The sequence below is a fragment of the Centropristis striata genome, chromosome 23 (assembly GCF_030273125.1).
Source record: "Centropristis striata isolate RG_2023a ecotype Rhode Island chromosome 23, C.striata_1.0, whole genome shotgun sequence".
Lineage (NCBI taxonomy): Eukaryota > Metazoa > Chordata > Actinopteri > Perciformes > Serranidae > Centropristis > Centropristis striata.
This window is the reverse complement of record NC_081539.1, coordinates 8,017,804-8,089,892: the sequence shown is the minus strand read 5'-3', so window position 1 is coordinate 8,089,892 and position 72,089 is coordinate 8,017,804. Positions and strand designations below refer to the sequence as shown.

The following is a 72,089-nucleotide window of genomic DNA, read 5'->3' as shown; positions in this document are numbered from 1 at the left end:
AATCTATGAGTAATAACCGTGAATTTACAAAACTGAAGCTGGCCCTTAACAGGGAATTTAAATATATTTGGAGAAAATATATTTTAGCATAATCTTAAACAACCACGTTTCATGCGAGTACACTTGAATATCTGATATCCGTCAATCGCATGCACATAGCACTCTGCTTACTGCAGGGCTGCTGAGGCCACGCCCCCTTATGGAGGCCACGCCCCCTCAATCACATGTTCAATTCAATATTTACATATTGAATGGGACTTTTGGGGAGGGAGGGAGGGTCATTTTTCAGGGGGCATGAGTAATATTTAACTCAACATTTATATTTTTTCGTTGTTTAATGAATTAAATAATTGTTCAATAAAATAATTGAAACTTGATAAAGTTATACTTACAAATAAATCACAAATAATTTTTTTTTTTTATTTTTTTTTATTTTGAATATTCCTAAAATTCCTAAGCTTAACTTTCCATGGAAAGTTTCTGGAAATTTACGGGACATTTTCCACCCCTCTGAAACCCTATTGATTATTGATAATTTGATTAAAACAATAACATTTTCAACATTTAAAAAACAAAAAAACAAAATACCAACTTACTGTACAATGCTCCTTTAAACATTTACAATTACATATCTTTCCCTGAAAATACTGTGAAATATTACAGATGTAACATGATACTCCAGTGTCTCTCTGACCTAATTAATATTATCTAAATTTGTGATTTGTGTTTGGTGTGGCGGACATGGTAACAGGTTCATTTAAAAACAAATTGTATTGCACAAAATTTCAGTCTGTTTTCTATGTAGCTGTGTATTGGCTTTGTCACTAAATGGCGAGACAACAGACGGACGGTATTTCTGCCCGTTGCTTTTAGTTTTAAATGAACTAGTGTTTTTCCTGGAACTGGAAACTGGACCCAAAGTTGGCGCCAATATAAACCCAATGAGAAACAAAATAATTGCCAGAGTAATTGATAATAATGAACACTCACAGTACAGTTAGTTTGACCTAGTTGGATGTTGGATGGGTACCAGAACTCACCTTGGAGGCTGCAGCCATCACTCTACTGACTCGTCACCTTTGATCACTATTTGAAGTTTTTCCCCAACACTTTCTCCATCCCTCCACTGTATCCTTTGAGATACAGTAGGTAGATACTGAACACCCCAAAGGAACTTTTGTTCAGAAGCTTACTAGCTAAGCCCAACAAAAGAAATGTCAGTGCATCAGCTCTGGGGTTTGTGACTAAACAAAATCAAAGCTTTGAGTCGTGTCTCTCTTTTTGCTAACCCTGGGATAAAGTCATACTTTCACACCTGGATGGAGTCATCTCAAGATCACAGCAATGCTGGGCTTTCTTCTCACTGACTGCAGCACATATGTGTTGCTGTGAAAAGATGCTTAATGAGAGGAGAAGAAACTGTTGTATTTTATCATTGTTTTTTATTAAAAAAAAGAAAAAATATTTTTTTTGTTCAACGTAACTTGTTTTTTAACATAACTTAAGTTTTTTTTTTGTTTTTTTTTTACTTATGTTTCTCATGTAACTTCGGTGTCTCATGGTTTTTTAACATAACTAAGGTTTTTCTTTTAACATACCTACGTTTTTTTGGTCTTTTTTTAACGCAACTTACATTTTTTTAACGTCACTTACGTTTTGTTTAACGTAACTTTTTTTTTTTTACATAACTTAAGTTTTTTGTTGTTTTTTAATGTAAAACTTATTTTTTTTTTAAATGTAACTTACATTTTTTTAACGTTACTTAAGTTTTGTTGAACATAACTTGTTTTTTTAACATAACTTAAGTTTTTATATATTTAATTTTTTTAACTCATATTTCTTATGTAACTTCGGTGTCTCATGGTGTGTGAAATCACTTTTTTTTAACATAACTAAGGTTTTTCTTTTAACATACCTAAGTTTTTTTGGTCTTTTTTTAACGTAACTTACATTTTTTTAACGTCACTTACGTTTTGTTTAACGTAACTTTTTTTTTTTTAACATAACTTAATTTTTTTTTTAGGTTTTTTTTTTATATTTTATATGTAACTTCAGTGTCTCATGGTTTTTGAATCACTATTTTTTTAAGTCATACTTTCACACCTGGATGGAGTCATCTCAAGATTACAACAATGCTGGGCTTTCTTCTCACTGACTGCGGCACATATGTGTTGCTGTGAAAAGATGCTTAATGAGAGGAGAAGAAACTGTTGTATTGTATCATTTTTTTAACGTAACTTCCTTTTTTAAACGTCACTTAAGTTTGTTTTTTTTAACGTAACTTGTTTTTTTTTAACATAACTTAAGTTTTTATTATTTTATTTTTTTATCTTATGTTTCTTATGTAAATTCGGTGTCTCATGGTTTGTGAAATCCCTTTTTTTTAACATAACTAAGGTTTTTCTTTTAACATGCCTAAGTTTTTTTTGGTCTTTTTTTAACGTAACTTACATTTTTTTAACGTCACCTAAGTTATGTTGAAAAAAAAGTTACGTTAAACAAAACATACATTTTTTTTTGTTTTTTTTTTACATATTTTATGTAACTTCAGTGTCTCATGGTTTTCGAATCACTTTTTTTTTTAAGTCATACTTTCACACCTGGATGGAGTCATCTCAAGATCACAGCAATGCTGGGCTTTCTTCTCAGGGACTGCGGCACATATGTGTTGCTGTGAAAAGATGCTAGTTAATGAGAGGAGAAGAAACTGTTGTATTGTATTGTATGGGATGTCTGTGTTGAGCCACAGGCGACCCGCGGAGCTTTTTATCTGGCTGTGCAACCTGGCCGGATGGCATTCTCTTGGCACGCCATCCTTGTGACTGGCCACTTGGCTCGTGGCCCAGGGATATTTGGCTCGCTGTGCATAGCAGAATCACCCCATCCCCCTAATTCCCTACTTTACTTCTCTCTCCCTCTCTCTCCTTCTTTCTCCCCTTCTCTCTCTCTCACTGGCCACTTGCCTAAGGACAACTGCAGTGCTTTGTGTGGCCTAGCGGGTCTCTTTATACCGGCTTCATGGCCACGGCTCGATGGAAGACAGTGCCATGATAGCTACAGACAACCGCACAATTATACAACACACTCAGTCAGTCACTGCAAGGTGGCTTTTTGCAATGCATGAGGCCCTATCAGCTGTGACTTACCAAGGCGCCGGTGTAATTCAATTGTAGGGATGGCCTTGGGTGGTGCAGAATCAGGGGACATACAACAGCTTATTATCCACCTCTCTGACTGTCTATCAAATTGATAGCTCACTCATAGTGGCATCTCATTGACATTGTGTTGAATGTCCTGTGTCTGCCCTGCTTAATTGAACACAGAATTACCCTATTTGGACACGCTTAGCAGAATGGAGCTTAACGAACGTAGAAAATAGAAGATGAGATCAGAGCTGACCTCTGGAACACACTCCATACACAAAAGCTAAGGGGCTGCAGTCACACAGATTATCTAAAGGGGGTGGTATGAACATTCTGTAATCTGTCAAGTGCTGGCACTGCAAAATACTCAAGAAAAAAAAACAATGGCGACGTATAATGTGCATTGTTCTCCGCAGAATCGCTGTATTTGTTCTGGGATTGTCACATTGTTGAGTGGAAGCTGTAAGAGTGTCCCAGATTCAAATGGGTTGTTAAGGGGTTAAATATGGAGCAGTCAGGGTTGGTTTCCATAGAGATTCAGATAGGTTAGATTGGATTAGAGGACCCTTAAAGGTTTCATGCACATGTGTTTTCATGGCTCATTGGCTTTAGATTTCATTGTGAGGTAAATGGTCTCCCTTCAAAGACGACAATATCAGGCATATACGGATCATATTTATGTTGTAGATTGCTGTCTTCCGCGACTTGCTGATGTAGCAGTAATGATTGACGGCGGTTGAACAAATAGTGGACTTTCACCCAGGAGAACGGGGGAACGTGTCCCATGTGAAAACGAAAAGTAAACTACTTTTTACGTCACTTGTGAGGTTTTTTTTATGTAGCTTCAGTGTCTCACGGTTTGTGAATCCAATTTTTTTTTTACGTAACGTAAACGTTTTTTACGTAAGGTTTTTTGTCAACATAACTTAAGTCTGGGGCGTCCCGGTGGCTCACACTGGTAGAGCGCTTACTGAGTCCTGCTGCGGCGGAGCCGGGTTCGAATCCGGCCTGAGCTCCCTTTGCCGCATGTCTTCCCCTCTATCACCCCCTTTCTATCTATCACTCTCAATAAAGCAAAAAATGCCCAAAAAAATAATCTTTAAAAAAAACCCCCCAAAAAAAACACATAACTTAAGTTTTTAATGTAACTTTTTTTAGCGTAACTTACATTATTTTTAACGTAACTTGTATTTTTAACATAACTTAAGGTTTTTTTTTATGTAACTTTTTTTTAACTTAAAACTTAAATTTTTTAACGTTACTTAAGTTTTGTTTAACATAACTTGTTTTTTTAAACGTAACTAAGGTTTTTCTTTTCACATAACCCACGTTTTTTTGGGGTCTTTTTTTAACGTAACTTACATTTTTTTAACGTCACTTACGTTTTGTTCAACGTAACTTTTTATTTTCAACATAACTTAAAAAAAAGTTGGCTCCGTGGCTCACATCACCCCTATAACTACTTCACTTCCAACATTTATGTTCATTTATCCACTTTTTCAACTGTCTTTTATAACGCCTAACCTACCCCAATTTTTTGAAACTGCATCCTTTTTTACAACTGTGAACCGAACGTGTACGTATAATGACGTGTGTGCTATTTTTTGACAAACGCTCATATGTGTTGTTAAGGGTGGTATTAACAAACGGTCTATTCTTTCATTTGGGCTGCAGATCTTGTTGTGTGAGCAGGGTGAAAGCAAGGACAAGTCAAAATCAGGAAATGTAATCATGTGTAGTGACGGATGCATGGCTGTGGCAGCATCTCATCTGTGTAACATGGAAATAGAATGATCATGAACACTGAATGAAGCAACTCATAGCACACCTAATGAAAAGGCAGCCAGTAATTCCTAAACCTTATGTTAGAAGGGGAATGTCTTCATTCATTGTTTGGTGACTGAAGCGTTCCCTTAATGGAGCGTGAATTCATAGAGGTATATGGTAGATCACTGCAAGTTATGGCCTTTTAATACCTTGATTCTAAATTGCACTAAATAACATTTTTGGCTATGTACCTGTGTATACATCATTAACCTTAAGCTTACAAACAGCTGTTTTGGTATATATCCAGCCAAATTAGATAAGATCATCAAGGTAAAATTAGTGTATGTAGCTGTAACCAAGAAACAATTAGCTTAGCATACAGACTGGAATCACAGAGAAACAGCTGGTCTGGCTCTGTCCAAATTAAAAAATAATAATAATAAAAGAAGAAAGAAGAGAAATGTGTCTCCTCCAATGCTCACTAATTAACATGTTATATCTCATCTGCTTAATCTCTATAATAACCCACGATAAGTAGAAAAGCAACAGAAATCCAGGCCAAGCAATAGATGTGGGTTGCAAACCAAAAAAAAAAAAAAAAAAAAGATGGTAAAACACTCTGCAGAGCTGAGGGGAGCTGCAGCGTTGGATGAGGTTTTTTATGTGTGTTCATCACTACCAGTGACCCCTTTAACATGAACCTACTGCAAATGTATCCAGTTATTGATAAGTAATCTACTACTTCATCTTTTAATCATTCTGCTGCATAGGAAAGAAAGAGATTAGTCATTTCTTGGGCTAAAATCTATATAATTGAATGCTTAAACCAATCGAAAATACAGTAAAAAAAGCAACTTTTAGTCTTTGATGTGGGTTTAGAATAATCATTTTGTATCAATCATGTATATGCCAGCAATATTGTAAGGTGAATGCATGTTGTATGCAATAATGTTCATGTAATGTAATTACCCCTGACGAACCTTAAAGTCTCATCCTGTTTGCTATTTTAAATTAGAGCCAGATGAGCCAGGAGGAGTTTTGCATGTCGATATAATAAAAACCTAATTTGCATCTTTACCAACTGATTGCATACATAAACTACTCATTAATCACTTTCATTGGTACATTCATATCTGTGCTGTTAATTTTTAGGTTTGCAAAATGTGTTAAAAATGCAAATGATTAAAAAACAAATTCAGATGTCTGGAGGTGCTACAGTATAGAGCACCAGAGCCTGAATGTTGCAGCAGATCTGTTCACAGATCTCTGCTGCCCTCTGTTGGAGGACATCAAACCAAACAACCCATACACTGCTCCTATAATAAAATCTATATGTGTGCATGAAATATTTTGCTCCTCTGTAATTGACATACTTACTAAGAAGCTCACTGTCCAATTACATAAATACTACATCTATTCTAATGCTATGTAGGGCATTATTTCCTGCAAATAAAGGTCCTGTATGTTCCTTTTTTGCAAGCAATCTAGCAATTTCTATATTATATACAACTTGTATTTATTTCATGATCCAGAGACCTTCATGCAATTGTCTTTTGAAAAAAAAAAATCTGTGAGATTTATGGCAAATAATAGAAATGTTGCATCATCTACTATCATGTTGTGGTTTTAATCTTCCAGGAGATGGAGCCAAATACTAATTAAAGAAATCTCCTATGAAAATGATAAAGTACTGCACTCTAAAAACCCACTATGGCACATAGTGAAAGTAGACAAAGCCACAAAGTCCTAAAATATCTTTAAATATGTTGAACAAACGTTTTCGATGGATTCCCTGCTGTGACTTTTAATATGGAAATGGCATCTTGTCTGCTGTACGATACCACACGCAGTAAAATCAACTCTCGAACTAAGCATTAATTGACTATTACAGGCGTAATTGACAGCCAGGCAGAAGGCAGCCCTTGCATTATAGGAAACCTGACAGAATAACAATTGACTGGCAGCAAAGGAAGTGGCATTATGCATCGTCTCAGGTGCTGTTTGTGTGTGCACACACTCACCACAACAAAGATAGCATTCACGATTTCTGAACAGCAATTACATTTCCCCTAAGAAAATTATCCAGATGGGTTTGAAATATGCAACAATTTGTTTGGTCATTAAGATGCCTATTCAGAACTGCTTTTGCTTGTAATTATAACAAACTAGGCAGTATGCCATGCCACTGATGCATTCCCTTTGTGCTCAGAAGTAATTTTCTTTTCCTAAGGGAAAAAAAGCTGCCTTGTGTTTTTTAATGTTCAGCCCACGTCCATAACTACTAGCCAGTAGAGCACTGAAATCACTTTAAACCTGGAAGAGTGGTTTTCAAATTGCAACTGCGACAAAAAAACGGTCAAAGCTGGATTTTTGTTATGAAATTCCCCGTGGAGTTCTGATTGCTATCACAAATGAAGTGTAATCATTTTGTGAAAAGTGAAATGTCTTTTAGGTAAAGGAACGGTTGAAATTGCTACCGCCACAAAGAAATGATGAGAATGCTCATTCTGAGGGAGATATTGCTTTTAAATTGTCCTCTTAAGTATCAAAATCCAGTTAGTGTGTTATGCTTTCAATTATATCTTGTCCTTCAAGCATATTCTTTATTCACTCGCTCACATATACAGTATTATGCATTTCTTATCAGTCTATGTGCTGCAAAATGTTGCTCCAGTAATGCTCTTTTTTAGTCAACTACATTTTTTTACATCTACCCTACGACCTACCCTATAGTCATGACTTTATGTGAACTTATACAAAAATAACTTGGAAACAATATGGTGCATCTCGAGAGGTTCATGCTTGACTTTTGCAATCAATCCACTCCTTCTGAGCTCTGGGTGTGAAGTCAGATTTGGATGTGAACCCAAACTGCCATGCATATCACTGTTATGCTATAGTTGTGTTTTTTATTTTAGAATCAGAATCAGAAGCCTTTATTGTCATTGCAACGAAATTTGCCATCAACCCGTCCAAAACGTATAAAACACACAAACAATATGACAGAGGTGAACAGGACAGGGAGACAGAGATGAAGAAAAGGAAATACAGCACAACGTGAGGAGAGGAAAGGAGGGAAAAACAATGAAAAAAACCTCAGCAACATAAGCACATGGATAGACTTATGACATGCCATGTGGGTTGGGGGCGGGGAAGTATGCATATCTGTATATGTGGAAGTTCGAGTGTGTAAGCCTGAGACCCGCCTTTGTCCAGTACCTAATCAGTCCCGTCTCAGCTCGCTGGTATGACATCAGCTCAGTTGTCATTAGAGTGGCCATCGTCATTATTTAACAGCCGCACTCATTTGTTCTCCTTTTAAGAAAATAACAAAAAAGGTCCGTCTTTTGACACGTTACCTTGCTAGTTCAATACTTATTGGCTAAAAATGTGTGTCAAAAAAGCTGTGTCAAAATAAGTAATTTCATTGGTTACATTTTCCTGTCATGACCTATCAACACATGGCTCATTTGAATATACTAATGAGACACGTGTTGATTCGCCACAGCATGAGCTCACGCCAGTTGCTACCACCAGGCTGTCAATCAAGCTCTCAGCAACTGAAAGTTTGAAAATGCCAAAGTGAAAGACCTCCTTTAACCCGGAAAGGGTAAGAGAACATGGGTTGTTACAAAAAGTAAGATGGTAAATGGAACTGCACTTATAAGTCGCTTTTCTAGTCGCTTTGCGACCACTCAAAGTGCTTTACACTGTAGACTGCACTCATTCACCCTTTTACACACACATTCATACTGGTGGCAGAGGCTTCGACATGTAGGCTGCCATGGTCAGGGATCGAACCACCAACCCTCCGATCGGTGGGCAACCCAATCTACCAACTGAGCTATTTTTTTATTTTGATTTGAGAATTTTATTTCGAACATGTAAAAGTCAACAAAAACACTAAAAATAAGATCAAATTAAAGTGAAATGAAAAGAAATATACAATGAGAGAGAAAAAAGAAAAGAAAACGAGAACAGGTCAAACCTGTACATGCAACAGCTCAGTTGTTCATTTCTCTCAACACATTGAATTAAATCATACATGTTCAAAAGGGAGTTTTTGCTGGGGGTTTTTGCCGTAAAAACAACAGTTTTTATTTTATTTTTTAGAGTGTATACTCTTGGATTTGGTATCAAAGTCAAGGTATCGGTACCCTGAATGAAACCCAGCTTGAGTAATTTATAAAACAGCCCATTGTGACCTTCTTGGTCTGAAGTGAAAACAGAGTTTAGCTCAGGGTTCGTACGGGTGCTTGAAAAACTTGAAAATGCTTGAATTTTAATGTTGAATTTCAAGGTTTGAAAAGTGCTTAGATTTTGTATTAAGTGCTTGTAAATGCTTGAAATTCCTACTGTATTTCTCTTGCAATCTGACTATAGATAACCGCATTTTCAATGGAAAAATATATATAAACTGAATAGCCTATAGCCTATCTGAAATGAAGCGTCTTCTTCTTACTGAGATGTTTCTTGTTGCTCTACCCTGTATCTTCTTACTGAAGGGAGCTTTTCTAATTCCTAGTGGATGTGAGGGATCCTGAAGTAGCCTATTTGTGGGTCTTTCCTCCTAGTTTGGGTCGTGTTTAGTTCCACCAGCTGCCGGTTGATGATTTTTGTTAGCTTACTTTTGCTCCTAGCCCCTAGATTCCCATACCAGTATGTTTTATGAGATAAGCAAACTACTCTTAGTTGTTAAAAGTGTAATACCATTCCTGGTGGTATGGTTAAGTGAAATTACCCCTTTTAGTATCGAAGTACTCATCTAAAAAATGCCATTTACAACTGTTGTAAGGTCCTGGAAAAGCTTGAAAATGGACCTTGAAAGTCCTTAAAGTGCTTGAATTTGACCACTGAAAAAATGTACCAACCCTGTTAGCTGAAATGATGAAACAAGCCCATTCTGACTTGTGTAGAACCAACTGGTTGTTAGGTTTTATATTGTGAGAAAACACAATTTGTAATATGTCTGTCCTCGTCCAAAAGGCCTCATGGAAGTCTCTTGGAAAGTGTGTGAGACAAAGCAGGTGTCACCACATGTCAAGTCTCCAGGATTTAACTAAGCTTCACAGTCTTCTGCTCTCTTCACTGGCCCTTGGCTCGGCCATGCTGTGACTTGTCTGGCTCACAAACATGTGACAATCTGTCCTAAGGTGTACAACCTGGCTAAAATTGGCTTGGCCTTGCCTAACCCGGACCCGGAGACGAAAGGTCTTTGAAATGGACTTTTGAATGGCGAGTGATGAGAAACAAACAAAAAAACAGCATTAGAGCTCACTGTTTTTTTAGAACATCAACTTCTATACAGACGTCTATCATGTGTAATTATAGCTGTAGGGTTTCCAGTAGTAGCTTTAAATAGCAATGCTCTCCATAATTTATTTTTAGCAGATTTTATTTAACAGCACATCTCTGAAGTCTACCTATATTTGCACATGGGAGTTTCACTTTCTAAAGGTCAGTTAATGGAAAAATCAATTGTGCACTCAAGCTGGGTCGGTGAGGCTTTACAAGTAGCCAAATGGACAGTTATGTAATCAATATGTGTTAAAAATAACGCCCTTTCGGTTACATTTTAGCCACATTAGGGCTGATGCTCGGGGCATGTTAGGAAACAGGGTATCTAGGGTATTCGCTTGTAACTTGTTTTGGGGAAATGTTATGCTAGAAAGGACTGTTTTAAATAGTCCAGGCACAGGACAAGAAACAGAGCCTCAGGTGGCCTGCCCGTGCTGTCACATCTTGTCTGCATACCAATATTTCACCTGCATTATTGATTGCAGTACTTTGCATCTTTTAGTCTTTTCCAGCCACAGTAGACCCATATGAAACATTATGCATTATGAATCCTGACAAGAGGCCTGTTTCCCATGAGCCTGGCAGGGGGCACACAAACAACCTAAAAATGAGAGTCTTGAAGTTATGGCATCAACCTGCTGTCTGAAGTGTGTGTGTGATAATGTTAGAACAGCTGTGCATGAACAATCTGGGGAGGGAAGAAAAAAAAAAGCAGCTTTTTATGGATTGGAGCTGAACTGCCTGTTATGGATGTGCCCTTTTTGCATCAGGAAACCCATTTTTTCTGCGTTCTTCATGTTGGTAATGAATGGAAATAGCATCAAATGATCTACAATCGTGAGTCGGGGTTCATTCGTATCCCGGAGCTTGTCCGTCAGAGGAAAATATCAGCGGGCCTTTTATGATCCTCACTTGAACTAATAAAGCTGCAGTAGCCCAAAGTTGGTTTACCATCAGGAGTTATCTGTCATGTATTATTCCATGTGACATGCAAATGCCTTTCTCACTTCAAACGGGATATGTTCTACTTAAGCTCTAATCATGCAGATGTGTGAGCAGAGGAAATTCTCTCTTTTTCCTCCTCGAAAGCCAATAGAGACCCTAAAGAGAACAAAGGCCGGGCTCGACGCAGGTCACTGTGGTCAAATTAGTGGCAAGACATGAAAGATAATGGAGATACACCATTAATGAAATGATGGAATAATAATCACTTCTCACTGGGCCTTTGTGTCCCAGCATAGCAGGTCAAATTTGGAACGTTTCCTTTGATTCACCCCGCTGGACAGAAAATCAAATTATTTTATGACATGATAAAAACCATTTCACAGCAGTGTTTCACACTCATAAATACATGAACATCTGCGATTTTGCACACGTTTATGTAATACATCATTGAAAGTTTCAAAGCAAATTCCTTCCACATATTGCCATGTCCATTTTTAGTTTTCACTGATTTCCCATGGTCAGTGGTGGAGAAGAAGAAGTATTCAGATCCCTTACTACAGTATAAGTACTCATACTACATGTGAAATTACTCCACTACAATGGAAAGTACTGCATTCAAAACTTACATGAGTAAAAGTACAAAAGTAACGGCATCAAAATGCACTTAAAGTATCCAAAGTAAAAGTAGTTGTAATGAAGAAAGGACCCACTCAGAATGTTTTATATGTATTATAAATATATTATTAGATTATTTGTATTGACGCATGTACACTACAGGCCAAAAGTTTGGAAGCAAGATAGAATTTGTGCAAAAAAAGAGCATCATTGCTATACCTTGCCACAAAATAAACATGATTATTATATGGAGACTCACTTATTAGAACACATTTTACTAAAATTATCAGGTCTTTGGGTTTTTATTGCTGAGACTTTGTGTATCCTTCCTTCCTTAATGTATAAATCTGTACTCAGAACACAGTTGAGATTTATTGGGATTTTTGTATCCAAACTCTCAAAAGCCAAAGAGCTAAAGTGAATAATGCAAACTGTGATTTGTTTTTTTACTTTTGCACTGAAGTTGTGAATCTTCTCAACCCTAAAAATTGTTTCCTTTTGTTAACATTTATTCAGCAATGGTCTGGTAACTGGTATCAATGTATAGCTAAAGGTAAATTGAAGATTGAAGAATGGTTCGATTCAAAGAAAGGAAAGTCTGATTAAGGTAAAGTAAACAAATCCAAAATCCAAAGAATCCATACTGTTTTTTAAGAAAGCCATTGTGAACAGAAAATATAAGTTGCTTCCAAACTTTCGGCCTGTAGTGTAAGCAGTGTTATAATTTTGTAAAGATATACTTCATTAATTTCACTTTTTAATATGCTGTTGAAAAATGTAAAAAAATGTATAATGACTTTAAATTTACCATGTTTTTATGGTAAATATTGAACTGAAAAGTAACTAAAGCTGCAAACTAAATCTAGTGGAGTAAATAGTACAATATGTGCCACAAAATGTAGTGAAGTAGAATAATAAAGTGACATAAAATAGAAATACTCAAGTAAAGTACAAGTAGCTTAAAATTGTACTTCAGTACAATACTTGAGTAAATGTACTTCCACCACTGCCTGTTTTCATACAAATGTCACTATAACGATGGACTAATTAATGGTTCATTCATGACACATCCTAACATATCCACAATAAAAAAAGAGACCTAAATCTAAATTCTGTGCCTGGAGATTTAAATAAACACAAATGTGCTACATCAACAAACCACAAGTTTTAATTATACATTTGCTGTTGCTACTTCAGCAGCCAGCTGCGTGCTCGGCAACAGACTGGATTTGAGAAAAAAAAAATACAAAAAACAAAACCAAGATCTTGGCTCTTCTGTTTCAGGGTTATTCACTAGCTTTTATATTATCAGAGAATACTGTGTTGGATCTTTATTTTTTTAGTAACTTGCATTATCATTAGTCGCAGAAATAAGATCAATATAGGAAACTCGATAATCTCCCCTGTGTTCAGCAGGTATGTGAGCTCTGCAAGCTGCACCAGGTGACAGAAAGCAGCATAGTCAATAATACCCTGCCTATCCTGCCAGCTGTCACTTTCAGAATAATCACTATACCATGGGCAGAAACATGGCCATGGCTCTCTGCTGGTGCTTGTCATGAAATGTACACTAAATACAACACAATAAAAGAGGTTTTCAAAACTCAGCTGCAGTTCAGCCCTGCAAAAATGTTTCTGACTCTTATATTTTGTAAACAGATTTAGATAGGACTGGCTGGCTGCATTTTTGGACCGATTATTCTGGTAGGGGTGGATACAATAACACATATCCATCCATGCAATGCAGTCTAGTGCATGATAAATACTGGCAGGGTTTGTTTTGCTCTCTGTTTATGCTGGACATTAATTTATTGTCTTTGCATTACATTGCACAGCTGCAGACAATCAAAACTTAACTCTATGAATTGTAATTTCTGAATCAATTGCTACCTTCTTTTGAAGAGTGATGCATATGGGCTGAAATTTGTGCCACCAAAAACTGAATTTGAATTATATATTTGAATTTGAATTGCTTAACTTGAATAATTGCATTAAAAAACTGAATTTTAATCACAAAATTTGTGTTGTTCAATTTGAATCATTGCATTGAAAAACTGAATCTTAATTGTAATTTGAAATTAAATGTATTAGTTTGGAACTGAACATTCAGTTCTCACAATTCAAATTCAGTTCGCAAAATACAATTTAAATTTTCTGCAGGTAGTTGAGGCAGAGTAATCAAGCGCAGATACACAGAGCGCCTCTTTGGCCAATCAGCACCTCCATTTATTTTGGTAACATTTGTTGCCACGCGGTTGCCATAGCACCTCTTCGGCCAATCAGCACCTCCGTTTTCTTTTGTAACATTTGTTGCCACCTGGTTGCTACTCCCCACGAAACGGAGGAAGAAGTTAGTCTGACGTAACTTTGGAATGTAATGGAAGTGCTGATTGGCCGAAGAGGCGCCATGGCAACCGGGTGGCTACAAATGTTACCAAAAAAAACAGAGGTGCTGATTGGCCGAAGAAGCGCTTTGTGTATCTTTGTCGCAGAAAATTGAAATTGTAAATTTTTCTACACGATACTTGGCAGCCATGAATCAATATAATATCGCCACACAAAATATCGTGATATTATGCTGTATCGATTTTTTCCCCCACCTCTAGAACACAGGGATGACCCCCCTCTTTATTCAGCAATAGATCACACTGTTGGTGAGTTCTGTGGTCTTCATTTTGTCAAACCGCGGTGAGGTGGTGCTTTATTTTGGTGTTTTGGTCTTTTCATTTCCTGTTTTACTTTGAAATAGTAACTCTCCTCTCGTTTCAGGTCACTTGCGCTTCCCCGTGTGTCATCTGTCTGATTGTCTCCCTTAATTACTGAGTGTGTTCACCTGGTGCTCCCTCCCCTCCATGTGTTCCAATAGTCTGGGTATCCCTTGTCTTGGTCCAGTGTGTTTGACCTCGTCACCATACCAGCCCGTTTTTCTCGTTCATGCGACAGCATCAGATTTTCTTGCTTCGCCTTTTTGAGTATTTCTCGCAAGAGTGATTTTTCTTTGTAGTTTATTGTCAGCTTAGCGCTAGGATTTAGTTTCATAGTTTCTCTTGTCAGCCGTTTAGTTTCCCTCCCTTTTGGAGTGATTTTGTGTTCATTTTTATTTCCTCCCTTTAGTCTATTTCCCAGTTCATTGTAGAGTTTTGTAGATTCCTTTGTTTTCGCTATCAGGTTTGGATCCTCCCTTTTGGAGCGCCTTTTGTTCGTTTAACCTTTTATTTACTAGTTTATCCCCTTCCTAGATTAGATATCGAGCCCCGTAACTCGAATTAGGACCTTTTAGTTTTATTTATTAGCGGAGATTGTTCATTGTGTTTTTTACTCACTTTGAGTGGTTTTTCTTTGTTTTTATTTTCTAGCTCAGCTTCAGGAGTTTCATAGCCTGTTTGTTTTCACCTTGTGTGGATTGCTCTTGCTGCCTTCTTTGAAAATAAAGTGACTATCAGTTCAAAAATTACTAATATGAGCCAGGCCTGACACATTTCTGTTCTTCTGTTGAAGTTGACACCATCATAGCAAATGGTACAGTCCGGTAAACATCTACTCAACAGTTGGCTAATGCTGAGTTCAAACGGCAGGACATTCAAAATTGATCCCCGTACTGGTCACAACTTGCTGTCTGGTATCTTGGAGTCTTGAAGTTGTTGTATGAGCAACACACCGTAAGATCTTTCACCAAGAGGAATCCTCAATGTGTATGTGTACTACATTTTGTCATGAAAATACACAAAAGAGGTCACACGCATGGTTGGCGACCATACTCATATTTGGTACAAAGATTTTGGAAAAATGTCAAAGAAGAACTGGAAAAAAATGTTGGCAGTGGAACTTCCAATGGACTCTTTGTTATTTTTATTAGATGTGTTTCCTGACCACCTGTTTACCATACCAACACTGTTATATATTACACATTTTGTTGATGATTGCATGAAAAATTATTACTATAAATTGGATGAAGAGTGACCCCCCCATGATCACTCAGTGGTTTCAGAAAGTAAAACATGTCTACATGATGGAATATATCACTGCCCAATTACAGCTAAAAGTACCTTTTTTTTTGAGAAGGTGGACCCCAGTTACAGACTATATCGCATAAGACTCTGATACACTATAATTATCTAAAATATCCCTTTTTTTTTGGAATTCAGAACCAGATAAAATATGTGCAATACCCTTTACAGTGCTATTTGTATGAAAGATGAGACCCAATCTCAAAATGTTTTGATTTGTTTTCCTTTGTGATGTTAATTGCCTGTTAATGTGCATAAAGGCAATAAAGTTAAAAAAAAAAAAAAAAAAGGAGAAGTGACACAGGATACATGTGTGAGATTTTTGGGATTCAAATGCAATCCATCCTCCCAATAAAGGTCTTATTGTTATTGGCGACTCCTCACCAATGCTTATATATAATATAGATATTAAGCCTGTTACATATATGGTGTGCGTCAGCAATGCATCCTTTCTGTCGAAGCTTCATTTAATCCATATGATTATATACAGCACACTGTGTTCCTGCATGGATGATTATGACTGACACACAATGGGCTTAAGTGTTGGTGACATGGTGTGAAAATGGTTTGAAAAACGGAGGAAGACAGGAAATAGCGTGTGGTGAAGAGAAGAAACATGTCAGAGAAAACATCAGAAAATCTGCTTTGGTTTGGGATCATTTCAGGCTCACGTCACAGTATAGTTGTGTCTTGCTGAATCTAAGTAGCTTAGTGCGACTTCGGCAACTAAGTAGAAAGAATAACAACCGAAACGACAGAATAGGTCATGTGTCAGTACCACCTGTTATGACATGTATGTACGTATCATGACTCGCGGTACAGCGGAGCTTTCTAAAAATATCACACATTATTCAACATACACGAACAGTTCGCGGTTGTAAAAAAGGTTGCAGTTTCTGTCGATTCATGCTACTAAACCACTGACCTAGATTAAGGTTAAAAAACTCAAGGCGAGATAAAAGACAGTTTAAACAGTTAATAAATGTATTTACACTACAGGCCAAAAGCAGGATCAAATTTGTACAAAAAAGATCATAGTTCCATTGCTATGAGGTGATTATTACATAAAGAGTCACTTATTAGAACACATTTTTACTATAATTATCAGGTCTTTGGGTTTTTATTGCTTAGCCTTTGTGTATCCTTCCTTCCTTAATGTATAAATCTTTATTCTTGTTTCTTTACTCAGCTGCTTCATTCTAGTCATTTCTGTGTTAGTTTGTCAGAGATAAGAACACATTGGAGATTTATTTGGATTTTTGTATCCAAACTCTCAAAAGACAAAGAGCTAAAGCGAATAATGTAAACTGTGATTTGTTTTTTTTACTTTTGCACTGAAGTTGTGACTCTTCCAAATCTTCTCAACCCTAAAACTAAGCCCTTCTTTTCTTTTGTTAACATTTAATTAGCAATGGTCTGCTAACGCCAATGTATAGCTAAAGGTAAATTGAGGAAAATGGTTCAGGTCAATAAAGGTAAAGTCGGATCATGCAGTAATAAACACATCCAAAAATCCAAAGAATCCAGACTGGTTTTCAAGAAAGCCATTATGAACAGAAAATGTAAGTTGCTTCCAAACTTTTGGCCTGTAGTGTATATATAAATGCTGGGAACGAAGTAGTTAAGAGGATGAGGTGACTCCCATAAGTTACGTAAAAAAAACCCTACAAATTTGTGATTCACGGAACTTATGTAAACGACATAACTTGTGTTAAAAATCGTTTTCTTTTGTTTTCACACTAAACGTGAACCCCACTCTTCCCGTGTGGCTGCAGGCCTTTAACTCTCAAGGAATCCCCCGAACATAAATCAATATGATAGTCACTCGATTGCTAAAATAATCGATTGCTCCAGGCTTAATTGGAAAGGTTCTCGGCTTGCAAAGCCAACGCCATTTGTCTCTGATCTGGAGCTTTTCTTATGGAGCTCCTAAAGCTGTTAAAAAAATTAGCACTAACGTAAATAGTGTAAACTGAACCTTAAAAGTTTTCATGGATTCATTAAATAAAATGAATATATCTGAGTCAACAGACCAGAGCAAGAATTCAACTTTGCAGCTAATTCGTCTTGGTGTGGTACACGTGCTGGATGTACTTCAGGAGTCATGCATTAAAAAAATCGAACAGCAGCTACATGTGTAGCAGTGCATCGGTGAGCTGGCAGCTGTTAAGATATGAAACCAACTGAAATGAAGTGAGGAGGGCATTGATTGGAGGTATTGTCATCTCCACAGCTGCCCACTAATCAGCAACTACTGTGCTGAATAGCACAACATTTGCACATGAGTGTGTAATTAACCACATGGAGTTCAGCATACTGTAAGTTAGAAGATATCCTTTTCTTCTGTTTACTCGTTGTGTTCAGCTTTGGTTTGTTTTGGATGCTGAATAGTGTGAGAGGTTTTCCACTTTGAATTTAACACACAATTAAAACAGATTCAATAACTGATGTACACCCAAAAAACTATTGCTCTTCATAGATTGTTTGTGATGTCTAAATAGGTAAAGTGAACAAGAAACCCTCTTAAATTCAGTTTTTTAAGAAGAAAAGAGAATCTGGACTTGAAACTAACAAACAAAACCAAATGTAACGTTAAAGTAGCAAAACTCATTTTCACTTCATTCATAGTCAAAATGTCCATTCCACCTTTGTTGGTGATATCCGTCTGCCAGCATACTTAATGTATTTGCTGAACCCAGGCCGATTGTCAAATTCTGCAGCATTGTGGTAATGCTAACAGATAGATTTTAATATTTATATCTGAAGTTTGTCTGTCAAGGATTATTAGTTATTGCAACATTGAATATGAAATAGATGAATACGTAAAAAGATAAGATATCCTACAATCTGCCTCATTTTTATCTATTTTATTCTGAAAAATACAGATTGTAAAAATACTAACCAAGACTAAATAACTGAACATGGTTTTTGACCTCTGTCTACTGGTTTTAATTGGTGTCAAAATAACATGTATTATTCTATTAATGCTTTTATTCGTACCACACCCCTATTAATATGTATGTGTATGTCTTTAACTCTTTAACTGCCTGCTCAACCAAATGGTAGAGCACATTTTGAGTAACCATATCTCAATGAAAGGAGTGCTTCACTGAACTCCACCTGATTCAGATTCAAAAAAATATGTTAGACGTCACTGTGTCTTTAAATAGTATGCCTCTTAGTCCCGCCTCCAACCAGGAAGTCTGAAACAAGGAAGTAACTCCAGACATGTGGCCTGTTTTTGGTGAAATTTTGAAAGGTAGGTAAAAACAAATTGACATATAATACTGTCAGACGCCTTAGTGAACAGAATAATGATAGTGATTCCACAAAAAAACTGTAATGAATGTATAATAATTTTTTTAAGACTATCTCAACCAAATGGTTGATTTGGCGCTTTGTTGTTTATCGGCATTAAGCTAATGTCATTATAATGAACTATGTGCTATGAAATCATAACTGATCATTCATTGCTGTAAATATGAAACATTTAATGTTATTCAATCATAAATATGCTGACATAATTAATGAAGTATGTAGTTTTTGTCACTTTCTGAGATGATTTCCAAGTAAATATGGTAATTATATAGAATAAATATGTGGAAATCATGACTATCACAACTAATTCCATTTTTAACAAAATTACAAATGCTGGTATACTAATATTTTACCATTGTAAGAGAATGTGGTTTGTAATTTATTATTATTATTTTTTTAAATTACTAGATGGATACAAAAAGTGGTTAAATGGTTAATGAATCTAAAAGCACCTACAGCAACTCAGTAATCACAATAGCCGGAAATGGACTGAAACTATAGCTGCTTCTTTTTTTCTTTTTTTACATCATTTTATTAAGAAAATAAGTATAAAAATATAAATATAAAACAATATGACTCAGCATTCAAACAGCATGAAATGTCAGTGTATGACAGTTTTCCTACAACATACACTTTCCATTACATATTACACCTATATGATGAAATGAATTCACAGTTTGACAAATCAACTGCACCAACCACTCACATGAACATTGCTTGTCAAACAAAGATAGCAAATAGTATATAGGATGTCCATCATTAAAAACACTTTGTACATTGACAGTATTTAATGGAGGTGGCTGGAAAAACCACTCGACTCCTTCCCTACCCCGCCCCAACCCAGTCCAGTGCCATTTAACATTGATAGTATACAATACTACTATCGCTCAGGTCAATTACAAAACACATTGTCCACACTATTGTTCACAAAAAATCCTAAAATTCAAAGGCATCTTTACTGATTATGACCAAAAACAGTAAAACTTTGAGAATTATACCGTATCTCCATTAATGAGAAAGTTCAGCTCAGTTCAAGTCTTCGTTTCCGTTTCAGCATCCACGCTCGGACTGCGAGAATTTTTGTTTTTGTGCGTGAGTGCACACACGCACATGTATGAGAATCAAATAGACTACTAGTTAACTAGCGAGCTAGCTAGCGAACTAGACAGATAAACAGATAGCTGGATAGATAGGTAGACAGACAGTCAACTAGCTTGCCAGCTAACTAACTAGACAAATAGCTGTCTGGCTAGCTAGCTAGATAAACAGATAGAAAAAAAGGGCTTGGAAAATGAGAGACCACAATGGCTCATTCTAGGTCTCTCTCTCAGGGCTCTTCCCTATGTACATCTCTGCCAACTTCTTGAACTGTGGTCCCCAGTTGCCGAGGTAATCGTAGTCATGGTCCCCCTCGGTGGCGGCAGACTCCAGCGAGCTGAGGGATTCTGCCAGTGACCCGCTGCCCTCGTAAGCATACGTGGCCAGGGAGTCATAAGGGGGCGCTGTTGGATCTGTATCGTTTTCCTGAAGCCTCCCGTTAATGAAGTCTCTGACGTCCGTGTTATCCTTTATAGGTGATGTCCTCCGAAAGGGAAACAGCATTTCGGGTATGATGTCCCTACGTAGCTTGTTAGCATCCATCACCTCTGGGTTGCGCAGCGTGCCAATATCAAAGGCCTGAGTGTCCTCCTCTCCACCCCCTTCATCGTTGTAGCTGACAACGTTGTCTCTGACATCCTCTTTGGAGATGATCAGAGGCTCCTTCTTCCTCTGTCTCCTCAGGGCAGCAAACAGCACCACGATCACTACACAAAAACAGTGGGAAATACGGAGAGAGAAAGCTCAGCATAAGAAGTGTGCCTCCTAACATGTGTCATGCATTAAAGAGCACGGGGGAGCAGAAGCGCAGAGGGGAGACACATTTGCTACCAGTGATAAATCCTCAACACTGCCTCAGGCATTCACCTCCTATTATTAAAGATTCAGTGAAAAAGCTTTTTCTTTCTTTTTCCCTTGAACGGCACATTCACTGTATAAAATGCATGGTAGTTAGAGGATCCTTTTTTTCTCTCTCTCCAGCACACAGCCTCATATCTCATCTCCATTCTTTTTCAGCGGGAAAAGACAATCAGAGATTGCAGAGTGAGCATGTTTCCAGAGAGTGGCACTGTATGGTAGCAAGTTTTTAAATAAACCCATAATTCTTTAGAAAGAGAGGAAGCTATCTGTCACTGAGGACACGCTCGGATCCTGCTTCACCTGTGCTCCGTTCCTTCTCCTTCCTTTCCTTTTTTGTCCTACCAGCAGGTACCTTAGTTGCATACTTGCCTCCCACCTGGGTGTTAATTACAATACCTTCAACATGGGTTGTAAGGGGGAGGAGGTGGCTGTTTATAAGGCTTCTTTACGGACATTTGTGACTGACCAGTGCCACGATTTTAGACAGAGCAGAGGGCTGCAATGACGGGGACCAGCTAGGGAGAGCCGTTCCAGCTCAGCGCCTGCCTGTCGGAGTCAAGCAGAGGTGAATGAGACAGTCTGTCAGGGGGCTTCGAGCGCGAAAAGCGTCAGATAATGAGCAGATGTCATGATATTTTGCTCAAGAGGAGAGCGCGGAGTTTAACCTTCAGTTCGCTTAAAATATGAGAGAAGATCTGCCCACCGCCAGACACAGAATTTCAAATTTGGAGTTAAAGCGAGCAGATGGATGAAAAGCTGCTCGATACTAATTTGCTTGTATCACTAGTTTAGGCGGATCAAATGGCAAATTCAAAGCAAAAAAACAGGAGGAAGGGGGTTCCAATTCAACACATGGAAAGGGTTAGAAGCTCATATATACGGGGACAGCATGCACACATGCATGTGGACAGTTTTACTGAGAACTGTATGCAAAGACTTCTTCAGTCACAATGTGTAGTCAGTCATAAATACTCCTATCAAGCACGATGCTTGGCCAAGCGAAGTAAAGTTCAATGACAGTTGAAACCCATTACTTATTGATACGCCCTTGACCAGAAGCACTGCACATTTCTGCTTTTTGCCGAGTAAAACGATAGGCACTGTATGCTGTTACATACTGCATTAGATCGAGAGGGGGGCTGAAGTGGTGCTTTAGAATGTCAGAAAGTAACATGCAACCTACCAGGGAAGTACACGGGCAATTTTGTAAAGTGGAATTATATTGTAATGAATGGAGCTAAGAAGCACATTACTGATTTCCTAGGGAGAACTCCCCCGTATCACATAATATGCAAAGTGACCTGTCTTTGATTGGACCTGCTTTAATTGCTAATGATGGCTTACTTGTTAAAAAGAGCCCCACAAACCCTGCTGTAAATCTTTGCAGCAGGGAACAGACATTGAGAATATTTCTGCAGCGTCCTTGAGACCGCTTGCTCGACATACTGACATTATCGGTTGTTTGTTCACCTCCATTCAATGGCTTTTTTTTCATGTTTTCATGCAAGCAACCTCCTTTGAACATGCGAATAATGACTTCACTCTCTGGGGAGCAAAGGTGGAAGTGCTTCAGCTAGAGATGGCTCAATACAAGTTTTTCATGGCATGTTTGGCGAGGGAAAATCGTACATGGCAGTATTCAAAGGGGTCCTTTGGCCTATCACCTCTAGATATCTGAATGGAAATTCATTCTATAGGGGCCAATGAGTTTCTGAGTTTCCACCTTCTGATCTGAAAAATGAAGCCATAAGTGCAAAAAAAAAGTACAAGTCCTTGACTTGAGGCTGGCTGCAAAAGGGAGTTCATCCTCATTGACATCCATGTTGAAAAGAAATGACAATAATGCATTTGGATGCATGCATATATATCTATCTATATACAGTAGAGCTCAAAAGTTTTGGGTCACCCAGAAAATGCCTGTTGTTTAACATGAAAACAAACTGTTTTATTCATGAAATGAGATACAAAATGAATCGAAAATATATTAAAGACATTGACAAAGGTAGAAATAATAATTATAACCTGTACAAATCTCCAACTTTACCTCTAGATACTCAACCAGCCTGAGGAAGGATAATTTTACTACTTCTCAAATCAACACAAAACAGTTTCCAGCTGTGCTAACATAATCCTCAGGTGTTTTAATGATCAATGAGCCTTTCAATGCTAAAAATGTGGATTAACACAATGTGCCACTGGAACAGAGGAGTGATGGTTGCTGACAATATATAATAGATATTTCATAACATTGTCTAGACTGTCTGATCAATTCAATGTTATTTTAATTTAAAAAACACAGGACATTTTTCAAGTGACCCCAGACTATTGAGCGCTAGTGTATTTTTAAATCCAATCCAGTATAGGATCAAGTCATCCGTCAATGTAGAATAAACCCCCCCGGGGGAAACATCAGGGTAGATAATTGGGCGTACAAAGTCCAAGGCTTGCTTCTACCAAAAGTCACGTAACACTAAGATCTTTAAGCTTAATTAAGTTGTTTGAATCCTCACTGAGTCATTAATCTTTTGGCCACATCGGTTGTTTTGGAAGCCACTGACGAATGACGTTTGGGTATGAGTTGTGATTGTGATTCACTATGAAGTAGAGTGAATCATTCCAGTGCATTATTTCTAGTACTATAAGCCAGCACTGTTGCACTTAGGGTGACATCTCCTTTAATTCACAAGTGTAAGTATTTAATGTCACAATAATGGTTTTTATACATGGAGATGCTAATCTGGTGGCAGCCAGAGTGCCAAACTGCTGGCAGAAATGCACATTTTCAGTAACATTTTATTGATTGAAGTGAGTTGGAACAGCTTTCAATCGATGGCCTGTTTGTAATGATCGACCTTGTTGTAGCAGAGTTATTCACCATTTTTTCCCTCCATGTGGGCAGCATGTACCTGAGAAAAGCAACCCACTCTGGGCCGTGTTATTGGCTTTAGCACCTTGTATTGGCTGCAGCATGGAGCATATGAAAGTGAGGTCTTCCTGGAGTGCTAATTTGACATGCTTTCTGCGTGTCACGGGTCCATGGCATGGAGGAAAACAAAAACAGCAGCATTTCAAAAGAACATCAAGAGTAAACCACTGTATGCTGCAGCAATATCATTAATTTCTTTGTCTGGCTCTTGTCCTACCAAGAGCTGTTATTCTGAAAGGACAGCTGGTCTCCAGGACAGCCTTGGTAGCAATGCACGTTGATGTGGATTGGACAGATGTATGCTTACGTACTGCCAATTCATGTGACTCTAAGATCAGGTAAAAATATCTTTTAGAATGGAAGTGATCTGTTTGGCAACGTATTTGAAGCTGATATAATTCAGTGTTTTGTAAATCCTGCTTCCAAGCATTTATGTGTTTTCCTCTTGTCGGAGAAACTAAGTACTCTGAGACACTTACATTTGATAAAGCTAAACTCTAACCTTGTAACTGTTATCAGTCAAACAGGGTTGCTAATTCTTTATTTTGTAACATTGTAATTCGATACTAGGGCTTAGTAGATGCCCTTTTAGTCAGGCAGCTAAGCAAAATAAAGGCGACACACCGGACAAAAGCACCAAATTTTTTCCACATATTTTTTCCACTTATTCACAATAAGTTTAAATTTTTAATGGGAGCCATATAAAGTCTATGAGAACCAATATATCTTCCAAGCCACTTAGAAGGTCAAGCTTGTTTTCAAAATATAAATTTTCTGGGTCAAGGATACCGCAGCTGTGGCTCAGTTGATAGAGTGGTCACCCACTGGAAGGTTGGTGGTTCGATCCCTGACTATAGCAGTATACATTTCGAAAATATTGACATGTAGGATACTAAATCCCCAAATGGATGGCACCGGTGTGCCCTGGTAGCCAGCAGTATGAATGTGTGTCTGAACGGGTGAATGAGTCTGTAGTGTAAAGCGCTTTGGATAATATATAATAATATAATATATAAATGCAGTCCATTTACCATTTACATTTAAGCTATTGAGAATATCACTAGATGGTTATTTGATCAAACATATATGTTCATTTTGTTATTTTATATTAATATATGTCCGACCGCTTAGGAAGTGAGTTGGAAAGTACGTAAATACATGGCCAAAATGAACATATCTATATGATCAAATAATCATCTAGTGATATTCTCAATAGCTTTAAATGATTCCTTGACCCAGAAAATGTATATTTTGACACCAAGATTGACCTGAAGATATATTGGTTCTCATAGACTTTATATGGCTGCCATCTCCGATCCACCATCTTGATGAAGTGGCTCCCATCAAAGATTGAAACATGTGGTGATAGAGAGCATGTGGAAAAAAATTGGTGCTTTGTCCAACATGTCCCCGTTTTTTTCAAATCTGGTCCTAACCCGCCTGCCTATTCACAAGAACAAGGCTGCTTTGTAATTACCTGTCTTCTACATGGGTCATCAACAGGTGAGGAGGCTTACATTTTTTTGAATAATTGATTATATAGGTACCAATGAGTCTTCTCCAAGTATGTCCACCTCTAGGATTGAAAAATGAAGCCAATTCCAAAGTGCCAGAAACTGCAATTCCTTGACTGTCGACTTGATGCTGGCTGCAAAAGGGAGTCAATTGCATTGACACCCATGTTAAAAGAAAGACCATTGTGGCTTTAGCCTCAGTCTTAAGCCATTAAGTGGATTTTAGGGACCGTTTTACAGGGTTATTGTTTGAGAAGAAGTGTGCTGGAAACAGGAAAAAGTCTGCTGGCGGTGGAGTTTTCAACCAACTCAAGTCGCCAACGTTAATTAGCAAAAGTTGTCATGTGCGCCAGCAAAATTGACGGTTGCTGGCTAGAATTGAGATGACTGCTTTTGTTATGTGCTGTGTGAAATCATAGGCTCATTGTTTCAAAGAGAACTACAAATTTTGAAATCTGCCACCGTTATCACTATAAATTGCATTGTGTGCTATGCCAAAATGGAAAGCTAAGGATGCATAGCAACAGTAACTAAAGGGGGAGGGGGCGGTGTATAGCAAAAGATCATTTGAGAGTCTGAGGATAAAGTTGCATGTTGTACAGATTCCAAAGCCCTGTGAGGCCAATTTGTGTTTTTTGATTTTTTGGTAGCATGAATAAAAATTTGAATACAAGAACTGTGTTTGTTGCTGCAAGCTGCAATTGCAACAAGCCAGACAAGAGGGTTCAAATATGCACGGTCACACACACATACTCGAAGGGACTTACTGAGGAGAATGATGACACAGAGCAGTATGGCCACCAGAGCTCCAGTTGTGAGACCATCTGAGAAGGGCAGGACCTCGGGGTTACAGGACTGCATGTTTCCACGGCTGTCACAAGCACAGACGCGCACGATCAGCGTGCTGGTGCTGCTTTGAATGGGGTAGTCGTTGTCCGAGATCACGACAGGGAGGAAGTACATGCTCATCTCACGCCGGCTGAAACCTCCCCTCCGTGTCAGGATATTGGCAGTGTTATCTGTGGAAAGATACAAACGGGTAAAGCTTGTCAGTAATGAGATGTTTCCGGTTGCTGCGTGATCGCGAAGAGAAGAATTGCAATCTTTATTTCCTTTTTCTTTGTATCCTGTGGCAGGCAGCTGAATAACTACGCAGTCCCATTTAGAAAAATACTGGCATCTTGAATAAAGACGTCTGAATAATAGTAAATAATTGTAATATGATTTTTGAGCAAACACAGCTTAATTAGTAATCATATGGTAGTCCTCATTCTAACAGGGCATAGTGGTTTCGCATGGCCGCACTTTCTTGGGAAACTAATTAAAGTCCAAAGTTTGTTTGTAAAATTCCACTTAGAGCTGAAGTTCCAGTCTCCATTTTAAGTCTCTGCAGCGGTCTTTTCATTTTGTCCACTGCAATACATGCATAGTTAATATTTACTCTGAATGAATTTTAAAACTGTGAGTAGGCATACTGAGGCGGGTATACTAAATACAAAGGGAATATACAGAGCCGGCATTTGAAGTTGTCCAATCTGTTACTTCAAGCTTGCTGAACTGTCTCTCCCTAAGATGGGTTTTGAGCATTGCTGCCTTTTTCGTGAACATATTTTTATTGCAAGACAGAGAAAAAAAAATCTAAAATCTGTCCATAATACTGATGTGGGATAATCGCCCGAAGGCTGATTTTAACAACTTTGGACATTAAAATCTTACCAAGAAAGAGCACCAATATGACAAAGCCAATCAAAAGGCTACAGCTACTCAATGGGAATTCCCTTGTCAAATATATTATTTTATTCTAATAAATAATAATGATAATAGTAATACATTTTATTTATATAACACTTTTAAAGGTACTCAAAGTCGCCAAACATAATATATTGAAACAAATACAAAATACAGAGAAAAATATTCTGTTATAATATCTGATTTTCAGCACCATATTTAAAGTTATGGCCCTGTTTTGTTTTATGGCCTGATTTTCATCATATAAACCCCATTTCCTGTTTGACAACCTCACCAAAAGTACACAGTCTATCATGGAAAGAAGCTTTACGAGCATACAAACAAGCATTTTCATTAGAATTTTAACTTTCTAACAGTCTTTGAGTAGATCATAGGTAGCAAAAGCTTCCATCAGAAAAATGTACTAAAACAAAGCTTAAAATTGTGATTTTTCTATCAAAATCATTTTCCTCAAATATCGCCAAAAATAAACCGTTTGGAATCACTAGATTCTGTTAAAAACATAAAATTCTGTGCTCCTCAGCCACACTGGGAAGCCATGATTGATTTTGCTGAGATGAATGGTCCCCTCACAAATATTCACAGAAAATCGTCTGAACAACTGGCTTTTTACACAGATCAGAGAGGAGAGGACAGGAGCTTGTAAAAATGCAGATAATGTGCAGTCTGTAGATTTACATCTTATACGTTTCTGCAAACAAATAAGAAAACTTAAATCCTTTACCTTCCCTGTCAACAATTGTGAAGTTTGGGTTGGTGGCACTTATGCTGAAGACGAACTTGTGTCCAACAAGAGGTTCATCTGTGTCAACAGCACTTATCGTCTGAATCAGCTGTAAAGAACAAAACAAAGTATGAGAAAAACACATGGAATCATCTTAAAATTATTCCCATTGTAAGAATTTAAAAGCATCAAATTGCAAAGAAAATATATATTTTCATGCATATTTTACTGCCAGACTGCGCCTTAGAAACTCACTATTGTGGGCTGGGAGTAAACGGAGCCAATCAGATACAATGTAGACTAATCTGTAATTAGTGATGAGTGTTTAGATAATTAAGGGATTTGCTCTCTCTCGAAACTCCCAAACTATAAACACATGTGGCTGCAGTGTGACTGACGGTGCCCCAGCACAGATCTGTCAGTATGCACCGCGCACCAGGAGTGAGCATTGTGGATGCAGACACTTCCTCTGTAAATGTCAGCAAGTGACTGATAGATGATCGCTGCCAACTTCTGTTTGGCTCTTTGCCCGATAACACTGGAAATTGTTTCCTAATGTAGGAAATGGTTCTCTTAAGACCACAGCCTCACATTAACAACATGTGTGACTTGCTTCCAGGTTAATCTAATTAAGGTAATTTATATATTGAGATATAGTGTGGTGATTGTGCACACATATATCAAATATAATCACAGTCACACCACAAGGATTTTAACCAAATGCTTGATAATTCTGCAGAATTTTGAGGTATAGTCTATAGTCTATAGCAACTTAAATGCTGGAGGAGGCCCCAATTTTTCATGGACACTACCACAGGGCCACATATAGGACCGTGCACTTAACCAGATATGATGAAACTGCAATTTTAAATATGTTTACAGTGCAGTAACTTAACACATTTCATGCTCAAATGCATGTATAACAGTATAAATCGGAATGCAAAAGGTTTGAAGAAAATAAAAAATAACCACTAACTGTGATTTATTTTTTTAGTGCAAGAACAGCAGACCAACATAAATTGAAAGAAGTAATTTTGTCCATTTTTACACTGCAATTTTAGGATTTCCATCCCTGGTCTAAGGAGATATGTCAAAAAGTCTGATACTTTGACTTATAATCAGTGTAAAGAGTACTCAGATTACTTTCTTGTTATAAAAAGAAAGAAAACACATTTGTTTTTTTTTCTAATCATCTAGTTACTTGTTCTGTTACTCAGTTACCGTATGCGCCTCTTCCTTTTGTTGGCAAAAAAACAGAACATGTATTCCGCATTCACACTGTTTCAGTTTTTTTCTCACTCCATTGAGAGTAATGTTAGCTGTGCACGAGTGAACATATCCAATCTTACTATTGTGTTAGTGTTCGTGTGCAACTGAGCTTGCAAGATGGCAGAGAGGATAGCCTTTACATCGTGGAAGTAAGTAACTAAGCCTTGACCTAGTTAACTCATCGCATGTTGGAACATGTACTGTGAGCTGCATGAGCCTGTGTTTTATTGTTTGCACAGAGGCAACTGTGTGTTAAATGTCCCTGTCAGGTCGTTAGCAGCAGAACGCTGCACAGGTGCCGTCACATACCCGCCATCCTTATTGAAAAAATAAATAATAAAAAATATATTCAAGTATTATTATCTCTCTCTTACCCCCCCCCCCCCCCCCCACACACACACACACTCCAGAATCAGTGTATTTATTTATTAATATATATTTATGACTCTGAGTCTGCACATACCAAACTTTCAGTACAGTGCATCCATATTTTATATTTATATTATTCTTATTATTAGGCTGCCTTATTCCATGATGTTGTATATATAATGTCCATATTTTGAGCTGATACCCTTGTTTATTTTTTATATTTTTATATTTTATATTCATTCTCCTTATTTAAGTTTCTTTGTTGACCACGAAAGAGCCCTGCACTAAAATTCCTATGTGTTTGGACTGTGGTCTGTTCACAAATGGCAAATAAAAAACCTTGAACCTTGCTATTTACTCCCATGCATTTTGGAAAAATCTACTTTTTTTGCAAGAAAAAAGTAAATGTTGTTTGAACTTGTTAGGGTTAATGCACAAGCCCTGGTACCTACGCCTGTCAAGGTAATTACTATCTTGACTTATCGTTAGATATATAAAATGGACACAAGTTATTTTCTGGAACTGATATATTGTCGTTTACCTGCGTGTTTGTTTACATAACCTATCAACATTTTGCAAGTCATGACTGCCCTGCCTCTTAAAGGAGCCAAGCCACTCTTATAGTGGACTTGTTGTAATGCACTTTTTGCGTTCTTTTTTTGTGTTGTGTTTAAAGTAATGCTGCAAATGTTTGACAGGCAGCGCAAATTGCCGGAAAAAAAACTATATTTCTCAAGCAGCTATTCCAGCTGTTGTAATTAATAATATAAAATATATAAAATATAATACATAAAGTTTATCCCAGTGCAATTTTTGTTAACAGAGCCTGAAAGTCTATTTTATTTGTTTTGGTTGTAGTTTATTTAATTATGTTTTATTTATCTGAGATTTAAACATTTGTTGCCGTGGAAACGGATGTACTTATTTTGCTCTAATATCGTTATAAAACTAAAACGACATCGATACAATGATATCGTTTATCGTGATCGTTTCTGGGAAAATATATCGTCCTTAAAAAATGTGTTATCCTGGCAGGCCTAATAGTGCCCCTTTTTAATCATACGTGTTTACTTACAATCCAACATAATGGAGCTGTATAAAGGGGATGTTCGGTCTGTCATCCTGAGTTACAGATTATGGGCTGTAGCGAGGCTTTTCAATGATGGTCGAGACATTAGACACAAGGGAAGACATCCCACAGCCCTTACAATAAACCTTAACCTTTTCTTGAATGACAACACTTCGTGTATCAGATGATGGATTTTAATCACCTGTCCAGCTTTGACATTTTCACAGACAAATGTGTCGTAGGACATTGCAAACTCCGGGGCGTTGTCATTGACATCCAAAACCTTGATGAATACAGGCACTCGAGTTGTCTGGCGTGGGTTATCTGAAATATATTTAAAAAGTTCCATCAGTATATTCTTGAATAGATAGAACAAAAAGAAACACCCAGTAAATGTCATACAGGTCCATCTCAATACATTAGAATATGATGGAAAAGTCCATTTCCAGTAGTTGAAGTGAAATAGCCCCAACCAAATATTGAGTCATATAGATGGACATACTTTTCAGAGGCCAACAATTCCATATTAAACATACTTTTATAAATTGGTCTTTTGTAATATTCAAATTTTTTGAGACACTGAAATTTTGGTCTTCATTAAATGTACGCCATAATCATTGTAATTAGAATAAATTAAATCAATTATGACATGAAAAGTTTAATTCTGTTTGTAATATTTCCACTTTTTGAATTGAATTACTGACATAATTAAACTTTTCTTTGATATTCTAATGTATTGAGATGCACCTGCCCGGCTTAGAATGCTGCCCCCGCGACCCGGCCCCGGATGAGGGGACGAGAATGGATGGGTGGATGTATAATTGGAATTGCAACATAAAATGAGATGAGATGAGATTCAACTTTATTGACAGAGTAACAAGTACTAGGACAACAAAATGACCATCAACCCGTCCGTACATATACATAAACATACATACAATAAGACAAAGGAGTGGACAGGACAGGAAGACAGGAATGGAAGAAATACAGAATAACAAGAGGATAGGGGAGCAACATAAGCACATCTTAAATACATTTCACAACATGAAAAACTTGTGACTTGCAACAGGGGAGGGGAGTGTGGGAATAACCAGATAACCAGCGCACATCTTCTTTAGAGATTTAAACACTAATTACTTATTTCAGTCGCCACCACGGAGATGTTGTGCCATTTGGACATTTCTCTGTCCAGCGACTTCAGTGTTGTGATGGTTCCGTTCACAGAATCAATGTTGAACAGCCTCTCGAGGTCTGTGTGCCGATCGATGGAGTATCTAGAAGAAAAAGGCACAAAAGCATGTTAATACCAATAAAAAAAAAAAACATCCCCCGTGTGTCTCGTGACATTTGCATATGTCTAATGAGAAAATCAAGTGCAGTTCTGCTCTGTCTTCACACAACAAAACACACTAAAGTACCTTTTTTGATGCATGAAATGTGTTTTACACAGCACATCACTCGTTGTGGCCAAAAGGAAATAATATTCCACACTCTCCATTGTCAGAAGATGATACGTCTTTCCCCTCGCCTGCTCGTTTGTCATAGTCAACTTTCATATTCCGCTGAAATTTGAATATGCAACACAATACGCCATGTGGCACGGGCCGAGAGTGGCATATCTCTTTGTCAGAGACGGGCAGGCGCCATATGTGTGGAGTGGCGCTCCGGAGCTGTGTGAATCGATACAGCAAATTAGGCTCTTTCACTTTGACTTTGTGCAGTGCCACAGAGGGCTTACATAATTCCGGGAAATAAACAGCGTCTGTATTCACTTCACAGGGCCGTCGCCATCTTCCACTGGGAAATAACCAGGAGGGACCTATGAATAATATCCCCTTCTCCCCCCTGCATGCTGACACATGGTTAGGCTGATAGATTAGATTTAGCCAAGTGGGCACATTTTCATCCTCCTGCTTTAAAAAAAACAAAAATAAGAGACTTGTTATTTCTACCATGTGTTGCTTGTGTTCTTATCGATTTTTTACGAGTATAATTAAAGCTGGAACAATGAAGCAATCACATTACCGCAATAAAGGATTACATCCCCTTGCTTGGTGAGGAAATCTTTGCTTAACAGGCCCATTGATTCATTTCTAAGTTTACAAAATAGTTGGAACTTAATTCCCAAGGAGAATTTGTTATAAAAAAGGTAAGGAAGGGACTTGGCATGCAGCTCTAACAGTCTGGCACTGCTTAAGGTCTAAACACTTCTCGCTGTGTCTTGTAGCATACTTGACTGGCTTGTTGTCAGCATCGGGGTCCCTGGCCGACACCACGCCGACGAAGCTGCCAGCAGCTGTGTCCTCATGCACCTCGATGATGTAAGGGTTCCTGGTGAAAACGGGAGGCTCATCCACATCCTCTATGGTTACCTTGACCATGGCGTAGTCTTTGAATTGCAAACCGTGGATGAACCTTGCGTCTAAGTAGGTGTTTTTCACCTCCACTCTGAACTCGTAGTCCTTCTTACTTTCGTAATCCAGCGCCTGCAGATGAAAGAGCATCAGAAGTCAAGCTGTAGACTTTTCCATAAAAACAGTCCGCCTCCAGGATTTTTGATAGGCAATTCATTGCATTTCATTTGTCTGCCTTTATCTTATTCACACTCTAAATTCTAAGTTACAAATCCAAGTGAGGAATACTGATCTCGGAGATCTCAGGGGGAAACTAAAAAGAGTTTCCAGCAAAAGACTTCTTTATATTATTCATTTCACAGGCTTAGGATATCTGATTTTACACTACAGTTCCAGAAGACATTCTGTTATATGTCTTTCTTACATGAATAAACGCTATCATGGGGCTTTCTCTAATCTGAATCTGCACTTTTCTCTCTTTCCGGTAAAGTTAAAAGCACATATTAAGACGAGATAAAAAAAGAAGCTCAAATTAAGCTCAGATTCACACTTAATTGTGAAAAGGAACTTTGAAAGGTTAAAGAAATAATCATAAAGAACTAGCTGGTATTGCATTCAAAAAGAAGGATGTTTACTCAATACAAATCAATCTTTCACCAGATGAACATTTGACATTTGACTTGTGCTTCATAGGCTTATTTTTCATGCACTTAAAAGTAAAAACTGCCTTTTGTTTCCTTCTTTAAACACTTCAGCATTTCTTGAAGGCTATTCATTGCATCTGTATGAAAACACGTCAGTTGTCAAAAAAGGTGTTTTGTCAGATTGCACAGCCATTATCAATCAAGTCCACTTTACATGACTGCTCACAGTGGCTGCCTTTGATGCAGGTTGCAGACTACAAAGCATGAAGCACTGAAGTCGAGACTACGCAGCACAAAAAATATGAAAAGGGAAATGAGTAATGAGTTACCTTTTTGATGATGATGACTCCCTCTTGTGTGGTTTGATCAGTGATGATGTTGAATATGTCATGACCCCCGACGATGCTGTACTCCATCTCCGCATTACGTCCAACATCCGGGTCGTCTGCCTTAATGCGTCCAATGGCGCCTCCGATCTCTGTCGACTCCACGGTGGTCACACGGAAGGAATCTATACGTGACATTTGCAAAATGTTCATTACTCACTCAAGTCTATTTTACTTACTTACTTTACTAAGTTACTTTCTTCTTCTAGAGGTGGGAATCAGCAGATGACAACGATATGATTTTATCCAGATATTGAGTCATGATACCATATTATTGTGATTATAAGCATTTTGCGATATGGTGAGTATTGCGATGGAATATATGGTGATTTATCTGTTTAACTGCATATTTTTTGTGCGCAAAAAATTAAATCCAATCAAGAATTGTTTTGTTAAATAAGAGAACATTCTCAGATTATTCATCTAACTTCAGTCTTTTTGTTTCTCCACAATGAGAGTCAACTTGTGGGAACCCAGAGAGCCTATTTTTGTTGAGATTGCGGTCAGAGGTCACATGATGATGATTGGATATCACCATGAAACATGAAAAAAATAGCCTAATTTTTGCAGCGTTATTTTGATAACTTCCCGACACGATATTACACGCATGCTGCCTATGGATTCATTAGATCTTATAGTTTCATATGATACCAGTATATTACTAAAAGTGAGCTCGCTATGGCCTCCGGAAAAAAACAAAAGCAAAAATACTGATGGACCGCCAGCAGGCCACGCAAAATATCACAATACTTTGCTGTATTGATTTTTTACCCCACCTCGACTTTCTTGTTGTAATGAGTAACGTAGTGCGTTACTTGATCTTATCAAGTAATTAGTTAGTTGTTAATTCTGTAACCCTTATTTCTTGTCGGGGTAGCGTTCTCCAGTCTCTCGGGCTGATGGGTGATGAGCGGGCTACAAGATAACTCCACACTTATTCCTTTATCTTCTTTAATAACCAATATCGGCAGGACAGCATACAACATTCCACTTCACGGGTCACAACACAAGAGAAAACCCCGCGAAACTACCACATCCGATTGACTACCCCTCACCTATATTTGTCCCCCAAAACAAGGGCAGGTAGGAACTAATTAACTTTGGCAAGGGGACAAGTAATATCAACTTAAATATAACACATGAAAATGAATACATAAATTATAGTGAAAGTTCCATAAATAATAATGAAATAATTATTGTATATAATAATAACTTAAATGATTAAATAACCCAAAACATATTTTTTCCATTAAGTAAGGTTACAATTCCATTCAATTAGGATTGTAGGTTTGTAGCTTAGTGCTCATGCATGGGGATAGATGGAGCTACTCCTTGCTAACCGCGGTGGCTGTTCGGCTCGCGTTTCTGCTTCTTTCGGACAGCAGCTGCACTACGTCGGCCCGCCAATTCAGTAAGCCTCGCCTCTAACACCATTGCTGTGCTACACTTCTTACGTGTAACATTGTCAGTAAAGGAGCCGAGGAGGAGCTACAAATTTGACACACTGCGCAGAGAGAGAACAGCTATTGCTAGCTGCTAGCTAAGTGGCTAACATTAACAGGTGAGGTTAGCGAGAAAGTCGCTACAAGAAGGAGAGAGATGTTAATGCTGAAGCAAAACTAGCATGGGTGTAAATACAGCAGACAATCATCCGCTTTAATGTACAACTTTAATAGAGTTAATTGTATTTATGGATGTCCACCTTAGATTGTGGCAGATAAGAAACGTTGTTGTGTGCTGTTTCCTTTTGATAAGAGTTGTACTGTGGGTAATTTTTTACAATATTGACAACACACCAAACGGCATATTTAAAGATAATTTTATAAGTAACATTTTAAGTACTTCATTTGTTACTTTCATTTGTTACTTTACACTTATTACTTTCAATAGTAAAATAGTAAAGTAACAAGTTAGTCTTAAAAGTAATTTTCCTTAGACTTGGTTATACTTTATTGTCATTCAGTTATACATAAAAAAATATGTACATGAACGAAATTCCGTTGAATCGGCTCACAGTGATTGTTCTCTGATACGTCATAAATAGAGTATAAATGTAGAATTTAAAACTGTAAGAAATCTCCAACACTGATTACAAGTCATTACATCACAAGGATAAACGGCGTGCTCTTACGGTTAGCGAATCGCGGCGGACTGTCGTTGACGTCGGAGAGGGTGATGCTGACTGTCGTGGTCCCTGAAAGTCCGCCCATCTGCCCGGCCATGTCCTTAGCCTGGATCACAACCTGGTAGTTTTCCTTGACTTCTCTGTCCATGCCAGGCAGCGCCGTCTTGATAGTGCCTGGTTAGGGGAAAAAAACAACATTCTTTCCACCACTTGCCAATTTGATGCAAAACTTCATTTTGTAAAATGTATTTTCTGCCTTAGTGGAAATGAGATAAGATTGAGATCAACTCCATCCATGTGCTCAACCATGTCTCTTAGAAAATTGCATTTATATACTACTAATTTGGTTTGCCAATTACGTTTTGAGGGGAAATGTAATTGCGGCCTGGATTATGTTCCCTGGCAACGATTTTTCTAGCATCAGGAGTGCTACATTTATGTACTGCATGCGAGTCGTAGGAGGTAGCCGGGGTGAAGGCGCCTACACATCGCGGGACTTTGAACCTAACAACACGTAGGAAGCAGGGTGTCAAACACCAAAGGCTTCTGCGGTTAAAGATGACTTTTGTGGTGTTGCATGTAAACGTGAAACCCCATTGTTCTTTCCCTTTTATCCATGTTGAATTAACACATCCAACACCAAAATAAGACGGTTTAAAACAGTTGGAACGGAGCCTCTGACAGAGCTGTTTCCCTCTGCTCCCAGCGAACAATGTCACAGACCTTTGTGAAATAAAACCGACAGATTATCTCTTGATAAGAAAGTACGTAAGCACATGTCCCAAACTGCCAGACATCATTTTACTCTAATTTTAGACATGCTGCATAATACATAACGTGAATAATGGCTTTTTTTTTTCCTTTTAAGCTTTATGGTCACAGTAAATTGCTCATTGATATGTGGTTTCTACTACGAGCACTGAGGTTTTCATGAAGAGCAATAAAGGTGTTTCTGAGTGCAAACTTGCTCGAGTTATGACAGTAAATGCCAGTAAAAATTCATGAATAATTAAATTAAAGCAGGTTGCACCACATAAACTTAGATGGAACTAAATATTTACACCCATTAACTACTGGAAGTAATGACTGCGTAGCTACCGGACCGATTTATCTGCTGCAACAATAAAGAAAACAATGTGCAACAAGTGAAGCATATAGAACACCAACACACATTTTGCATCAAATAAATCACACAGATGAATAAAAGAGAGTTCAAACTGTTAGAGATAGTGTTGGTTTATTCAACTTATCGAGCTCTTTTGTTTGTTTTCAGCTTGCACTTGTTGTTTAACTGTATGCAGCGATGCTTTATAAAGCTTGCACCCCGGGGACTCGGTGTCCTCCATTAAGGCTCCTGTCTTCACAGGACGTCTGACTGCCTGAGGAACAGCTGATGTTTGAGGTCTTTGGAGGTGCCTGGATAAGCCTGCTCACCCACGGAAGGATTATCTCCTTGGCTGGCATATTGACTATTCATATGACTGGATTACAGACACGCCGGCTGATTGACAGGCTGCTAGACTGGCTGCGGGGCTGGCTGTCTGACAGTCGGTTGAGTGAAGGTCTTCAGTGCATGATCACTGGTCTTGTAGTCTCCTTTCTGCACCAACGTTGACACCTTTCACTGTGATTTCTATCCAGTCAAGTCCAGGACCTGTGATGAAGAAGGTCCCACCTCTGGTTTGGGACCACCTCCAGTTGGAAGGTGTTTCAACCTGGGAAATTCATCTGCCGCCTGGCTTTTTAGATCCCTCTTTGTGTTTTTGTACTTATCGCAGTAAACTTGGACCTGGAGTCAAGTAGTGATTTATTTTTCCTTTACAAGATTTACTAATACCATGATTTCATCTGGGGTTTTTTTTGTTGCTTGACCTCCAATTTTTCACCCTTAAATATCAGAAAGCAAAAGTGTTACTGCAGATTTAGAGAGTATTTTAAGGCAAGTTTAAGGCTTTTGAGAAAACTCTTGCATATCTTAGTTAGATACAGATGGGTGGCATAATTCTTCTCAATAATCTTCACTAAAACAATGCATCAATGATTAGAAAAACATCCATAAAAATATCCTATTTTTGAACAAAGCAGAACAACACTTACCGTAAGTAACCAAAATGAAGCTTAAGATTTCTATATTTAGGTCAAAATCACTTTATTCCACGTCTCATTTAAACGTTCTAAAAATAAACAATTTTGGAATAACTAGATCCTGTTAAAAATATTAAATTCTGCTCCTCAGTGACACTGTGAAGCCATGATTGATTCTGCTGAGACGAATGGTCACATGACAAATATTTGCTGAAAATCTGTTTACACAGAGCTGAGAGGAGAGGACAGGAGAGGTTGTAAAAATGCAAATAGTTCAATATCTATCACATTTTTTCACATTCGTGACACTTGTGGGCACTTGGAAAAGTGTTGAATACATAAATTCAACATCATTACAATAAGATAAATTATCAGAAAAATTTGATTTATGTCATAAATGTGTTATTCTGCACAAAAGACATTTTTGAATTGTTCCCACCTCCACTGAAAACTGCCCTGGCTTCAGAGTGTTATCCCAAATTATAGTCCCCTTACACTGGACTAAAATGGTTTGATACATGTGGAGGTGTCTTTGCATACATACTTTTCCCCAATTTTGTGAGTATTAAAGGTAATTTACAGGCTAAGTGTGCTGAAAGCTTGAGTTTTATAGCTCAGCCGCTCTGACAAGCGACTAAATCCTTATTCTGCTTGTTTAATTATCTGAAACACTTTGCAGTGCTAGAGATCTATTTACAGACTCGCATAACATTGTATCCAAGACATGCTGCTGAGCGTGGCTTACCGTTTTCAGAGTCCACAGAGAAATACGGCTGTCCCTGTAGAATGCTATATACAAGCTTGGCACTGTTCCCATACGTTTGATCATCGGCATCATTGGCTGTTACGGTGACAACAGATGTACCTGCAGACAGAGCATGCAAAGTCAATGTTAAGGCCAAAGCAGTGATACAGTGCATCATGAATGACGATGAAGCAAATGACTCAACATATTTATATTTACTATGTGTTCTTATAGAAAGAATTTGGCAGACGACCAAACGTATTTGTCAGCAATGCAAAAATGCATACTGACTAATCTCTAATTTATAGCATTTCTCCCATTTTTCAAGACACAACAAGGTGGTTACTGCAGCTGGAGAGACTGTGAAACAGAAGTGATAGGCTTGCAGAGACCACAGCTGTGTCTCTTCTGGCACTTGGGTGAAAATTATTGCTTTGATTAAAGCCTGGTGTTTGGTAGATGGATCTCTTAAATGTCAGCGAGACTGAACAGAACAATGTCATCAAGATTTGGAGTGAAACTTCTCCTTAGGTAATATCGTGTGGGGCTCTGAATAATCTGCCAAATCAGAATACTTTTAGCACAGCAGGTTAGCAATTACTTGTTTGCACAACAGTCTTAAAGCTAAGAAAATATCTAAATGTGCCATCAACTCAAGTTTTAAAAAGGATGCAGACTAATGTACTGTGAGTAATGCAACCAGTGTGGGTTTTTTTTTAGCTTTACAGAGTTATTTACTTAGTAGTTATTTAAATAACGCTAAAAAATTAACCTTTTGGAATGACAAAATTATGTCAAAAACATTAAATTTTGTGCTACTTGGCGCAGCTGTGAAGTCATGATTGATTTTTATGAGACGAACGGTCACGTGGCAAATATTAGCTGAAAATCAGACAGAACTGCAGGCTGTTTACACAGAGCTGAGAGGAGAGGACAAGAAAGGCTGACAATGTAAATAGTTGAATGAATATGTATAGATGTGGAGAAACATTTTTTCCCAACACACACACACACACACACACACACACACATATATATATATATATATATATATACATACATATACTTTATTTTTTGTGGGGCTCTGAATAATCAGTTTTAAAGCTAAGAAAATCCCTAAATGTGCCATCAACTCATGTAATAAAATACTTTTTATTGTTTTTCTGCAAATTAGTTATAAAGGATGTAGACTACTGTATTGTACTGTAAGTCATGCATCCAGTGTGTTTTTTTAGTTTCACAAAGTTATATTACTTATGCATTTATTTCTGGCTCATTTGAATAGCGCCAAGAATTAACCTTTTGGGATAACTAGATTCTAATAAAAACATTAAATCGGTGCTACTTGGTGCAACTCTGAAGCCATGATTGATTTTTTATGAGAGGAATGGTCATGTGGCAAATATCCACTGAAAATCTGACAGAACTGCAAGCTGTTTACACAGAGCTGAGAGGAGAGGACAGGACAGGAGAGGCTGAAAATACAAATAGTTCTGTTTGCATGTGTTTTTACCAACATTTGTGACACTTTTGGGAACTTGCAAAAATACTGTGTGTATATAAATTCTACTTTTATTCCAATTTTTCAAATATTGTGTGGGGCTCTGAATAATCTGCTAAATCAGACTTTAAACAAAGCCTTTTTAACAATAACATGTTTGTACAAAAACAAAAAATCCCTAATTGTGCCATCAACTCATGTAATTAAATCATTTATATTTCTTTTCAGCCAATGTTAAGAGTTGAAAAAGCTTGTAGACTCCTGTACACAAAGTAAAACAAAAAACAAGCTGTTGCTTATTTTAGCGTCTCCAAACTCATGCGGTTTTATCTTCACAAGGTCATATTACTGATGCATTTCTTTTCTGGCCTCTGTTGTCAGAGGCAGAGGTGTGGCAACATTAGATAAATACTGACAAGCTCCTACTGAGGAGCTGGAATTGAATTACTGCGCTCAAGGACACTGTATTTGTATGTATGTGCTCAGGGACGCTGCCTTTCCTATTTCCAGCTGGGATTACACCCAACGCCCTGTATTCTAAGTGTTATTTGGCAATATGAAGCAGCATCACCTACAGTATCATACTTCAAAACTCCAACCACGGGGACCCTATACACACGAGCCTCCACAGCCAAGTGAGAAGTGCTTCAAGTGTCGTTTGTGTGCTAAATAAATATAAAAATATAAAATGAATATACGTGTATAAGCTTAAAAAAGAGCTCCTCTCAGATATCCCGTCACTGAGTCACTTCCACATTAAGTCCTGCATAATCCACCCAAGCGTTTCAATAACGCCACATTACAAATACTGTCCTTGGCATTCAGGAGACCTCTGCCGTGTCCTGTTTGGGTCTGACTGTCTCCGTGCATACTAATGAACCCTTGAACATCTGTCCCACTTAGTCCCAGCACTGATAGCATAAAAGGGAGCTGCTGATTTTTCATGGCTGGCTGACTTGATTAACCAGTGTGTTCAGTCTGAACATATAAGGCAGTTTATCAGACTGAAGACGAGAAGTGGTGACCCTGACCCACCTTTCGCCGGTATCCATGCAGCCGAGAAATCTGAGAACGCCGCGGCATGAATTCCAAACAGGGCATTGTTATTTGTCATATGGACAATTGGGTTCTGATTCACCGTTGATTGCTCCTGTGTATTAATTTGTGGTTGCATAATTGAGGTTTCATTTCAAGCCGCGTGCATTATTTTCATAAGCTTTGTTTATATCCGTGCCAATTGGTTTATTTATATAACTTGAATGGAATGAAGTGATGCGCAATGAAGCAAATCTTTAATTGGAAAGACTGTGACAATCTAAACTTTCAATATTTCTGCTGCCTATTAAAAATTGCAAATGGCATTACTTGTTGTGAATGTCCAATGAGCCTGACCAAGCAAATAACAATCACAGGGAGACTAAAGAAATTCAAAAAATAGCGTCAACGAGGCCCATTTAGCTGAGTCATGAACAACACTTCTAACAGTGTTTTGTATTTTCTACATTGCCTGAACAATGTTTCTTGCAGCATTGTATTAGATATATAATTGTATATGTGTTTAATTAATTTAATAAAGCATGGCGAATAAGCAATGATTATTCAATGTATATGTTTTCCCTTGGTTACGTGTTTAATCCATTGAAATACAACAACAGAAAGTGAACAAAATCAAAAATATGCCCAATATAATATTTTCCAAAGACTAGGGTGACTACTTGAAATTGCATATTGTCCAACTAACACATTGATCAACAGTTAAGGCAGAGAAAACGAGCAAATCGTCACTTTTGAGAGGCTTGAATTAGAAACTTTTTTGTAATTTTTGCCTGAAAAATCCATCTCTAAAGTAAAACAAACCATAACTATGCTTTAATTAAGTTGATAAACCATGGCTACAAGCTATGCTTATTGAATGTATAGGTTTTCTTGCTGATAATTTCCTCAAGTAAGTGTTTAATCAGAAAGTGAACAAAATCAGAAATATCTCAAATATAATATTTGCCATGAGTCTAAAGACTGGATTTAAAGGTTTTCTGCTGATTATTCCCTCGATTAAGTGTTTTTATCCATTGGAATACAACAGAAAGTGAAAAAAAAAAATCTAAAATATGTCCAATATAATATTTTCCCAAGTCTAAGGTTGCTTGAAATTGCATATTGTCCAACTAACACATTGATAAACTGTTAACCCTCTGGAGTCTCCAAAAACTCCAAATCATGACTTCTTCATCACATCCAGACTAGAAAACAAAGCAGCGTGGAGCACTACTCTAAATTTACCTCTAAAGTTCTGGCTGTAAACTCCATGAGGCCAGTTTCAGTTTGATGATGATATACCAAGTAAAACTGGAGACAAGCTCAAATATATTTAGTATAAAATGATAGAACTGGATGTAACCCTCGTATATGTTATATCTGCAACCTTTGTTCACATTTGCAACATTTCAAATTCTTTATTGAGCATGATGGTGTTTTGAAAGTAAAAAAAAAGATTCAAAATCACATTTTATGTTGGACTAAAGGACTAAAAAAGACACAAAATGACCAAAAAAAGGGCACAAAATGACAAAAAAAAGACACAAAGCAACTAAAAAAGGCACAAAAAGACACAACATGAATAAAAAGACACAAAATAACTAAAAAAGACACAACAACAATATGACCAAAAAAGAAAGAAGACACAAAATGACCAAAAAAAGACATAAAGTGACAAAAAAAGACACATAATGACCAAAAAACGACACAAAGTAACTAAAAAAAGACACAACAAACACCAAAATGACTTACAAACACACGAAAAGACATGAAAAGGATTCAAAAATGGACAAAAGAGCCCAAGACTCCATAGAGTTAAAGTAGAGAAAAAGAGCAAATCCTCATCTTTGAGAGGCCTGAATTAGAAACTTTTTGCTTGAAAAATCCAACTCCAAAGTGAAACAAACCATAACTTACCAACTTCGGACATCTCAGGGACACTGGCGAAGTAGATTTCCTTTGCGAACTTTGGTGCGTTGTCGTTGATGTCGTGAATTTTTATGTTGAACTCGGTGTCGGGCTCCAGCTCTGCGTTGGTGTTCCTGTCCAGGACCTTAGCAACCAGTGTGTACATGGCCTTCTCCTCCCGGTCCAGCCTCTTGGTGGCGTGGATGTCCCCAGACTTCTCATCGATCAGAAACAGGGTGCCCGCCCCGTCTCCCGTCAGAACGTACTTCACGTTGCCGTCACCTTTGTCCATGTTGGAGTGCAACTGGAAATCAGAGAGAGAGATTTTATATGTATAGAGCATGGGTCTCAAACTCTCGGCCCGCGGGCCAATTGTGGCCCTCGTGACGATATTTTGTGGCCCCCACCTTGATATGAAAGTTTGATGTGAGTTTTATGTGTATGGCACTTTACCGTGTGGTGTGTGGAAGGTCCCTTTAATTACTTTTTTTTCGTCATTTTGTTTCTTTTTAAGTAAATTTGTTTTTTTCTGTCATTTTGTGTCTTTTGGTCATTTTGTGTCTTTTTTGGTAATTCTGTGTATTTTTTGGTCATTTTGTAATTTTTCAGTCATTTCGTGTCTTTTTGTAATTTGTGTCTTTTTCTGGTCATTTTGTGTCTATTTTAAGTAATTTCGTTTTTTTTCTGTCATTTTGTGTCTTTTTTTATTAATTTTGTGTCTTTTTTTGGTCATTTTGATACCGCCTCCAGCGGCCCCCAGGTAATTTGAGTTTGAGACCCCTGGTATAGAGTCAAACCTGTACAAACAGAGTGATGTATGGGGTAGGGATGGGAATAATTAATCGATGATTGATTATTGGTCGTTTTAAATTTTATCTATGACTGCGTATCAGTACTCACTGAACTGAAACATGGCTGATCGTTCAGTTATGCGGCCGTAAGTCAAAAAGCCAATGAGCTGAGAATTAATTTGGATAAAGCTACAGTTTGCAAACCAAAAGTTGCAATAACGATTATAAAACACTCATACAACACAAATACAAGAGTATTTATTTGAGCAAAACTATCTTACTGTATCAAACCTTGCTAGTATATTACTGAGTTTAATTTGATCCGAAACTTATTTAAACACAAAACACATTTAAATATGCAAGATTACTTTTAAAACTAACCTCAGGGGCTAAAACATCAAAACAATGAACTCCTTGATGTTATCTTTTCAGTTTAAACTCATGTGAGTTAGTTTAGCTTTTTTATTGAATTTGCATAAGCACTTTTTTTAATATTAGGTGATATAACGCCTTTTACACTGTATGTTTATTTTATGTACTGTATGTGATTGTTTGTCTATTTGGACGTTGGAGTCTGCAATAAAGTTTTGATTGATTGATATATAAAAACACAGCAATTAATTGATTAATTGATCACTAACGTTCCCTAGTATGGGGGGGTTCTTCTGGCATGCACTTCAGAAAACACTGTTACCAATCAAACCATTTAAATTTTACTGAAAGAGAGAAAAAAGAGACTCATTCAGAACATTTACAAGTCTGAATCATTGACCTTGACAACTCTCCACAAAATACAAAAAAAAACCTTGCTTCTCTTCTTACTAACATCAAGTCTATTTGCAATAGGTGTTTTCTCTGTGGCTGAGACTTCCAACATGCATACATAACATAAGTTAAAATAAATGACCGGCCACGGGCGTATTCCCACGGGTCTTTTGTCTTTAGGCGTTAGTGAGAGGAATGTGCTTTCGCTGCATAACTCCAATTTTAGCTCTATGTTCTGGTTGCCAAGTCTTTCTCTTTCTCTCTTTCTTTTTTTTTTTATTTAAGACTATTGCAGGCAGCAGTACCAGGTAATATCTGTGAACTTTAGCTTTTATACTAATCAAATTTAATATAATATATATATATATATATATATATATATATATATATATATTCAATATATTGTTCCAGATATAATTGTGATAACGATATTGGCATTTTAAGACAGTTTAATGCCACATATACATATATATATATATTATAATACTACATGGATTACAATGAAGTACATTATTTTGAAAGGACTTTTAAATGTGTGTGTTTGATAAAGTTCGACCAGAAATGGCAGGAAAATTTGACTTTTTTTTTTCTTTTTCTGTTCTTTTCTTATAATCATTGGGAAAACCTGTTATTGGTATGAAATCATGTTGGTAAAATGTCAGTGATATTCTTAATTATACAACCATAAATGTAAACATAACCAGAAATATGTTATACGATGTATGGACATAACCTCAAAAACTTTTGCTGAGCTCGATAAATCGACATTTTTCTTATTTTTGACAGTCCCAGCAGATCTCTCATCCCCAGTTAAGCTGATTGTTTCCTAATAAAGTATATTTTCACTGGCTGGAGTTGAGTTTTAACCCGGCACTAACATTTACGTTTTGGAATCTACATCCCCAATTTAATTTTCTGAATATTCAGTAAATTAAAAGTAGTGTTAATGTAACATGACTTTCATGGAAATGGAAACATCTGAACCTTTGAAAGGTATGTTTTCTTTCAGAGATCACCAAGAAATACACAGTTTATCATAGAAAGAAACTGTAAAAACAGGCATTTCCGTCGGAAATTCCACTTTCTGATGGTCCTTGAACCCCTCATGGGTTTTGAATGTTTCTGTTAGAAAAAGTAACGAAAACAGCGCTTGAACTTGTGAATTTTCTGTAAAAATCACTTATTTTTAGAATAATTTAAATTTAAATGTTAATATCAGCAAAAACTGTCATTTAGATTGAGTGGTCCCTTTATTTTTAGGGTTATTGTGTCCTTGTGACATTATGGTATTTAACCCTGAATTTTACATGGAAAAACTCCTCCAAGTTGTATTATTACTATTTAAATCTCTTTCTTTTATTTGCAAACCCTATTATTGTTTTGATATTTGATTTGACTCCACCTAGGTTTTTGTTTGTTTGTTTTTTTAAATATATATATAAATATATATATATATATTTTTTTTTTTTTTATTGCTTTCATTCTTTTACTACCATTCTGCTCTTCCGTGTTGATTTCAAGCATAAATGAACATGTACCTTCTTTATTTTTGTATGTGAACGAAAGAAAAAAAAACAATAAAGAGAAGTTTAAAAAAAAAAAAAAGAGCAAAGAAACACACAGCCAGTATGAAATAACATGACAAATGAATGCATGTGGGTCTTTTTTGACCCATGTTGTGAATTAGAAGAAGTGTCCATATATGATGCATCAAAGGGTTAATATGATGTGTGGCCACAAAGGGACCTCAGCTATATTTACCCATATTCTAGATGTATGACAACTTTGTATTACTTGTGAACACTGAAATAACGATGTAAAGGAATCCATCTTTTCCCGCCTAATAAGAGCACATGGCCTTGTGTCAACTGTGACATCCTCCATTAGTTCAGATCAAATTAGTCTTAGATTTTTCTTCCAAATTGTGCCTTTTGAAAAATGATGAAACCCTGACCTACAGCAACAATTACTAAAATTAGTCACCTCTGACCTATCCATCACCTTGGAGCGGCTCCCGGTGTCATGGAGGAGTAATGGCGGCCTACTGTGACAGACACTTGATTCAAGCTCATTACTGTACTGGATCTGTCAGCAGATATATTTAGAGCGCTATCTCATGGGCTCACATTTTAAATGACAAGTAGTTAGGGACACAGAATGTACGTCAGCAACTTATTAATATTAATGTCGGCATGCTGTGAGGAAACTAATTATTTTTCCCGTGGTTGGGAGAGTGATGTCAACAGTACAACTTTGAATGGAAATCATAAATGTATTGCTAGCTATTCTCAGGCAGAATTAAAAAAACGGGGACGCGTGTGAAAACAAGATGCTGTCAAGTTCAAATGAACAATGTCGTGCGCAGTATTTGGGCGTCACGTTTGAAAATACTTTCATGCAGATGAACTCCATTATCCAAAGTCTATTAAAGCGGAATATCACTCAGCTTGGATTTCCACATATATTTGTGTTCAGGGACAGTCTTGTTCATTGTTTGTGAATATGAAATCACCCCTGAGCTGCAGAGAACGGAGGATTTATGACGTGTTATGGATTTGAAGGCTGTAACTGCTGCTGCTGCCTGTGAATGACAGGAAAACTTTAGAGTATTTGCATGGATTTTTGCATTGAAAAGGGCTTCATATCGGTCCTATATGCACTTCAAATCTATCTTTTCCAGAGCCCCAGTCACCTTTTCCCTCCTTTTGAAATTTATTGTGTATGCATAGCAGCCGTCAAACACATTAGAGCATGCTTATTAAGCAATGCTGAGCATAAAAACATATATCATTACAGGCCGTTCCAACACACCTCCATGCTTCCAGCGTGATAATTAGGCTAATACAATTTCAGGCTGACTCAGACCACATGAATAGCATTTTTCTAAATCTTTTGATTGTATTCTCCGCTAGTTTTCATCTGATTATTACCATATTTCCATTCGTGGATGTTAATCCTTTAAAAAAAAAAGCAACCAGAGAAGCAAAAACAACAAACAACGAGCCATCAAAGCAGCCTGCACCCTATGCAGCAAAGCTGTCGACAGGATAATAGGAATTTTACAGTGTTTGCAGAACCTTGCCGTATGCATTTTACATATTTCCCACAGTCTACGTGGAGGGACGTGAGCCCTTACCTCATGCACTTTTTCTAATTATTGGCTGTCTACATAATGTCAGCTTCCTAATCATATGGATAAACAGATCTTCTCTCCATGGCCAAACAGTTTTATTACTGCGTGGCAGTGCAAATTAGGATGTTTTTGCAGAAATAAGCAAGTTATTATGAGATAGCATGCCATATAAAACTAATAGTGCTGCTGTGCATTTAAAACCGGCCAGCAAATGGGGATTTAAGATTTAATTCCTGCAGGGATATCCAATTGAAAGTGTTATAATATACATATAAGTGAATAGAATAGAATAGAATAGAACTTCTTTGTTGTTCTTTGTTTCTTCATTGTACAAGACAACAAAATTTTGTTTGGAGCAGTCCTCCTCCAGTTGCACAGTACAAAATATTGATATTTATATCAATATAGAAAAATACTTAAAACAAAACACAACAAAACACAACATTATCAACATTATCAACATTATCAACGCTGTATAAATAAAATGTATATCTAAATAACAATGTTTAAAAAAGTCCAAGTCCTTAAGTGCAATAGTGCAATAGTGTAAGCTAAATTGATTTCTACTGGTGCTATAGGTTGAAATGCACCAAACTCTGCATTTAGCATCTGTACTTTAAATCTATTACATCTAGTAGAGCCAGAAGAAAGAAAAAAAAAAACCGGCATTGATACTCTTGACACAGTGTGGCACAAAGTGTTTTTCACACTTAACAAAATCAAATGTTAGCACTACCACACTATATTTGCAGAGATTTAGTGGCTCTCCTTTCAAGGCCTTGCAGCACAAACACAGCCTTTTCAAGGCCTTACAACAGAAGCACAGAAGAGAGCCTTGATGAGTTAAATCGCCTTGCACAAACACTGAGGAATTGTCAGTAAAGCGGCAAAATCATTGGCAATTCTTGTCAGGTCTCTGGTAGGCATTGCTCGGTGCTGCAAAGAGGAGATAGCAAAATAGAGTGCAGAATGGATACAGAATAATTACTCTTCCTCCCTCTTTCACTCTCTGTCTCTTAAGACATAGGCAAAAATTCTTTACTATTGGAGCACTGTACTATAATGTACATTATGCAGTTTAAAGTTCCAGCTTACTGTATCTCTTGCTTTGTAGTTTTCCATACAAGTTTTGCAAAATCTCTGCAGAAATGTATCGAACGAGGCCTTGCAAAACCTCAAGCATACTCATTGACAATATATTAGCACAACAAAGTGAAGCTACCTTGAATATTCTAATTTAGTGCAGCACATTTCCTTTACACGGCGCAAGACAATACAGTGTACCAGGAGTTTAATAGGATTTAGTTCACTTCAAACACGCCACTCAAATGCTCCCGAATCCAAAGTTTGTGGTTGTATTGCTCAGCATTGCAAGTGTTCACACTTCACAGCCCTGCTTAAGAAGTAGGGCACCACAGCTGCACACACTGAGTGCTCACACTCATTAATGGCCCCGTGAAAGTCAGTTAAAATGAGATTTGAGGGGTTTTTTACGCTCGGATCATGCACAGCCACTGCATAGTATATTTACAATCGTAAAAAAAAATACTATGCTGACAATAGCTTGTGAGTAAGTGCTTTCTTTAACTAATGCAGTTATTTTTCTTATCGTTCTGCGAGGTATCCGTCAGCAGCACTCTCAGTGTGTAAGCTTCAAAGCATGCATGCCTTTTGAACACCTTGATAAGCAATACGAGCTGCATTTATTATATGGTTGCGGTCGCTTTCCTTTTTCGTTTAAAAAGCGAGCCATACAAGAGCAGCGTCTGTTCTTTACATCACGTCTGATTGTCGTAATCAAGAAATCAACCTCAAGTGACAGTTAGTGAGTGTGTGTGGGTTGATTGGAGAGGTTTGATTGAATGTGAAATAAACAAGGTCTCCCACAGTGCACTGCAAAAGGCCATTAAATGATCTTTATGAGGAGGACCATCAAGGCTTTGATGGCTTTGTGCTGGGCATGAAAGTGGTTTTTGCATTTGGTCTTGGTTCATCTCTCTCTCTCTCTCTCTCTCTCTCCCTCTCTTATTTGTTTGCCTGTCTGCTATTGTCATTATCCAGTCATTGTTCCGTCTGTCTCTTGCAGTATCTATTACAGCTGCTGCTATTGATTATTCTCATTGTCTGAACAGAATTTCACAATTTTCCACTGATGAAGGTGATGTCTTTCAACAGCTTCTTATCTTTTCTTTTCCACTTTTTTCCCCTGACCAGCAGTCCTCGGCCCAGATAAACTCACTTGGCAATGCTAAAAACCAACCAAAGGCAGTTTAATCAATACATTTTATATATAGTTAGAGAAATAGAAATCATATATAGCAATAGGAATGCTTTACACCAACAAAATAAGGGAAAAAGAAAACAATAAAAATGAATAAATTAATTTAAAAAATATGATATATTTATTTAAACAAATATAAATTATATATATGTATTTATATATACATACAGTCATGGAAAAAAAAAATAGACCATTGTTTTTTTCTATTTCTTGTTCATTTTAATGCCTGGTACAAGTAAAGGTTCATTTATTTGGACAAATATAATGATAACAACAAAAATAGATCAAACGAGTTTAATTTAAGAGCTGATATCTAGACATTTTCTATGTTTTCCTTGATAATAACCTAAATCATCTTCATCACACACAAATGAGTACACACACAAACATATATATATATATATTATGCACTTTTGCATTTTTTGCTTCAACTATTAAGCAAACTGTCAAAATAGTGGATTTATTTCCAGTGAACTATCTTTAGTTTTATATCTATCCATCCATCTTATGACTTGTTTTTCGTGCTACAACTAACAATTATTGTAATTACTGATCAATCCGCCCACTGCTTTCTCAATTTACAAAAAAATTATGAAGGAATTGTGGAAAAAAAAAAAGAACAGTCACAATTTGACATTCAATTTTTTTTCAATCTAGCATTTTTGTCTGTTTTGTCTGTTCTGAAGCCTAAAACTTTAATCAGTTTACTGTCGAACACGACAAAGAAAAACATCAAATGAAAAAGTGGACGCAGAGTTTGGCCTTTTTGTTTAAAAAGTAACTGAAATGATTCATCGGTTATCAAAACACGCAGCGACTAATTCACCGTTGACTGACGCCCCTTGATCGACTATTTTCTTTTCTTATTTTCTTATTTCTGGCTCTCTATCTCTCCGTGTATCTTTCCTTCAACTTGTTCTCTGTAGATCCGTCTCTGTCGCCAGCTCGCTCTGTCTCTCTATCTAAGACTCCAAAGTTAAACTGATTGAATTAGTGATACGGATCGCCGCAGCTCTGTCTGTAAAGCAGAATGGCAGTATGTGTCTGCCCTATCCTCCCCCCCTTCCCCCTCCCCTCCTTTAGTAATTTATTACAGCCGCATGTTTTTCTGACAGTTTAATAGTGAATGATATTGGACACAGGAAGAGCGGGGGAACTGGTGACTGTGATTGCTGTCATGGCGCAGAAGTTGGGCGCCAGAGAGCATCAAAGAGTCGAAGAACTCCACATCGCACCAGTCAGTGACATATCAAGGCACGGCCCCATTTAGGTTTAGCATTTCCTTTGCTGCTTCATCACATAACACAACAAGGTGAATTTCATTGGCCTTCTTGATTGATATGTTTTCTCCTTCCTCCTCCTTTTTCTCCATTTTTCCATTTATTTTTCCGCTGTTCTCTTTCTCTTCGCCACATCAGGATGATAGTTCCCCGCAAAAGAAGTTGTCATATCCCCCTACTCAACCTCGCACAAGACACTTGTTTACTCCGGAGTATGAGGTGTGTGATGAAAGCCAGCTTCCTCTGAGAAAATTGGCTGTCGACAGTCACCTCATTTCCCTCCCTCGAGTTGATAACTGCAGCGTTCCCCATCACACCTGTCTTTATGGTGCTCGCACGGGTGAGCTGACAGGAACCTCTCTGATCTGGGCGGGTGCAGAGGAGGAGCATTGTCCCCAAAAGGTTTTTTTTTTGTGATTCTGTGGAGAAAGTGTCGTGCGAGAGCTGGAGTTTAAGGATTCGGTGTTGAACCACTTTTGTGACATCTGGGACTGGTTTTAGTTGTCTGGGCCTTGACAGTGATTATTAACCCTTTAGAGTCCATGAAACCACCTGCATATTAACTTATTCATGACGTGAAGACAAAAAAATGAAGGAACATTCGGCGATGATATTCAGTTTGTACGATGAGTAAAACCGGAGATAATGTCAAATATATTTAGTATGAAGATACAGAACTAGATATTATCCTAATTTTACCTGTTATATTTTTATTTTTTATTCAACCTTTATTTAACCAGGGAATATCCCATTGAGATTAAGAACCTCTTTTTCAAGGGAGCCCTAGCCAAGAGGCAGCAAACACAAAATACAGTTACATATTTCCATAACATACAGACCTTAAACACGTCATGAGAAACAAGTGCATGTTGTGGAATTGGCCTCAATAACTCTTAGTTTGGATTTAAAAGTGCTCAAAGAAACAAAGTCAGTTAATTTCCATTCTTTCTGTAGCATATTCCAGCATAAGGTGCAGAGTAAACAAATGCCCTTTTACCCAACTCCGTACGAGCATAAGGGACAGAAAGCAACAAGTAATATTTGTACATTTGCTGTGTGTGAAACATCATTTTCAAGATCAGATTTTATGTTTTCCTTTGTTTGTTTTGGGTTCAAAATTTTTATCAAGTAAGTCAAAGTTAAACATTAATTATCAGGACATATAGGTGAGGTAACGCTGCAAAAACTGATACCAACATGGCATGGTAAAGATTTTTTAACAGACATAATAGCCCAAGATTTCAGAGGGTTAACCCTTGTGTTGCCTTAACTTTCTGTACATGCCACTTGTTCTATGGGTCAGATATTACCCACCTTCACTGAAGCCCTTTAATAAAGCAGCTTGATTGAATTTTAAAACCAAAATCTATTTTGCATAAAGAAACAACCTGTCATTTATCACAAACTGTGAATATCGAGGTTTTCCCTCTTTACAGTGCTGAAAAACTGGATTTTATCAGTGGAATCCACTCACACCTGTCATATTGGCTTACTGTGTAACTAAAGTAGGGGTTTATTTTTATAACTAAAGGCATAGGTGTAATTAAAAAAAAATATGCAAGCGTGCATGTGTACGTGCATGCATGCATGCATGATTTTTATGGTTTTTGTGGTATGAAAATGACAAAAATGACCAATTGTGTTCTTATGTTGGGGTCAAAAGTCGAATTTTAAGTTGAAAAAAGATAATTTGGGGTATTTCCTATGTGGTTAAACATAGTGGTGGGTCCATTTTGACCCCAAAGACAACACAATGGTTAAATTATTAACCTCACCACCAATGAAATTTGGGATCTTTCAAATGTATATACAGAACTAAATTGGCTTGAAAGTATGTAGAGCAAGAGTCATCAACCAGACTTTTCTAAGCAAACAGTATGGGGGCCAAACTTTTAAAATACAGAAAGTATAATGTACTTATACCTAGTCCGCCTATCATTGTTTGATATTTTTCACTTTCTAACTAAATTCATGCTATTTGTATTTACCTATATCCTTGTCAGTAGTCTCCTAAAAACTTTTTTTTCAACATCCAGAATAAATAGATACTTTGCTAGAAAATAGAGGTGGGGGAAAAAAACGATACATCTTCACATCACTATACTTTGCGTGGCAATATTATATCGATTCATGGCTGCCAAGTATCGATATGTTTTATCATATCAATGGAGAGTATGAGGTGAATTCTATGACACTTAGAATCAAATCAACTGCTTTTTTAAGCCACTAGATGGTGCTGTTGGGTTGTATTCTGTATGTCAGGTGACGGTCAGCATGAAAGAAGAAGTTGATACAACAAAGATGGAGGCTCAGGAGAAAGAATAAGGAGGGCATCGACTGTGTTTGAGTCAAATTTGTGGACTTATTTTGGACACATGGAGTTTGCATGAAAATAAAATACTCTGGAACACAACAAACTTGCGGGCTCAACTAACTTGCCACCAACCAATGAGGGCTGAGAATTTTCTCTTATTTGACAAAACAATTCATGAATGAATTTAAATTTGTGGACACAATGCAGTTGACCTCTTAGCGATCCGACGATCCACTGACTTTTTGTCACCTTTTTTTCTTTTAGAGGCTCTGAAGTGGGCTCAGGTTTAAGCTATAACTTTAAAAACTGACATGGCCATTTCCAATGGTGTCCCTTGACCTTGGACCATAGAATATCTAACAGATTCTATTGATTCCCACGAGTCTTGTCTTTACAGACATGCCCTCTTTATCCTAATCCCATGCATGTGTTTTTTTTCCGCTTCCTGTATTTTAATATTTCTGCATACTGGGGCCCTAAACGGTTTGGAATTACATAAATTGGGTATGACTGAAAGCTGAGACTCTTGTGGATTCAATGAACCCATTTTTATTAAAGTGTGGAGATGTCAGTCTCCCTAGACCAGCTATTCTCAACCTTGGGGTCCTGACCCCAATTGGGGTCGCAAGATGATTTCTGGGGGTCGCCAAATCATTTTGGAATGCAGCTCTGTCTCCACTGTGTTAAAGTGTTCATGTGTTTTAGTCTTTTTAGTCATTTTGTGTCTTTTTTGGTCATTTTGTGCCTTTTTTTGGTCATTTTGTGTATTTTTTGTCATTTTGTTTCTTTTTTGGGCCGTTTCGTCTTTTTTTTTTGTTTTTTTGTCTCTTTGGTATTTTTTTTTTTTTTTGGTAATTTTGTGTCTTTTTTGGTAATTTTGTGTCTTTTTTGGTCAATTTGTGTCTTTCTTTGTCAATTTGTTTCATTTTGTGGTAATTTTTTGTCATTTTGTGGTCAATTTTAGTCCTTTTTGCTTAATTTTATGTTGTTGTTTTTTTGGTCATTTTGTTAAAAGTAACAATAAAATATAAAAAATGTATAAATCCACAGACAGGGAGATGTTTAAGTTGTTTATTATTTGTCCAAAATTCATCGTATCAACTGAGTTTGTATGATCTGAACTGTGTGTGTGAGATTCTGTTCAGTGAGCGGGGCTCATGTTAAATTGGGGGTCGCAACTCAAAAAGGTTGAGAACTACTGCCCTAGACAACTTTTGACCTGCTATCTCCCCCTAAAAACCCACTGTCCACCACCTGTCCTCCTCAATTCTCTATAAAAGGGTACAGAATGGTAAGGGGTTAAACAATTAAATCACAATATATTGTATCGCAATACTCACCATTTCCAGAATGCTTAAAATCTCAATAATATCGTATCGTGACTTAAATATCGGGATAAAATCGTATCTTTGGGCCTCTGCTGATTCCCACCTCTACTAGAAAATGATTTCAGACGTCCACCAAGGAGGCAGTTCACTGAGGAGTGATGGTAAAATCTGTGAAACATCATTGTAGGTATGCTAAATACCAGAAAGCATGTTTTTTCTTCCATTTTCTGAATTGATTAGGCTATTTTCTGCACCAGTTGAAGATCACTGAGGGTCAGAGTTCGGTTTGGAATAAATGTGCATTTCTCTTACAGCCCTGCTGTTGTATAGAGCTCTCAAACAGGGAGTTTTCACTCAATTGGCTCATGAGTCATGTAGTCTTAGTGTTACTGACTGATTTCAGCAGTGAATATGATGCTTATGTGACCAAAATAACTTCATATGTGATGTTAAAAGTGCCACACGCTTTTATTTTTTAGCCATCTTTGAGATTTTATTACCCACTCATGTGCACAAAAAGACTGTCATTTTGATTTTAGATATAGGGGATGTTTTTCCACTGAGCAAACAATGCAATAAAAGTGCAGTAGTGTAGACGAAGCCTGTGGAAAAAGAGAGCAGTTTATGTGCACTCGCTGTGTATCTGATAGCTCCGGTTAACTGTGCCTGTAACAGCCAGATTCCTGGCAGCCCATTTGTCTTCAGCCAATTACATCAAACACTACTCCAACAAGCTAAAGCTTCTATAATTAGTCTGCTAGACAATGCGCTTTGGACACGTTACCTTGCCGACATATTGATGGTCATTTCCTGTGTATTCCTCGAGCAGAAAGAATTGATTCCACATCCATCCGCGTTTGGAGCGCTGGAGAATCCTCCCATCGCTCTCTGGCATCCCAAACAGATTCCCAATATTCCCAGGTGTGAAAGGCAGGGCGGTGCTGGGCCACAGGACAGAGAGCATCAGGAGGAGCACGACCTGATTGGTTCTCATGGTATCCAATCAGCTGGGGAATGTCCTGGACGACTTCTGAATTATGGTAATAAGCTTCTGATAGGATGAACACTGGAAGGCAGTGTCAACAGAACAGACATTGTATTCCTCTCCGTGACGTCCGTTAGATCCCTGCGGAGAGAGGAAACTTTAGTGAAGAAGCAATAATTCAGTATTTCATTTACAACACCCTTAATAGGGCACTCATTGAAATACTTGCAAATTCCAAATTTCAATCCCAGAGAATATTGGAGGATATTACATGAATATGCCAGAATGTGGACTGTGGAATGTGTAAAAAAAAACATAGGGACCCGGGGGAGGGGGGTAATATTTTGAGAAAAAAGTTTACGAGATTAAAGTGGCAAATCTACAAGAAAAAAATGATTTAAAGTGGCAAATCTGCGAGAAAAAAGTTGTTTTTCCCCCACTTTTTTCCCGTAAATCTGCAACTTTTTTTCTTGTAGATTTGCCACTTTAATATAGTAAATTTGCAACTTTTTTCTCGAAATGTTACCCCCCCATCCCCCAGGTTTATTCATACTTGGCCCTAATATGCTGTCTGATTGGTCAGATATCATGGTGAGATTAAAGTGGCAAATCTACGAGAAAAAAATGATGATGATGCACTGTAAAAAAAGATAAATAATAGCTGCTCAATAAAATTGAGGCAACAGATTGCACTTAATTTTATTAATTAAATCTAACTATGTTACAAGTTGAGTTAATAACAACTTAACAGGAAGTGCCTGTCAATTAAAAACGGACTAAATCTATTGTGTTGGATTCATTCAAAATTCTCTTGATTTAGAATTACATACACATAAAGATTATATTTAATGTGGTAAAAAATAAGTAGATTCTATCTCAAACATTTTTATATTAAAATTACTTAAACAACTGCCTCAAATTCAAGGACGCATTTATATTTAATACATTTTATCAAATATATTAAGTAAAATGAAATGACTACAGAATAATTTATTACAGTGTGAGATTTAAAGTGGCAAACTTTAATCTAGTAAATTTGCAACTTTTTTCTCTAAATGTTACCCCCCCCCCCCAGGTTTATTCATACTTGGCCCTAATATGCTGTCATAGTCAAGTTCTCCTGGTACAAGTCATTGAAGAATAACTCTGTTTGTACGACTGTTTCTTGCAGATTTTAACTCAATTTTTAATTTTTACATTGGAGATCAAGGTCAATAAAGTTAATTTTATTATATTATTATCATACTGATTGGTCAGATGTCATGGTGTCACTGTCTGTGACGTCTTTGCTGATTAGCTGGAAGAAATCCAAGTGGTTCTACGACCTCACAGAGAGACATGGGGACCCAGTTTTGATATCCACTGACGTCACCAAATACAGTTCTTGGCCCGATAAAGGGTTAACTCATAGCAGAGTAGAAGAACCATTAAGACAGGCTGCAGGCTACAGTAGGCCACTGATGTATAGAAAAGCCCTGAAGGCCATGTATCTCTTTCAATTTGTGCTTTACCAGGCCAGCAGCTAATTATGCAATCAGCAAATATGCAGTGCACGAGTGAAGCAGAGCTTTATAGTTCATATCCAGTGATTGGATTTGTCCTAAATCAACTCCAAATACATTTAAATGTAGTGCTTGTTAAGTGGGAAATACAACTGAATCAGGGGCATTCTTAGAAAACCTTAATTTAAAATGATTTAATAAGAAGAAAGTATGCAAAAGTAGTGCAGCAGAAGTCACGAGACAAACTTCTAAAGCACTGATTAATGAGTGAAAGGGGGAAAAAAAAGCTGCGGCAATGTAAATGTGTCAACAGAAGCCTGCAATCATCATAGTGCATTTGTCAAATTAAGTTTACTCGCAGCAGCTACAACTCCCTGGCATGTCTCCTTGCTTCCTTGTATTTGAGTAGTAAAACTGTAGAGCAGCACTTCGCTAATTATAAGTTGCATTACAGACGATACACAAACAGTGCTTCACAGCCGGTGAGTATATTTGAATAGCAGAATAGAGGCAGAACGCTTCTTACATGAGCAAATGACTCCAGTGTAAAACACGACTGAAATGTGTTTGTTTTTTTGTTTTTATATCCTTCTAAAGTCACTCATTTACAATACTACACTGTCAACCTGTGAAATCTGAACAGCATTGATTTCATAACAGTAAGAGTTTCATACTGCATGTTGCAATGCAATCTGGGAGAAAAATGTGTGATAACAACCCTTCAAGAGAATTACTGTACTGTACATATTCAATAATTTGTGACAAAACCGTGAAAAGTATTGAGATGTTACAAAAATAGAGTAATATAATGCAAATTAACCAGTAAGAAACTGTAAAAATACAGTATGTTGCAATTGAAGCTGCTTAATTGCTGCAATCTTTACATGGAAAACAAATTACACAATAAGAAACTGTAAAAATAAAGTACTTTGCTGCAAAATGTACAGTGTACTGAAACGTTTTAGAGTGTTCAATAAATATACGGTAATTTACTGACAAAACTGAATAGTATTGTGTTGTAAAAAGAGAACAGTATGTAAGAAACTCTAAAAATACAGTACTTTGCAGATGCCACTTAATTGCTGAAAAATGTGACAGTGTTCAGTAGATATACATTCATTTACTGACAAAATTGTGAACAATATCATGTTGTAAATGTACAAGAATATAGTAATATACTGCAAATGTATTTCTAGAAATACAGTGGGAAACTGTAAAAAATGCAGTAATTTGCAGGTATACTGTAATTTCCACTGAAAAGTTTCACAGTGTAATGTAAATATGCATTCATTTACTGACAAAACTGTGAATAATATTGTGTTGTAACAAGAGTACAGTCAGTAAGAAACTGTGCACTTTGCAAGTGAAGCTGCTGTTAGTTAATTCCTGCAAAATATACACTGACAAGTTTTACAGTGTTCAGTAGATATACACTAATTAACTGAACAATATCATGTTGTAAATGTACAATAATACAGTAATATAGGGCAAATGCATGTGTAGTAACACACCAAATACATTAAAATTCTGTAAAAATATAGAACTTTGCAGCTGCCAGCGAATTACTGCAAAATTTACTGTGAAAAGTTTTACAGTGTATGGTAAATATATGGTAAGAAACCCACAAAACTGAACAATGTTGTGTTGTAAATTTACAAGCAAACAGTCATAAACTGCAAATACATTTCTAGTAATACACCAAATAAAGTAAGAGACTGTAAAAGAACAGAACAGAACTTTGCAGCCTGCAAAATTGACCCAAAGAAGTTTTACAGTATTAATAACAGTTATTATTACATTAACTGACAATTGTTATTGCATAGTTGCCTATATAATGACAATAAAGGCTATTTGATTGATTTGATTTGATTAATTGACAAAACTGTGAACAATATCATGTTGTAAATGTACAAGAATACAGTAAATAGGGCAAATGCATTACTAGTAACACACAAAATTCAGTAAGAAAATGTAAAAGTTCATATTCAGTGATTGGATTTGTCCTAAATCAACTCCAAATACATTTAAATGTAGTGCTTGTTAAGCGAAAAATACAACTGAATCAGGGACATTCTGAGAAACCTTAATTTAAAATGATTTAATAAGAAGAAAGTATGCAAAAGTAGTGCAGCAGAAGTCACGAGACAAACTTCTAAAGCACTGATTAATGAGTGAAAGAAGTTAACTATAATTAACTGACAATTTGTATTGTATAGTTGCCTATATAATGACAATAAAGGCTATTTGATTGATTTGATTTGATTGATTGACAAAACTATGAACAATATGTTGTAAATGTACAATAATGCAGTAATATAGGGCAAATGCATTACTAGTAATACACAAAATTCAGTAAAGACTGTAAAAATACAGAACTTTGCAGCTGCCAGTCATTTCCTGCAAAAATTTCCACTGAGAAGTTTTACAGTGTTCAGTTATTGTATACATTAGCTGACAATTTTTAATGTATAGTTGCCCATATAATGTCAATAAAGGCTATTTGATTGATTTGATTTGATTGAATGACAAAACTGCGAACAATATGTTGTAAATGTACAAGAATGCAGTAATATAGGGCAAATGCATTACTAGTAATACACAAAATCCAGTAAGAAACTGTAAAAATACAGAACTTTGCAGCTGCCAGTCATTTCCTGCAAAATTCCCACTTTACAGTGTACAAAGGAACCTCGAGATGAATTGTCTTGCCAAAGATATGCATCTTTCTCATCCACTCCACCCATTATTTTCCAAGGTTTTATCTCCAATCTGTCTGCATGCATTACTGATGGTTAATTCCATAGATTCATATTCCCCTCAGTATATTACGATGTACTCTAAAAAGGAGAAAATCTCCTCAGATGTGAAGAATCGCCAAAAACCCGCCAAACCTCTCCCCAGGTATCTGTCAGGCTTTGTGCCTGTGATAGGGTATTTTGTGTTATGGGTAGTCTTCTCCTGATTCTTCACTTAGGCCGTGTCCCCACCAGGATTCGTCCTGATAGGTAATTTGGGCGCGCATGCATAATTTATGCTCTTTTGGAAGTTAATCCTAATAAATCTTGCCTCTCTTTCTAAAAGAGCCCATTTAGTAGGGTTCCCGTACGAGGAGCTAGAGTACCGGAGTCATCCTGACAAGCATTCACTGTGTACCTCAGGGGTTTCTGGGTAAAGGCACATGCTACTTTAGTCATTCCTCTTGCTTTTGTTCACAGCTCTTAAGTAAAGACTGCATTATCAGAGGCAGTATTCACACAAACAAAGGGCCTGTTACTGTCTGTGAACAAATTAGTATTACGGCCCCATTGATAAAAGTATGCAATGTAAATTATTGTAATCCTTTTGAATAGAATATCAAATAAGTGAGCTAATGAGATCTCTCAAACATTGCTCACTCTGCTGTTTCATTCACTCAAATGAATCGCTTTAATCAGCAATATTTCCAAGTAAACGATTATTGCCATTGACTTTGAGAAAGTAAAGCGTTCAGAAAGATGTAATATGTTGATAGCGGCGTAAAACGAACCGGCCAAACTTTTCAATAATCTATAAAAATGTTAATATATAAGTTACATTTACAACAGTGTGTTATTTCTTTGACCCCGGACCAGAAAGTAGTGCGATTTTAATTTAGTCAAAGTACTGCTTCAGTGGGAGGAGATATAAAATATAGATAGTGTTGTAAATTGCTGATCGCTGCTCCATTTTTTATGTTATTTTCTTGTGCATGCCCATAATGTGGCATGAGTGTGACACGTGCGTTCCCGAAATCAGGAAACGCCGCCTTGCAATTAATCTAGTCTGATGCTTGTGATTGCATTTTCTAATTATCATTCCAGCCTGTCCTTGAGTTTTAATAGCATTCTGGATATTAATCTTTGATGTGGTGTGCCTATTAAGCATTAGGGCCAGTGTGTCTTTTCAGAATTCTTCCAAACACTCCATTAAAGGATGAGTGAGCTTGCTGAATCAATGCCAGATCCTATAGACTCAAGCTGAATTATCTCGACTCATTCAGCCTATTAAATAGCGGGGTTTATTAAAAAAATTGTTTATGAGTAGATTAGGTTGTAGACAGCTTATATGGCTTGGCATTAAAAAAAAAAAAACGAAGAGATGCGAAGGGACAAAATTGTTAAATATGCTTTTAAAGTGTTGTCTAGGGTTCTTAATCTTGGCTAAGACACATGCTGGAAAGAGCTCTCCGCTGTGCTCCATTTCTGTAATCCGCAAAATTATACATTCTTGTTTTGCTGAATAAGAATATCTTTGATCAGATATAAACTAGCTGTTCATCAGGATATTCTTCCTAGAAAAAGCACCAGCCTTGCACATTAGTCTGTGTAAATTTGTATGCACATGCATCCCAAAATTGAACATGCAGGCTTACCCACAAATATTAAACTGTGCACTGCAACTAAGCACTTTTATGGCTTCTCTGACTTTAGTAGGACAATAATTATGTGCAGCAGAAGTCTGGTTGGCAAACCTTTTTTTTTAAAGAGGTCTTGCATGCATAATAAATTGATAATCCTCTATATATGGGAGGATATAAACACCTAAATTGACCATCTGTTCTCTGTGTTTCTTCAACCTTTGCCTCAGGGATGATTAAAAACATACCACTGTGTTTGCATGGTTTTAAGGTGACATTGCACTTTCACCCTGGATGTCCTGAAAATGACAGTTTTTGCCATCTAACACTTTTTTTCTCTCTAAAGAAGTCATTGACTTAAGCCGTAATAAGTCATAATGTGATTAGCTCTTCTTCTTACGGTTTACTGCACATTGTCATAGAAGCACACACCTTTAAACACACACACACACACACACACACACACACACACACATGTCATTATGTTGAGGAATTCAACAAGTGATTATATTGCAAGTGAACCATAAATTAGCAGCAACAGAGGTGTATTTATTGTTTGCATGGTTTTAAGGTGACATTGCACTTTCACCCTGAATGTTCTAAAAAATGACAGATTTTGCCATTTAACACTTTTTTTCTCTCTAAAGAAGTCATTGACTTAAGCCGTAATAAGTCATAATGTGATTAGCTCTTCTTCTTACGGTTTACTGCACATTGTCATAGAAGCACACACCTTTAAAAACACACACACACACACACACACACACACACACACACACAAGCACACACACAGGCAGAGTTGCACACGGGTGGGGCAACATAATCAAGTGCCCCCATCTAAAACCTCCTACCTTCTGCACACACATGAATCACATTTGAATTGGCTTGCAAATCCAAACCCCATTCTGATTATATGTCATTATGTTGAGGAATTCAACAAGTGATTATATCGCAAGAGAACCATAAATTAGCAGCGACAGAGGCGTATTTATTGAAGAGAGGAAGACAAAGATGGAGAGAGGGCCAAGGAGGGTTGCAAGGTCACAAAACTGCTCTCATGATTAGTCTCCATCATCTCTACGTGCTCCGCTCATCCTGCAGCACGATTTATGGCTGCTAAATGCTGCTTTCTTTTTATTTTTTTGGGCTGCAGTGACACACACCAACCGTACATGCGAGTTGGCTGCAAGAAAGTAGTGTTTTGTGACTGGCACTTTGAGTAGCTCCAGTGATTGCTTGCTGGTATTGACAGAGACAGAGTGTAAATCCAGCATGAGGGGCGTTGATCTAGCGAGAAGCAGCACCTGTGCAAACCTCCACTTGGTGGAGCCCTAGACCTTCCCAAGTCTGCCTCGGCTGGCTGCAGTCTTTGGCAAACCTCAGCAAGCTTTACTCATGTTTTGAAATCCTCTAAGCAATTTTGTGATACAGTGCACACTTCCTTGTTGAAAAGCTACTTTAAAAAAGGAGGGAGGGCCTTCTTTCTTGAAAAGGGTATGTTGACAGTGAAAATGTAACATAAAATCCACACCGGCGTTTTTTAAAATGCTGAAATTGGGGTTGGCTTTAGAGGGGTGCATGCAGGTGATCATAATCAATTCACCTAGACATCTGTCTCACTAAAGATCTAAGGCTCAACAGAGTGGGAAAGCATACCGTGAGGTGATAAAAATGCTCGGATTTAATGAAAACTGATTATAATATCTGCATTAATTCCATTGTTTTGCCGAGAGAATAAGTATTATAACCCCCCCTTCCCTTCTCACTGTTTTCTCACTAACATATACAGTGTTTTCTAAATAAATATTCATGTTTGGTGCTTTAAAACCAGCTGTGTTAATGCTCATGAGAGCCTCCGTGGCTGTGTGGGAGAATGGATTTCCAACCGCTTTTCATTTCAACGCCGAAAGGTCACTCCATATCTGACAATAATTCAGGGAGCGTGTTAGTGGCTAATTTGCACTAAACAGTAATGGCGTTACATGGATGACCCGGTGCACATTACTATACCCTAATATATCACTTTGGTGACTGTAAAGCTGTCTGGGTGTATAAGGCAGGCGGCACACACCGGAGGGACTGGGCTCGGGTAGAAAGAGTCAGGGCTGGATTAAGTTTGTGCTGTGGAGGATATGCACATGTACATACTCAGCACAACACTGTCGGCTGCTCTCGTCGCGCCGCTCCAACACCGTGATAAACACCTCCATGCGTTTTTTTTAGAGATATGAATGGTACAGTGCCTCTCCATCAAATCTGCCTGGAGCACATCACAAGTATGATTCGCCCCTCACTGCATCTCAGCAGACAGGCGAGTACGTCTAGAAACACCCACAGAGCTTGGCATGGACACTTGAACAGGTGCAAACACATATGCACGCACACTTTAATACTTATATATTGCATATATATTCACACACACATGCATTTGTTCATAAGGTGGATGGGGCATCAGCTGGTGCATGAAGAGCACTTAGTTGCATGAAGGACTTTGGATTGGGTGACAAAGTTGATGCTTATCTTTGGAAAAGAGCTAAAATAATGGCCATTTTAAAGTTATATATTCACTGTGTGACAGGTGGCATCTGCTGACAGTTTGATTTGATTTTTATTCTTAAAGGAAATTAAAAGAAATACTTATTTGCACTCATTTTTAAGGTTTATCAGCCACCATTAATGAGCTCCAAAGTTCCAATTTCTCCCCCCAAAAAATCGACTCAGCTGCTGCCACATTTAGTTTCATTTATTTCCGAGCCCACCTTGTTCATAAATAAATTATGAGGACAAAATCAAGATTAGACTATTGAACAGCAAATCTAATCTTTTCCCCCCCAGTTGGGTTGATTTAGCTGTTATCAACCTCTTTGAAGTTGCAACACTTCTTTCCATGAGATATCCACACTGCTGCATTAGTCGAGCTTTGTCACAGTGCAAAAAAAAAAAAAAAAAAAAGAGGAGAAAAAAGAAGCAGATCATCCCCCAGGAGTCTGGAGGCAGACAAAATATAAATATACCCTTTAACATTAATCAGAAAAAAAAGCTCTTACCTTTTGATTTTCACAGCTTAGCATCCGTCTGTGTCACTGAGTGCACGCTACTGTGTTCCTACTCCTTAGCAGTGCTTAGCGGTGGAGAATCTGACTCCTCACGGCAGTGCTTACATTCCAAGACTGACAACAGCACAGCTGGTGCGAATGTGTGTGTGAGTGTGTGTGTGTGCAAAAGAGAGAGAGAGAGAGAGAGAGAGAGAATCTCCTGCCTGCTTCCCTCCCTCGCTCTATGCTTCTCTCTTTCTCTCTGCCCTCCCTCGCTCCATTTCTCCAACCAGCTCTCTCTGGCTTCTCTCCCTTTCCTCCTCTACACTCTCTTTCTATCATCTCTCTCCCTGTCTCTCTTTCTCTGTCTCTCCCTCCCCCTTTCCTCCTCCTCCTCCTCCTCCTCCCACCCCTCCTCCTCCTCCTCCACCTCCTCCCCCCCTCTCCGTCCCCTCCTCTCTCTTTCTCTAGCAGTGCATCACTTCTGGCGGTGGATGTCACCGAGGCTGAAGCTGAGGCGACTCTGCCCCTGATTGGCTGCCATTCACAAGTTAGCGATAAAGAAAAAAGGGGAGAGAGAGAGAGAGAGAGAGGGAGAGAAAGCGGGAAGAAAAGCAAAGGGAGGGAAAAAGGGAAGAGGAGAGGAGGAAGGGGGGGTGAGGGAGGAAAAAAGTGCCCTTACATCCCAGTGAGCATCAGTTGACTGTGGCATGGAGAAACAGGGGAGGTTAGAGGCTGAAGAAGAGGGTGGACACTGGGAGTGTTTTCCTTTTTTTTTTTTCGTACCATGAATGCATCCAGAAAGCTCTCTACATAAGAGGCTGCAATGAAAAAGACTGCTATGACGGATCGACCGTATGATGTTTGATGTCTAAAGCAATCTGCCCCATCTAATCTTCTTTCAATGACAGTGGAATGAAGGAGAAAAAGGCCATAACTTGTAAATCACACAGCGAGGGTTGCAGGGTGCGTGTGTGTGTGTGTGTGTGTGTGGTGGGGGGCAGCTTTTTTTTTTTTTTTTTTTGCTCTGTTCATCTTCATCTTCGTCTTTCGTCCCGCTGACTTGGCCGGCAGTATGTGGCAGGTGCACATGCAGTCCAGGCACTCTGTCATCTCTTCTCATTACATGCTCCATGTTGGATGCATATCAATACATCTCCATATAGCATGTGCCTATTGAGAGTGATATAGCAGTTTAATTCAACTGAAGGGAACGGAGCGGGGGATAATATATCACGCAGGTCTTTGACGCTGAGAGGTGAGACAGAGAGGCAATGCGTTATTAGATGCCGATACCCGTCCCCAACATGTACCTTGCGCGGATAAACGGCCGCTTGAAGTGACTTTGAAATGCACGGGACGCCACTCAGAGCTGCACTGTTGATGAATAATTTAAGAAAAGCAGCAGTTTCACTGGCCAACCTCATCCCAGCTCAAGTTTTATCTCCCGATATCAGTGTGAATAGATTATCAGCTCAAACTCTCTGCACCAGATAAATAAAAATGCAAACAGGCCAAACTAATTAACATCCGAACAAGCGGCGAGGTAGCCTCCCTCTGATACCCAGCCAAGTCCTCGCACTTCATAATTCAATCCCTCGTTGTGTTTATGGTGCTGGGAGATTAAGAAGTAGGTGTGTGTATGTGTGTGTGTGTTTGTTCATGTGTGCACGTGTCGGCTCGTGTACTGTATTTGTATGTATGACTGGGGGGAGGGGAGGTTTGTCATGTTTACTTATACCCATGTGTGTACGGGATGGATGCAAATTGTGTGTCTCGGCGAGTGTGTTTGCATGCATTCGTGTGTGTGTGGTGTTCCTCACTAACAAGCCACTGGGAAAAAAGCAGGCTAATTTGTACATCTCTGCATAGAATTAGTATTAATTTACCTGCTATCTACACCCCTGGGATGTTAATAACGCTGTTGTTACACAACCCAAACAACTCAGTGCAAACATCAGAGAACAAGAACAAGCATTGTGCCCGACTGTTTCGGGAGATATATAGAACCGTGTGATGCACCAGTGCAACTTCCCGGTCTTTTAATTTCACAAGGCTTCCAGGCAAAAAGGATCTCCATATTCCCATTGTTTTCTCTCACCCTCCTGATGAGGAGTCCATTATATTAAATCAAAGTTTTCCAGGCTGAGGAAACTGCTTCCTTAAGTAAGGGTGTCTCCTGATCCTCTCCCAATTCTCAGTGTCAGCTCCCATCAGCATCACTTTCTTGTTGCACTTGCATTCACCTCCACAGTCCTAGCTGCCGCTGATTAGTTCTCTGATTTCCCTCGCCTTCCCAAAGGAACGCTCAAGTGCGGATGTCTACCCACTGTTTGCTGTGCTAGCATAACAACTGCAGCTGCTGATAGGTTATTGATATAGCTCTCTGTATGGCAATGACAAGACCACATTAGCTGAGTAGTGAAAAAATGAATCCTCTCTCCTGTTGCCTGTTCTGGTGGCCATATGTCGAGCCAATAGAGTCACACAGGTAGGTGAAAAGGGATTGGATTTTAAAGTGGCTCCATTTTCTTGTGCTATAAATTAATCCCTTTAACATAAATCCAATGTTTTAATTATGACCTTTTTCTTTTTCCTTAAGCATGAATATACTTCTCAGATCATATTGACTATTCCTTATTTTAACCCTCTGAAGCTTTTCCAGGCCGTTTTATGCTCTTTCTACTTTTTACTCTCTGTGGACTTTTATTTCACTGCAATATATGAATCATGCACCTCTATGGAATCAGCACAGTCATGGCCAGACTTGGGAAAAACTAAAATATGTATTTTGTGCAGAATAACACAGTTATAATGCCACATATTAAAGGTAAAAAAAAATAATAATAATAAAAAAAGGGTTGAATTTCTTGTTAAATTGTTGATGTTTTTTTTTAATTGGATTAAAATGGAATTAATGTATACAACACTTTTCCAAGTGCACATAAGTGTCATGAATATTGGGGGAAAAATTGGGTCTCTTCATGCTATACATATTGAACTATTTGCATTTTTACAACCTCTACTTCCAGCCTCTCCTGTCCTCTCCTCTCAGCCCTGTGTAAATAGATTTTCAGTGAATATTTGTCATGTGACCATTCGTCTCAGCAGAATCAATCATGGCTTCACAGTGTTGCTGAGGAGCAGTTTTTTGAAAGACATATCACAACGTTAAACTTTGTTCGGTTACTTTTTCTAATGCAAACTTTCAGAACGTGATGCGTTCAAGGACTGTCGGAAAGTTCAAACTTTATAATGATTCTTAAGTTTATTTCTGCTTTCTACAGAAAACACTTTTCAAACCTGACTGCGAGGTAGTAATTCGATTTTTTTGAACTTTTGACAGCATCTTTCAAGAAAAGAAAAAACCTGCTAAATTACAATTATTGGTTCTTGATAAAATAACTAATTTGTTTTCAAAATCTTGTCTTAATCAGAATCAGAATCAGAAATACTCTATTGATCCCCAGGGAAATGTGTGTTACAGTTGCTGTGTAAGAATAGAATAGAAAGTAATTCTGTAAATAAATAAAGATAAAAAAGCACTCTACAAGTCAAGTAAATATAAAGATATGTACAAATAGAAATAACATTGAAATATGGAAATAATTTGAAGTAAATAGGGACATGTACAATATGTAACAGTGTGAATTATTGAATGATTGCACATGATTCCTATTGAAAGTCCTTATTGCACATATAATTATTATGAATAAAGATATAAAGTTTTGACAAAATGTATTAACAAGTCACCTTTAATATGTTGAATCATTCAAATGATAAACAAATTTAATACTTAAACGGGTTCTCTGTCATGGTGCATGTTGGAGTATTGGTCCAGCCCACTTGTTGCACATAAGAACTTTTAAAACACACACACACACACACACACACACACACACACACACACACACACACACACACACACCACTTGTCTGACCCAGCAGCTTCAGGGTCTTCAGGACGGACCACATGGTGGAAAGATGTCAATCTTCCAAAGGTCAGTCGTTTATTACTCTAAAAAACCCACACTGTAAACAAAAAAAAGGTACAGTGAGTCAGTTTTCCTCTCCAGGATGACTTAGCTGTCAGCTGTGCAGCTGTGAACAGGTTTTTAGGTCAACTTTTTCCCTGACAGCATTATTCGATTTTAAAAACTGCATATTGTTGAGACAGCTGAAACACATACCAGATTGACTGCAAGAAAATGGTTTTGTCAAGGCCGGAATTGAGTGGGTAAATAATTTCTCTTTTCTAAATTGCAGGTAGCATTGGTGTAACATCCAGGAAAAAAACACAGCCAAGTATTACTGAGTGACATTTGCTTTTTTCCTAAAGGACTCTGACTCTTGTCGAGTGCAGCGGGTGTCTCAATTTCTCCCATTTAATAACTGCAGGAATAGTTTAACAAAGGCGTTGCTCCAGTAGAAAGCACAGCAGTACATTAATAATGATGCCAAGTGTTTGATAGCGTTCCATCATTTTTTTGAAATTTGGCAATGGTGGAGTGCTGGGTTATTATACCGCAAATGTCAAAGCCATTGTCTCTGATTACAATCTGCCGAGCATGTAAACACTATACCTTATAGTGTGATTTCATTTAGCACACACTGTGAAGTGGCTTCTCATCAAAGCTGATTTCTTTGCAGTTTTGCGCAACAAAGATATTCTGATTCGGAGCAGTAAGACACCAACAGTCACAGTCATTTAAAGTACTTATATTCAATGTTTTTGACCTAAGAATAACTTAATTTGAGCTGGGATTAGCAGCAGTCATTCATTGTGTTGACGTCAATGTCCAGAGAGTCACTCATCGACCAGAACCTGTAGCTTTCTCCTCATTAGACCCTAAAATGATTCCACAATTGCAAGTAGTGGCGCTGTTACAACTTTACTTAACCCTCTGGAGTCCACGAAAGTGCCGGAGCATGATTTCTTCATGACGTCACGACATATAAACGAAGCAGCATGGAGCCCTGCTGTCAGCTTTTCTCTAAAGTTTTGGCTTTTCCAGAAGTTTCCATGTCCAATTTAGTGCGTCAACTCTTTTTTAGCAAAGGTGAAAATCACCACAACCAAGTGTAGTAACATGATTTTACTTTTTTTTTGCAGAGATTTCTCAAATTTTTATTTTTTTATTTTTTCATTTTTGTGTGATTCTTTGTGTGTGTTCTGTGTGGTTTTTATGTGGGTTTTTTAGTAATTTTTTTGTGTGTGTTTTATATTTTTGTGGGGTTTTTTTGTGTTTCAAAATGTTGATCCAGTAAGTCCAAATGACAAAATAATAATCAGGTGAGCTTTTGCTCAAAAAGATGATACCAGCATGTCATGGTAATCATTATTTAAGTTGCATTCAGGCAGACTGAAGGAGTCAAAAACCAACAGAATAGCCCCAAACTCCAAAGGGTTAAAAGTGCAGACTTCAAACATTCTCACAGTTTTTAATTTGTATTGTACGTTATTTGAGTATTTCTATTCATGCAACTTCATACTTTTACTCCACTACATTTAACTGGCAGCTTTAGTTACTTTTCAGGTCAAGATTTAGAATAAAAGAACATTAATTAATTTAAAAATGACGCAGTGGTATACATTTAACCACATAACAATATTTAAAGTAGTTAAAATCAACCCGACCCTATACAACAATAAAATACTGCTTGCGTAATAATAAAAATAATAATAATAATAATCAGACACAATCCTCTGTTAATTGTGGTTTTATTCCCATTGTGATATAAATAAAGTTTTGACAAGATACACACTACCTGTCAAGAATAAATCACATTCACAATACAACAATTCAGTCACAATAATTTCATGGAAAGAGGTAAAAAAAAAAAAAAAATCATTCCAACTTGATGGGCGATTGTGTATAAAACAGTCTGAGCAGGGCCACTCTGAATAACAAGTACTTTTAATTTTAATACTTTAAGTACATTTTGATGCTGATACTTTTGTTCTGTTACTTAAGATTTTGAATGCAGGACTTTTACTTAGTAGTTTTACGTAGTGGAGTCATTTTGCAGTGTGTTTTTAGTACTTTTACTGAAGTAAAGGATCTGAATACTTCTTCCACCACTGATAATTACAGTCACGTGGTTGGCAGACTTACATACATTTAGCAGATTTACTGCGCTTTAAGCTCTTAACCAACTAAGGTTAGATCTTCCCTCAAGGACACTTTGACAGTTTACAGGCCTGTTAACGGACACGTGTTGGCTTTCACAGGCACTGGACCTGTAACCACGAGCCCAGCCTGCAGAGTGAACAATGCTTTCTCTTTTCTTTTTCTCTTTTTAAATCAAAGGTTATTCAGAAGTCATATTTGCTTCTGTGTGATGAATATTTAATTTGCTCTCATAGAAAATAAATAAATAAAGTGAAAATTGGGCCAGTTCGATATCAATTGAACCTCCTCTTCAGCCTAAAGAAAATTCTTCTTTACTAACTTCACACTGCAGAGTTTTCCTTTGTTTTATTTTTTTATTTCAGAAAATATTTCAATATGTCCGATTGCCTGTAGCCTTCACTCGTATTACCTGAAATTCATCTACATAGATTAATTTTTAATGTTGCATTCATTTTGAGCCCTATAGTTACTATTCTACAATCGACTGGATAATACAGATTAGCCACCAACAAAAATTACAACCTGCCTTCTTAACCCCATTGTTCATCTGTTCAGCTGCTGTGTTACCATTTTAACTTAAGTTATGCATGCCACAGAGGCTTTCTCCCCCTTTCACTCTGAATATATCTATCAATAAAAGCTATGAAAATGGCCAAAAATATCTTTAAAAAAAGTCATGTTGTTTACGGAAGTTACGTGAATTTTTTTTACG

At 37.5% G+C, this 72,089-nt stretch overlaps 1 protein-coding gene across 1 annotated transcript; it reads right to left on the bottom strand.

Moving 5' to 3' along the window:
* Positions 1-19,547: 19,547 nt before the first annotated feature.
* LOC131961901 (cadherin-10-like) lies at positions 19,548-65,586 on the bottom strand. Its single transcript, XM_059326822.1, has 12 exons — positions 65,257-65,586; positions 56,132-56,473; positions 43,465-43,759; positions 39,012-39,131; positions 36,188-36,355; positions 34,000-34,181; positions 32,905-33,158; positions 31,810-31,946; positions 30,875-30,996; positions 27,966-28,074; positions 26,260-26,511; positions 19,548-20,898 (listed from the first exon to the last, which is right to left on the bottom strand). Exons 2-12 carry the CDS (start codon positions 56,339-56,341, stop codon positions 20,408-20,410), a joined length of 2,340 nt encoding a protein of 779 aa, XP_059182805.1. The 5' UTR covers positions 56,342-56,473; positions 65,257-65,586; the 3' UTR covers positions 19,548-20,407.
* Positions 65,587-72,089: the final 6,503 nt, after the last annotated feature.

Bases quoted from the DNA above. Each gene is read 5' to 3' on its own strand.
- LOC131961901 (XM_059326822.1), bottom strand. From the start codon at position 56,341: ATGAGAACCAATCAGGTCGTGCTCCTCCTGATGCTCTCTGTCCTGTGG. The intron at 28,075-30,874 runs GTGATTAAAATC...TGTTCTTTACAG, and splicing joins AAAATGTCAAAGCTGGACAG to CTGATTCAGACGATAAGTGC. The intron at 20,899-26,259 runs GTAAGTCCCTTC...GTTTTTGTGTAG, and splicing joins CTGTGTCATCATTCTCCTCA to TGATCGTGGTGCTGTTTGCT.